General features: G+C 37.4%; 4 protein-coding genes across 5 annotated transcripts; 2 read left to right on the forward strand and 2 right to left on the reverse strand.

Annotated features, from left to right (window-relative positions):
* Positions 1 to 3,471: 3,471 nt before the first annotated feature.
* Positions 3,472 to 7,299, reverse strand: LOC306845390 (peroxisomal membrane protein 4-like). The gene is made up of 4 exons (XM_079378166.1): positions 7,148 to 7,299; positions 6,799 to 6,861; positions 6,032 to 6,230; positions 3,472 to 4,610 (listed from the first exon to the last, which is right to left on the reverse strand). The coding sequence occupies exons 1-4, from the start codon at positions 7,258 to 7,260 to the stop codon at positions 4,350 to 4,352; spliced, it is 636 nt and encodes a 211-aa protein (XP_079234292.1). The 5' UTR covers positions 7,261 to 7,299; the 3' UTR covers positions 3,472 to 4,349.
* Positions 7,300 to 8,815: 1,516 nt separating this feature from the next.
* Positions 8,816 to 29,153, forward strand: LOC306845092 (activin receptor type-1B-like). 2 transcript variants are annotated; one of them, XR_013781965.1, is made up of 10 exons: positions 8,816 to 8,922; positions 20,065 to 20,310; positions 20,403 to 20,651; positions 21,194 to 21,424; positions 21,520 to 21,687; positions 22,985 to 23,141; positions 24,244 to 24,368; positions 24,489 to 24,619; positions 25,780 to 28,410; positions 29,075 to 29,153. XR_013781965.1 is itself a non-coding variant. In XM_079377661.1 (9 exons), exons 1-9 carry the CDS (start codon positions 8,859 to 8,861, stop codon positions 25,903 to 25,905), a joined length of 1,497 nt encoding a protein of 498 aa, XP_079233787.1. In that variant the 5' UTR covers positions 8,816 to 8,858; the 3' UTR covers positions 25,906 to 28,556. The 2 variants fall into 2 exon arrangements, 1 of the variants encoding a protein (XP_079233787.1); XM_079377661.1 differs by lacking the exon at positions 29,075 to 29,153 and having other exon boundaries at positions 25,780 to 28,556.
* On the reverse strand, positions 28,278 to 37,335 carry LOC306845093 (5'-AMP-activated protein kinase subunit gamma-1-like). Its single transcript, XM_079377662.1, has 13 exons — positions 37,145 to 37,335; positions 35,258 to 35,309; positions 34,861 to 34,961; positions 33,859 to 33,940; positions 33,351 to 33,409; positions 33,219 to 33,264; positions 33,086 to 33,140; positions 32,872 to 32,998; positions 32,489 to 32,654; positions 32,335 to 32,372; positions 31,489 to 31,635; positions 30,734 to 30,833; positions 28,278 to 30,487 (listed from the first exon to the last, which is right to left on the reverse strand). The coding sequence occupies exons 1-13, from the start codon at positions 37,151 to 37,153 to the stop codon at positions 30,477 to 30,479; spliced, it is 993 nt and encodes a 330-aa protein (XP_079233788.1). The 5' UTR covers positions 37,154 to 37,335; the 3' UTR covers positions 28,278 to 30,476.
* rgsl1 (regulator of G protein signaling like 1) lies at positions 37,325 to 48,442 on the forward strand. The gene is made up of 20 exons (XM_079377660.1): positions 37,325 to 37,629; positions 37,724 to 37,806; positions 37,893 to 37,967; positions 38,044 to 38,170; positions 39,079 to 39,180; positions 39,479 to 39,649; positions 39,857 to 40,713; positions 41,697 to 41,759; positions 41,838 to 42,048; positions 42,122 to 42,178; positions 42,358 to 42,454; positions 43,080 to 43,267; positions 43,577 to 43,694; positions 44,815 to 44,902; positions 44,991 to 45,123; positions 45,822 to 45,969; positions 46,108 to 46,246; positions 47,186 to 47,310; positions 47,992 to 48,125; positions 48,219 to 48,442. The coding sequence occupies exons 1-20, from the start codon at positions 37,587 to 37,589 to the stop codon at positions 48,323 to 48,325; spliced, it is 3,066 nt and encodes a 1,021-aa protein (XP_079233786.1). The 5' UTR covers positions 37,325 to 37,586; the 3' UTR covers positions 48,326 to 48,442.
* The last annotated feature ends 18,244 nt before the right edge of the window (positions 48,443 to 66,686 follow it).

The raw sequence follows: 66,686 nt of genomic DNA on the forward strand, positions 1-66,686 counted from the left end.
ACTCAAATCAGGTCCGAGGACTGGTTTGTCACGATAGATCTCAAAGACGCATATTTCCATGTTTCCATCCTTCCTTCTCACAGGAAGTTCCTGAGGTTCACCTTTGGGGGCAAAGCGTACCAATATCGGGTTCTTCCCTTCGGCCTAGCACTTTCACCCCGCACTTTCACCAAGTGTGTGGATGCGGCACTGGCCCCGTTGCGGCTTCAGGGCATCCGCATACTCAATTATATCGACGATTGGTTGATCCTCGCTCAATCAGAGCGGTTGGCGGTTCGGCATCGAGATGTCGTTCTCGCCCACATGAAAGAACTGGGGTTGAGACTGAATGCCAAGAAAAGTGTGCTTTCTCCGGTTCTGAGAATCACTTATCTAGGCGTGGTGTGGGATTCGACCACGATGCAGGCACGATTGTCCCCTGCTCGGATCGAGTCGATCCTTACTACAGTCAGGAGAGTGCGAGAAGGCCAGTCACTCACTGTCAATCAGTTTCAGAGACTGCTGGGGCTCATGGCAGCTGCGTCCAGCTTGATACCTTCTGGCCTGCTGTACATGAGACCCCTACAGTGGTGGCTCAAGACCAAGGGGGTCTCCCTGAGGGGAAACTCACTCCGCGCTGTCAAAGTGTCACGCCGTTGTGTCCGTGCCTTCGACATGTGGAGGAATCCTTGGTTCTTGTCCCAGGGCCCGGTGTTGGGAGCTCCTTGTCGCCGCGTCTCGCTAGCGACGGACGCTTCCCTCACCGGTTGGGGTGCGGTCATGAGTGGCCACCCTGCCCGCGGTCTGTGGAGAGGTTGCCACCTGACGTGGCATATCAATCAGCTAGAGATGTGAGCGGTGTTCCGTGCACTCAAGCACTTCCTCCCAGACCTGAGAGATCACCACGTGCTGGTGCGCACCGACAGCACGGCAGTGGTCTCTTACATCAACCACCAAGGAGGTCTGCGGTCGGGCCCCTTGTACAAGCTGGCACACCAGATCCTTGTGTGGTCCCAGGGCAAGCTCTTATCTCTGAGAGCTATGCACATACCTGGGCATCTCAATGTGGGAGCAGACATCCTGTCGAGGCAGGGGCTGAGGCCCGGGGAATGGAGGCTTCACCCCGAGGTGGTGAAGCAGATTTGGGGTATTTTCGGCCAGGCCCAGGTGGACCTCTTTGCGACTCAAGAGTCAGCACAATGTCCTCTCTGGTTCTCGCTGACCTCTCCAGCTCCTCCGGGACTGGACGCTATGGTACAGACGTGGCCGAGGCTCCGTCTGTACGCCTTCCCCCCGATCGCTCTGCTCCCTGGAGTTCTGGCGAGAGTGCGCCGGGACGAGGTCAGTCTACTGTTAGTAGCACCGTTCTGGCCGGGCCGAGTATGGTTCTCGGACCTGATATCTCTCCTCGACGGCACTCCGTGGGAAGTGCCCGTCAGGAGGGACCTCCTCTCACAGGCCGGGGGCACCGAGGTGCACCCTCGCCCGGAGTGATGGAAGCTGTTGGTGTGATCCCTGAGGGGGCACAGCTCATAGCTTCCGGTCTGTCAACCGAGGTTGTCGAGACCATCCTCCAATCCAGAGCTCCCTCTATGAGGAAACTGTACGCCTTGAAGTGGAGGCTCTTCACTTCTTGGTGCGGGGACCGCCAGCTCGACCCAGTCAACTGCCCCGTTGGTGCAGTACTGGAGTTCCTGCAGGCCCGTTTCTCCGCAGGGGTAACCCATTACACTGTTAAGGTCTACGTGGCAGCTATTTCATCATACCACGCCCTTACCGGTGGCCAGTCAGTGGGTAGACACCCCCTGGTTACACGTTTCCTCTGCGGTGCGCTGAGGCTGAGGCCTCCGGTACGATCTCGTCCCTACGTGGGATCTGGCTGTGGTTCTGGAGGCTCTGTGCAATGCACCTTTCGAGCCCATTCAGGAGATAACTGAGAGACTCCTCACTATCAAGACCGTTTTCTTATTGGCTATCACCTCTCTGAGGAGGGTGAGTGACCTTCAGGCCCGGCCTACGGCCTCTATTCACTTTGCGCCCGGTTCGGCGAAAGTATTCCTCTACCCCCGCGTGGGGTATGTTCCGAAGGTCCCATCGGTCGTTCCACAGCCGGTCGTACTGCAGGCCTTCTGTCCTCCTCCCTTCGGGGAGCCAGACCAGGAGAAGCACAACCGTATGTGTCCAGTGCGAGCACTAGACGCATACATCCACAGGTCCTCCCTGTGGAGAAAGCGGACCAGCTGCCCGTGTGCTATGGTCCGCCTAAGAGGGGTCTTCCTGCTACGAAGCCCTCCTCTTAGTAGGTGGATTGTGGGTGCCATGGCTTTGGCATACGAGGCCTCTGAGCTCCCCCCGCCGGTGGGAGTCAGAGCGCACTCAACCCGAGGTGTGGCGGCCTCCGAGGCCTTCTGGGCAGGTGTTCCATGCAGGACATCTGCAACGCAGCTGGGTGGTCCACGCCCCTGACTTTCGTTAGGTTCTATGACCTCAACATCCGAGCCACTCCCGGCTCCTCTGTCCTTTCGTCCTGACACCAGGCAGGGACTTGTCAGTCTGGCGGCGTTGGTATCTCGTTCCCATATGCGTTTTCGACGCAGCTCGAAGTTCCTGGAAGGGAACGTCTCAGGTTACGTATGTAACCATGGTTCCCTGAAGGGAACGAGACGCTGCGTCGCGTTGCCACACTTCCGGCATCCCTGCCAGCGCTTGCTTCATGACTTGAAGCTGAAGCCGGCTCCACCGCACGTGCTTATATGCTTCCTGGTCGTGACGTCACCCCGCCCGTGACGCCTCGCCCTTGTTTGACTGATTACACATCATATTCAGAGCCTGGTCACGCTGAAGGCGTTCCCATATGCGTTTTCGACGCAGCGTCTCGTTCCCTTCAGGGAACCATGGTTACATACGTAACCTGAGACGTTTGTTATTGACAGATTTATCAGATGTGTTAGAGGTTTGCAAAGAGATGATTTATAAATTGTAAAAAAACATCCATAAACATCTTTAAACTTAGATCCTTTAAACTATCAAATATTTTCAGTACAGTACTCTCATTACTAGGATTACATTCAAGTAATCTGGACTTCAAATGCTTGTTTACTTTTTGCATTGTTGTTTATTTTAAAAATGATCAAAGGGGAAATGTTTGATTTAAAAAGTAGTCATGAGGACTTAAGTCTTTGCTTTTAAAAAAATTATATTTTTCTTATTGACTTAAACCAATTATTTTATTTAAAACAGCCAGTTAAAATTAATTTTAGCTCACTGTAATGTTACGACTAAACGTTAAATAGTTTCTTGATTTTTAATACTTGTATTATATAAAAAAAACACTTTTTGACTTATAATCAAGTACAATTTTTGACTCAATACTTTCCCTGTTTCAATATTGTCTATGTACATTTTACACTGTTTTTTAGCCCTGTTGCATACAATCCAGAGAAGCATCATCTAGGAATATATGGATAATTAATACATTTCAAACAATATTAATGACTCTCCCAAACATTCTGGTTCTGTATTTAATCAATTAATAGATACATTCTTACATCAAATCCACACAAATACAACACGTGGAAAAATTATTCTTGAATATAATGGCACAAAATTACTTTTTAATTTCAACGTACTAAATTGTTGCTCATATCGGCCCTTGCATTATGATTAATAATAGTTTTGCAATTAGCAGAGGAATAAAATACATGAAGTACCTACCCAATTTAGCAATGGTGAGAATCCAGAATAAACCATGGACCCACATGACCACAACTAATTGTAATACAGCATTAATCAATGCAATCATTCTGTTTGATGATTGTTAAGTTACTTTATAAAGTCATGTGATGTGACACCAAACAGTAGTCAGATCTGTCAGATGTACACCCATTAACATACAGTACAGACATCTAATGCAGAACAGGCAAAAACTGCAGAATCTCACCAACAGACCCAGGTCATATTTCAAAAAAGCAAACATTTTCCTTATGCAATATAACATAGTACTTAAATCAAAATAATTGTTTTTAATTGCTTTAGGATGAAATGTGTCCCAAAAATGTTTTTGAGAGATTTAAAATAATGTTTGTTTCTGTTCTCTCCTGATGGTTTAATAAAGTTATCATGAAGTGTAGGTACAGCTGTGAGTAAATCTCATTTAAAGTGGAGCGAACATAATCTAGACAATGTGCAAAGAAGTCAATTAGTGCAACCTGTAACATGTAAGGCAACACAGCTTTGAGAACGGTCAAGGTTAGACATCTCTGATTTCTTTCACAAATAAAGGTAAAGTAATTAAACCCTTCAATACAACAAAAAGGAAACAAACTCTAAAGTGGTCTCTTATTTTGCTAGATTCTATACCCGTCAGCACCTCATTTGGCTTTTGGTTTATTATATATGAGAAAGTCTGAAATGTCATGCCATGTGTTGCTGTCGTGGTAGAGGTAGTTCATGGAGGACTGGAGGGACGGCTGGAGCGTATGAGGATGATACTCAAACAGCCAGAGCACGATTCCCCACACCAGCGTGGCAAACAGCGGGAACGGGTCTTTCTTGGGCTGCGGGATGAAGCCTTTTTCCACGGCCAGTCGAGACAAAGCAAAGAGAATCCTGGAGAGCAGGTACATGTTTATCTGGGAAACAGACCAAAATTACAAAAAAGAGATATGTTGATGAATAAAATGATCATTTATCATATGCATATGTAAGCTTTGTAACCATTGCTGTTGTAATTTTGCCCGTGTCTGAAATGAGTCATACTGACATTACCTGAGAACTTAAAGTAAAGTTTACCTATCTGTAAAAGTTGTGTTCCCCACTATTGCAACAAAACATTCATTTTATATATATATATATTTATATTTATTTTCATACACACAGCGGTGGCCAAAATGATTAAAACACTAGTATTTTCACCAGTTAAAAATGGTTTGAAGTCAGTAGTGTGTCAGTAGGGAATATCAGTTTACATGTCCAAACATTCATTTTGCCATTAATTGTAATAATCCAGTGAGATTTTTGTCTGACAACAGCCAGTGCTCCACACAGAGATCTGATCTGATCATCATCATCAGTCTGTCTGGAATGACATGAAGAAACAGAATAAACTGAGACAGACTAAATTGTCCAAGACCCTTCAAGAAACCTACCTGCAAAGCTCCTGAGAAACTATGCGCAAGTGCACCGAGGGCAAAAGCTGCTTTAAACGCAAAGGATGCTCACACAAAATGTTGATTTACCAGTAATTTAGTTACACACACACACAGTGTAACTCACACCCATACATACGCCGTTGCTAATGAATGAGAAATGTCGATGACTGCACTATGAACAGAGTAAAGTTAAGTGAAAGGCAACTGAATGACAAAACTGATTTATTGACATCTCTACCCACTAAATGTCCATTTTTTTTAGTTATGAAAGTGCCTATTGTAATGCTGTTGGTTTACATAATCACAATTGTGCAATTATTGCTCTTTTGTCCCCACCAATGTCAACATTAAACCTCCGCCCTTGATATTATCAATGTTGAGAACACTTGTGCTGCTTCATATTACTGTGAAAACTGTGACATGCTGACATATGGACAGTTTAAAAGGGAAAGTAAATATAATGTTACAAAATATTTCTATTTCAAATAAATGCTGTTCTTTTGAACGTTCTACTCATCAGAGAATCCTGAAAAATAAAATGAATCACAGTTTCCACAAAAATATTGGGCAGCACAACTGTTTTTAACATATTATGAATGTTTCTTTAGCAGCAAATCAGCATATTAGAATGATTTCTGAAGATCATGTGACGTGGAGTAACGATGGTGACAATTCAGCTTTGATCACAGAAATATATTTTTTTGGATCAAATACATTTAAAAAAATCTGAATTATTCCAAACTTTTGAGCACTCGTGTATTAGTGTAGTTTACGGTGCCCTCAAAAATGAGCTTTACAGTACACAAAAACATAAAAGCAAGAACAATTTATTTGAATGAAAACCAGATTAAAACATTTCACTAAAATAAGTTATTAAATGATAAATCCAATAATCCACTAACCTGGCTGTTGATGTTGTTATTTTCTCCAAACACCAGCCAGCCTCCGACACAGGCAGCCAGAAACGAGTGAGACTGCAGCGGTTTCCCCTGTAAGTGCTGCTGGAGAGCCTGCAGGCCTTTATACGTGAACACAAAGCAGGCTAGATTCCTGGAGTGAGTGTATGTGGCCTGAGCGATCGCCCTAAACTTCTCTCTCAGACTGATGATGATGTGCAGAAACAAGATTTCAAGATTTTATTCAACAAGTCAAGATGTATATATGATTATTTGGTGTGATTATCTGATCAGCAAAACAAACAGACAAAGTTACACTGATGTACACACACACACACACACGTTGGTTTTTGTGGTTTATGGGGACTCTCCATAGGCGTAATGGTTTTTATACTGAACAAACTGTGTGTGCTATTGCCCTACACCAACCCTACACCTAAACTTAGCCCTCACAGGAGACTTTGTGCATTTTTAGATTTTCAAAAAAACACCATTTAGTATGTTTTTTAAGCCTTTTGAATTACGGGGACATAGTGTCCTCATAAACCACCTTCATATTGTAATACCTCTGTCATACCCATGTCATTATACAAATTTGTGTCCTCATAAACCACATAAACACTGTATGTGTATCTCCTAAATAATATGGAAATCATAAAATAACTTTATTTTTCACATATTATTATCTATACCAACAAGTAAAAGCACAGCAGTAGAACTATTTTCACATTAAAGTGACATGAAGTTATCTGAGAGTTCAAAGTTCACTTCACCTGCCACTTCTGAACAGAAACGTCATCACTAGGGCGTGAGGGGCACGAATTTTAGCCCCATATCTGAAAAAAATACATAAAACAGAAAGAAAGCAAAATGAGACCCTCTTCATATGAACAGTATATAATTACATATTTCCAGTGAATCGCATGTCTAAAACTAGCAATATGCAAACCTATTACTTTAAGAATTATAACGCACATAAAGGAAAAAATCGATATATTTAAATACGAAAGATGAAATATAATTAAAAGTGCTGCAGCATGTCCAAAAGTAAACATTAGAAATACAACTATGTGCATACATTTATTACCAAACATGCATAAAAACGCTGTCATTCAAACTCACACAGCTCCATTCCTGAAGCCTTTGACGACTGCCAGAGCAGTTTTATATTTGTGTTGCTGCAGGAGATTGTTAATCGTGTATAATAGAGTCTTAAAGAGATTCGAGGCTGCCATGACTCTCCTGAGACGGACGCCTGACGCTGTAACACACGCGGAAACATTCCTGCTCACAACGGTTCCGCTTTAACAATTATAGGAACTTTTATTATTATAATTTTAAAAAAAATCTGTGTCAAGGTAGGGTTATTATAGTTTTAATAAATTAAATCTGAGACCGAGTTGATGAGGTTTTGCATGCACATCTCCAGCTGTCATTACTGGTGTTCAGCACGAGAGGGCGCTGTTATTCCTCATTTAATCACTTTTAACTTTAGTTTTATGTTTTTAAGCTGACAGAAATATTTAATTGACAATTTATGTTTGATGTGAATTATGAAATGAATGCATCATTTAATCAAAATAACTGCTGTTTGACTGAAATCAGTTAGTATTATTGTTTGAACCTATATGTTTATAAATATCTGTTAAATATCTATAACTAGTTACTAGTGCATTAATGATTTTACTTTTTGCACTAGTAGTGTAACTAATTATTAATAGGATTTCAGTAAAACATCTCGTTACTTTGATGCCTCAACCCCTAATAATTTTCATGACTTGCACATGAAGGAATATGGCCAAGCTTACATTCAGCGGATGGAAATATTGGTGACTTTTTCAGAAAAGATGATCTGAACACTGATGTGTAAGTTGTGGCCTTACTTTACTCTACCAGGCTTGCCCACCACATCCCTCTGATCCTGATAGAAATTGTATTAAACATGAAATTCTTATGAACTTTCTTTTCATTAAATACACCATAATCACGAATGGGTAACAGAAATATATATATACCTGGGTAGCAAAATGTGAAGTATGTAATGAAGAAATGGTCAGAGATATGTAGTGGTTGTACCAGAAAATTATCTGTAGAACAATTGCGTGTGTAAATTAAGTCGAGTTGGTTACCTGATTTGTGCGTGCTAGTAGTGGTGAGGCGTTTGAGATCAAATGAAGCTAGGAGTGACTGGAAGTCTGTAGCATAAGGCCTGTCTAGGTGAATGTTGAAATCGCTGAAGACTAAGAGTGGAGTGCCATCCTCCATGAAAGAGGACAGCAGTCCGTCCAGCTCATCTAGGAAGGTAGCTAGAATTTGGCCAGGGGGACAGTAGATTACCACAATCTGGAGCTGTTACAGTAACAGCATGAGATTCAAATAAATTGAGATTGCCTAGGGGAGAGTGCGTAGAGTATTTCCAATTGTTAGAAATGAGCAGACCAGTGCCCCCACCCCGGCCAACTTGCCTAGGGGTGTGAGAGAAAGAGAAATTGTGAGAGAGAGCAGCTGGGGTTGCTGAGTCTTCTGGACGAATCCAGGTCTCAGTCAAGCCCAGGATGCCGAGTGTGTTGTTAGTAATAACACTTTAGATTTCACAACTTCTGTGGGGCCTGAAAGAAAAGTAATGCAACTAGTAGTGTAACTAATTACTGTTGAAAGCAATAAATTGTACTAATAGTACTAAAAAAGTAATAATAGTACTTTTGAAAGGAGTAACTAATTATGAGTTCCTGTATGAGTATGTCTGGGTATTGCGCGCGCACTCGCGTACTCATTGCACGCTCGCGACAGCGGCGTTCACGCGCATTCTCAGTGCGATGGGAGTCCTGTGAGGATGGACACACGGCAAATCCTGCGACTCTTGATCGTTTTATCAGGATTGAACGGAGCGTGTGAATGTGAGTAGGAAGTGTTTGTTCATTCCAGCAGTGTTTTGTTAACATCCTTGGGTCAGTTTGGTTTGTTTAATGTGTTTTAGTCGCTGAACGTTTGGCGTTTAATACAACAACAACATGGCGCAGGGATTTAACGACTGGCCCCATAAACTATCTGCCTTTTCACTGACTTTATCTCGTTCTCTGTCACAATCGTGAACGTATGATGTGCTTAATATATAAGCACATCATACGTTATAAAGCAGGATGATTCTGTTTATGATTGAAACTCAAAAGGTGAGAGCTAGCATGCTAACAGGCTAACTTAGTAAATGTGTGGCTGAAGATTCGGATAAAACCTCAGAAAAACTAAAATGAGCTCGTGTGATTAAATGCAATGTATTTAAGTTTATATGAGTCTGAATATGGATGTTGAACGACGCAGTTAAAAGCGTTCATACACATTAATTATCATTTGACACATTCAGTAGGGTTTACAAGCTGTTTTTACTGATCTGCTGAACACTTTTACTTGTTTTTGTGCACGTTTGTATTTTTTTTTTTTTCAATTTAGGAAGTAATATGAAAGGCTTACAATTTACATGATCACAGTATCAGTTACTGTAAACAAATACAGATACAGTAAACAAAAATGGCGTTGTTTGGATCCTGGCGGACTGTTTTATTTCACTTTGTTTGTTTGAGCCTTAATGTGGTATTTTACAGTCAAAATAGCTTATATAAACACCTCTATGTTGGTTGACCTGTTGCACATTATAGGGGTCATCGGATGCCCATTTTACACAAGTTGATATGATTCTTTAGGGTCTTAATGAAAAGTCTACAACATACTTTGGTTAAAATTTCTCAATGGTAGTGTAAAAAACACTTTCTTTACCCTGTAAAAATCAGCTGTTTTTAGCACGCTGTTCTAGTTCATGTTTCTTTAAATCCGAGTGAGCTCTGCTGACTCCGCCCCTCTCTTCCGTGGAGTGACGAGCAGACCATAGATGTGTAGATCCCTATTCGACCGCTCCAGATACGTTGACGCATTCACCATAATAATCAATGAATATTCAAAGATATACAAGTATATAACTTGCTGTTGTACACTCAAAGATTTGAAGACAGTTCCAAAAATGACGGAAGGCTTACGTTTCGCAGCCCATAGAAACAGTCGAGGCATCTAGGTATATATATGAAGCATACTAAGCTTAAGCCGCGAAAACTGGCTAAGGAGCACATTATTAGGAAAGGCGATTTGCAAAGATTCATAAAATCCCTTATACTCACTTCTTCTGTAGATAAAGCTGGATAATTTGCACGAACATAGATGCATTTAGGCAGATCGGGATCAGCGCATTCCCTTCAAAACGAAAGTAACGTTAATCCTCTGCATCTTCAGCAGCTCAGATGTCGGGAGTAGATGATGACTGCTTTATTCATTATTACATCCAACAACAAAACGCCTCAATCACTTAATTGGAGACATCTTGTCTTCCCCTGCACCAGAGGCAGACAGCTTTCAGCTCTCTCAGGGCGGGTCTAAGGTAAGACGGCCCTGTCAATCAACTATTGTGGGGGAGGGGCCTGTACAGAACTACGTCATTCTGACAGGAACCTCAGAACAGCCTGATTTGAGACAGGAGATTTTAAAATAGGGATTTAAAAAGGGAAAAAAACACTGGGTGGATTTTTATCATTATAGGATGGATGTGTACACACACTTCCAACACACATTTTTGTTCACACACAACTTGTAAAGTGAATTTTGCATCCGATGACCCCTTTAACAAAGGTGTAAGTTCCTCCGCATGTTTATTATTGTTTGTTTGTTATTAATGATCGGTTTGCGTGTTGTATTTAGGTAAGTAGTAGAGAGGAGCTCTCAGCTCACTATAAGTACAGTGGGAAATCAAGTAAATGGTTGCTCTCAGTATGATATGACATGTTAATGTTAGGACAGAAGGAAGGTGTGTGGTCTGCAGATTGAAGCTTTCCTTTTGAGTAATGATATGGTTTGGAGTAACAATAACCTCTGGGTGCAGGTCATGATAATGGTTGGGTGTTGTGTGGGTTAAATCTCTGTTCTTTGTAAAGAAGGGACAAAATAAGGATATGACCGAACAGTGACCCCATTTCTTTTATATATGTCTGTCTGACTCTTTCTCTCGGCATCATATAAAAATACAGTGCGTCTTTGTCCATGTCTGGTTTGATATGGGGTAACTCATAGCCAGGGGGTTTTCTTTATTACTGTTAAGGTTTCTTCTTAACCCGCTGTAAAAAAGGCCCTTAATGTTTTCTGCATATAAAAGGATGACAGGCTTGGTCATGCAGGCTAGTTTAAGAGCTCTGCATTTCCCCTCAAGGTTCAATAAATTGCATCTATCTGTCTGTTGATCAATATGGCTGTCTAGGAAATAATTAGTTCATTATGTTCTCTAATGATCTTTAAAAGCATAATACTTTAAAATTATTTATGTATAATAAATTGAAATGCTTTAAAATGTATGATGATAATGCTGATACTTGTCAGTCTTAGATTCTGTACTGGGACAAAATTATAGCACTGAGCTTGTCTGATATGACTAATGACCTCATTCAGCCTTTTGATGATATTCACTATATTAGTTATATTAGTATATATATATTAGTTTTTTCAAGGAATATGTAACACAAGCTGTTTTCTGCAGCTGCAAACTATAACCCACTATTTATGTCCTGCAATAAAAACTTCAATAAGCCCCCCCAAAATTTTTTTTTAAGTCACAAATAACATTATTGGAGTAGCCTGTTTTACATGAAAATACCAATTTCAATCTTTGTTTCAAATTGTATCCAATCTCCATCCCCCGCTGAAAAAAAGTTTAAATTTGCAGTATGGGAATACTTTGGATTATAAAAAAAAAAAAAAACACGAACATGGGGTCGTCCTCGAAGGACGAATCCAATTTGCAAAAAATGTGGACGCAAAGTGGCTGCAAAATACATCCAACATGTTAGCTCATATTCGCGGACATCATCCCTCCATGCAGATAAAGGTATGTCTATGTCGCATTTATAACAAGTTATGAGGTTGTATAATTTCCGTGATGCAGAGGGAATGCCGGTGCAGTCGGGAACATGGGATTTCAATCAACTGATTGATTCTAAACTTACATTTAAAGCTCACGCAAAAAAGGTTTGTAAGCAGGTTAAGTTTAATCTCTATAATTTTAAGCTTATTAGAGATAACATGTCATTAGGAGCTAAGATGTATATGTATTCTATGGTTATTTCTCACATGACTTTCTTTTTAACCACCTGGTCTCAGGCGAGATCAGTGACTCTAAAACCATTAGAGTCCTTATACAAACATACACTTAAAGTCTTCGATAAGAAATCGGTACATTCTCATCATTGTCCTATATTGAAAAAATATAATTTGTTAAGTTGGGAAAACATGATTAAGTATGCAAATGTATGCGTGATGTATAACATTATTTATGGTTTATCTTCTCCCCCTCTTGGTCAGTTAGTTCATATTAGAACAACTGATTATCGCTCTACAAGAGGCGCATTAAGAGGAGACTGTATCATACCGCTTAGACTATAAGAGATCTAGACACATATGCTTTAATTAGGGTTCAATTGAAGAATGGGTTAATCAGTACTCAGATTCATCAACACTAAAATCTTATATCTGCTAGCCATCCTATTAATGTTTGTATTTTGTTGCATTGTTTTTAATTGATCCTAAATTGTTTAAATAGATTTTTATTGTATTGTGTAATTATTGTTTTTTTTAATCACATTTTCTGCCAGTCACATTACGATATAGCAGCCACTTCAAGTGTAGACAAATTTTTTTGTGTGTAGAAAACAAGTCGTTCGTTTTGCTGTGGATAACTCTAACCTGACTGAGTTGTTATTCTGAAAACATTGCATACAGGACATTATCTTAACTCGCCAGCCACTGCTATTAGGTTGTAGATAAGCAGATTTAAAGGTGCCAAAGCAGAGCCAGTTTGACTGGTCCAAAACCGCCTTTCTTTGGTGATATTGTCTGGAACTGGGATAGATTTGTTTTTTATCATAAAAACACTTATTAAAAGTGATTCTCAGTGAGGTTACTACAGAGAAAAACACTTTTTTTCTAAAAATAAATAGCATTACTGCATGTCCATTTACTTGAGACCACCTGCATGTTTCACAGCTATGCTGAGAATGTTGTTTAGATAGAAAAGGCACTTCCTGGTTAATCGCACTGTGTGGCTGCACCAAAATCCCAATAGTAAAATGACAACATTGTAGGCATTGAGACCAATTAATTCACACTTGCTCAATTGAAAATGATGCATTATGCACTGGTGCAATTTATGTTGAATATGTTTTTAGAAATGAATTTTTTTGTCAACTGAACATTGTCAAGCAGAACTAGGTGGACTTCACTGGAGGTATAAACAAGGCTTCAGACTACATGTTTGTATCTAAGTCATAACTTCGTGCTTGTCAGTCATACCATGAACTGAAAGAGCACATTGTTAAATGTTATAGCTGTGGTGTTTAGAGTAAAAGCATGAACTTAGTTAGATTTTATGCCACGCTAAAACATTCATATGACAGCGTATGATATTTGTGTCTGATATAGTTTAGAAACAGCGTGACTTCTCTTTTTTTGTATGAGTAACCACGTTGTTGATATAGAATATTTCTTTTCATCAGTCATCTGTAATTTTACATGAATGCGAGTGGATATTCGTTCCCTGGTTCCTGCATGTCTAATATTCTGTCCTGAGCTGTTTGTGACAGCATTCAGACAGACCTGCGAGTCTTGCTGTGTTTTGCACATGTGTGGGTGTTTGCTTTCAATGCAGGAAAATGCCAAATTATTGTCCTTTGAATAGAAAATGAAGATTTACACTATTAAAAGCCCTGTGAGTTTGTATGGGTCTACACATCACGATACACAAAGCCTCAATCAGACCTTTTTGGGGAGCAATACTCTACACACGAATCAGACAAAGACAAGTTCACTACCTCTAAAGTTCTTAAATATTCCCCCAAGGGTCGTATGATTAAAGAACAACTAGAAATTAGATTGGCTAATATTCCCATCTGGTTTTGAATGGTTTCCTGTCATTAAGCTGAAGTTCTGATGACTCCCAATGATTATTTTCTATATTGCCAAATGGTATTGCATCACATTTAGTTAAGCAATTAGAGCAAAAGCTGTAGAAAAGGAATATGAGGACTAAGGACTTGTTATTCATCACAGATCATTTAATTCAAGAAACAATTAACAAACACATTTTATGTTCTACTGTGTAGAGAAGGTCACAAGACCTGCCCACATGACTTTAAATTACTAACACTTGAGGCATAGCCTAGTCATAGTAGGGCTGGGACGATACACTAATCTGCCGATTCAATACTATCCCGATACTTGTGCCGATTCAATGTATTTAGCGATTAATTGAGTTTTGCGATTATATAACTCACTGTTGCAATTTGATATTACAATTTATTGTGATTTTTATTTGCTGCTTATAGATGGAACAATGGAATATACTTGATTATACCCTTAAAAGAGACTCTATATGATGAGTCATATTAACAAAAACAATGTCAAGTAACCTTTATTTATATGTGTTAATATAATAGTCAAATGTTCAACAAAATGATTAGTAAAAATATTGTTTCCACTGCAGTTTAGTACTGCTTTAGTGTGGGCGGGATTATTCACGTGTGCTATCTTCTATGCACTTAGGATGTACTCACACTAGGGGATCTGATCCGATACCAAAACAAACTTGTAGCCAATCAGCAGTAAGGGCCGTGTCTACTCATGATGTGGAGGAGAGAGCTTTCAGTGAACAGCCGAGCCGAGGGACAGAAAGATAGAGATGGCGGATAAAAATCAAAAGTGGAAAATGTCTGTGGAACAATAAGGCAAGAAGTGGGACCCGTGTAAATATCGGATCAGCTTTCCAGCGCTGGAGAGAACTCATGGAGCGGAATGCCTGCGATCGGACGCCGAGGTTGCTTTGTTTGTTCTCGATAGGTGACTAACATCGTGTCTACACGGGATGCGCAGCAACGGCTAAAGTCTACCTACACTGGAGGCGACAAAGCGACCATTGAAAATCATTTGAAATTTTTGTCAGCACGTCATAAACAGAACGCGGCAGTAGTTTTCTGTCGGAGATTTGTCGTGCCGCGCAGCATCCAGTGTAGACCGCATCAATAGCGGGGTTTCCAACCAAAGTTGAGAATTTAGCTTGTGCGCAAAATTGGAATATCGCATAAAGCATTTGCGAACGAGCACCGTTTCCATCCAACGAGTCAAAGAGAACAAAATAGTCACTTCCTGGTACTAAATAGTCTATAGAAAACTAGGATAAGCTACTGAATATAGCAATTTTCATTTATGAAAAATTAATTGCGCCTCAGAGTGGGCAGACAAAACACAATAGGATAAAAGCTGTCATTGCTTTCGGAGGTGAATACTGCTGTTTGGGAACGCAAGTCGTGTAAGACAATTATACAGAAATACTTTAATGACAGGCTTTGCTCAGGCATTTCAGAACGACCATAACATTTCAGATGCTGTGGAACAAGATCAGTCCGCTGCTAGTGAAATTATCCGGTCTCATAGCGCAAAGTCTCATGACTTTTTTGATGCGCTTGGAGGAATTTATTCGCAAAATGCATTTCCATCTCCCATTATTCACATTAACCCTTTTTCACAGGTTAATGTATTTGAAATACTGCCCATCCCTGTATGACGTCATCTGCAGCGGCACTGCACATACAGAACGATGGTTGTATGACGTCAAAGCAACGCGAGAGCTACAGAGAACAGACGGCTTTCGAATCGCTCTCGCGGTACTTTGATGTCATATGCTGATTGTCTGCGCCCCAAGTCAAACACACCTATACATTTCACCCTCTGTTGGAATTAAAAGGCACTAACTTCTCCCCAGCACCTCTTAGGAAAAGTAAAATAATTAAATATAAATTCTGAGGTAAACCAATCGATTTTCAAATCATTTAAAAAAGAATCGCTATAGGTTATTTTTTTTCCCTCCCACCCCTAAGTAATAGTGTCTCATAAATACTAAAATGTTGTTTGTGGATGTTGTTACATGATAGCAGTTCTTTGTGAGCAACATTATACGTTTCGTAAAAGATGTATTGGTCATTGGACCTGCTTCAAAATTGTTCCACTCAGTGTAGACCGTGATTATAAACAATTATGCATTTTGACATGTCCATGTTGCAATTTTATGATGTTGGTATTCCCTGAAAAATTGCCAAGATTCTGAAGAAGTATTATGCAATATTTAATCACACTAACTGGTGAGGTTTTGTGTGTGTGGTGTGGTCCTTTTGTGAATAGCAGTGATGGATTGCAATTTATTAGTAAGAGAGAATATGGACTATGTTTACTGCACAATATACACTTTATACTATCTACTGTTTTTATTAAATAATATGAGATGTGGTATATAAAACCTTTTAAATAGCAGTATGCTACATTGTTTTCACATGACTTCACTGCAGTGCATGTTTAATTCAGCAAGTGACATCTAGTCTCGAAAATAAAAAGGTGTATTGTTAACCTAATTTTGGTTTAACATCTTGTCTAATCAAATAAGGTGTTAGGGACTTCAGGGCTTGCAAAATCGCTAGCCCGACGTCCCGGGGCTATTGCGTTTTCCAGTCGGGCTACCAAAATGTATCACTGCCCTGCCCGATGGGTTATCTTAAATACAGGGCTCCCATGCAATGTTCAGAATTTTCTGTCACTATCAGAAAAGACTCATCAGTTAAATCTCTGCCATCAAATGTGACATCGACCACAACGGCAGCTGTCCTCCAGTAATTTCGCTCTGTTCGTAGCCCAAGGGGAAGCTCCCATGATGATGAAGCATCTCTTTACGTCATATTGTGTGAATGGGTGTAAATAACAGGAAATCCTGTCTTATCAACTAATATGCCACTATACATGCAATAATGAATTGAGTTCAGTGGAAAACCAAGCTCACATGCTAAATTTATACATTCTGCTGTGACCTACATACATGCAAACACTTTGATTAATAAACCAGAAGTCCTGTGCTTGTCTGTTGCTGAAAGCAGAAAATGTAGAAAGAGCCTGGGCAATACTGCAAGAGTATACCATAAAACAAGATCCTCTTAATGTGAATTGATCACAGGCTTAATTTGTTTAATCACTCTGTGTTTTTGGCTTGAAAGGAGCCCTGTTGGCATGAGCTGGAGCTGTGTTCAGTCACGCCACGAATGCAACACGCCACAGCCTGCACTCAGCGCTGTGAAAACAGAGAACATTTTGGACACAATCACTGCAGTGTTTTTTTTTTTTTTTCAAATGTCAGTTAACACTTTCTAATTATCCATATGCCATGAAAAATATCTCAATAATGACATTGTGTAGGAGCTTCACCAGAGAGTGAATCAAGCGCCAAATGAATGTTGCACTTCAGGGACTCGCAGCTGTTGCATAACTCTTTTGCACAACTTGTTACATGATTATAGGACTGCCAGTAATTAGTGAAGACGTGTTTTACAGTTTTAGTAGCATTTTATCTTTTTCCTGTGAAATCTCTAGTCATGTTTGTTAGTCATGATTTCCTCTACCAAAATCTTTATTCATATTCTCTGACCCTTGTAATAAATCAGGCTGTTGCTGAAGTATTTTTCAGAATTCTATATGCAAATCTTTTATAATTTTTATTAATGTAACGTTTTATAATTGGCTCAGTGTACTGGCATAGTTCACGTTGTTATTTATCAGATGCTGAAAATAATTGAGTGTTATGTAAATGTTGGTGTCTGATTTAAAAATCCAGTGTTGGGTCAAGATGGTCAGTGAGGTCAGCAAGTGACTATTTTTATCTTTAGCTTTCATGATCATTTAAAAGGGGATTTGGAGATGCAACAACTTGAAGAGGGTTTTTAGCCTGAAACAGTAGCTGTTGAATAATGCTTGATGCTTACTTTTTTTCCACAATATGCATATTGTGAAAATACACCGGGTTTCCTATTTTGAAATGCTTTAGCACTGCTGACTGCTCATTCATGTCTACGGAATATTACAATATAAAAAACGAGAATTAAACGTCGTCATAATTTCATTGTAAGTAATCGCTTGGTATAAATGCATGTTATTAATTGATTGCTCTGAAACCGCAAACCCCTTGAATGCGCAACAGTGCCACGTTTTGACTATGAAATGTGCAGCACTCATATATTTAATGAAATCATATATCTGAAGATTAATAAAAGCATTAGGCTGTTTAGCTATTCCTTTTTCTTTTTTCCATCACCAAATTTAAGGCCTCTTAAAATATAATTAAGATGTTTATTCAATTTAAGAGGCTTTTTATGGGCTAAAATTTCATAAAACAGGGAGTTTTTTTCATTCACACACATGCTCCTAAATAAATTTTAGTTTGCACATTTATTTTTAGTCGCAAATGTGAGTGAAATGCTTGCATGTTCGAGGCCAATTGGGCCTCATCAATCAATCAACACTTTACATCATCTCTCCAAGAAGTTGCTTATTTTAGGATGAAATGGTAAGTTAAAATGTTGTTTATGAGTAGTTAAAAGTAGTTTTTAGAAAACATCTTGAGACTCTCTCTTATGAACACAAAAATGCTTTAGTTCTTTAGATTGCATCTCCCCAAAGCACATACTCCTGCAGCCCATCGCTCTCATCTCTCATTGCTCAAGGCAGCTCAGACGAGTTGAGTCTGGGTGGTCTGCTGTTCTTCACTTTTGATCTACATCCTCCATTTACATGTGCTCTGGTCCAAGTTTGATTAAATCATCTCTGTCTGGCTGCTCTTGGACAGACCTGATGAATGAGTCTTTAACCAAGAAAAATTGTGTGGAGGCAGGGGAGGAAATAATGCAGTTTTATGTTGTCCTATGCAGTATTCCAACAAGGAAACACATGTGGGACTTTATTTAATCAATCAGGAGATTATTGGATCATGAAAATCATTGCTGTCCATACCACGATTGAAACTTTTTGTGTTTTTCCTTGATGGCAGCCGACAATGTAAGTTGTTAGAGGCATTCAGATGAAAGATTATAAAGAACATTTTCACAAGCTTTTTGTTTCTTTCTGAAGTTGATGAGTGATGAGCCAGTATAGCCAACTTATCTCACCAGCAATGAAACTGTATTTTAAATCATTTTATTAAAAATATAAATAAATGTTATAAATTATGCATAATATAATAATTATAATATATGCAAATTTGCAATAATTTATTTAGGTTTTTTTATAAAATACATATACATAAGAAAAATGAACAACCCTTTCTGGATTCTCCCTACAAAAAAAAACGGTGAAGCTGCTTTGTGCACAGTATATGACTATCTCTGCCACCCCCTGCTGTTGAAAAGACACATCTGCAGTCCATTCACTACAATACAGAAATTCATAAACCGTTTGAGATTGTGGCTGTAATATAGTATATATTACATTACTACTGGGCTGTTGAATGCTTAAATCTGATTGGCTGACATATGTTCCAAGTGTGCAATTATTTTCAGGGAAATGCACAGCTAAAGTAGTTCCAGGCGGGTCTTGACCGTATCTCACATCCATGTCACTTCGCCAAATGACTTTTCAAAGGTCCGTACAGCCTAAAATAGCAAAAGAACCAAAACCCACAGTGACCAAGCTAATAAATGTAGTAAACAATAGGACAAAATGACTAATTATTTCCATGTTTTATTGCCACAAGATTACATTTTATTATGTACGGAAAGCACAAACTCTCTCTTCTGCTCGTTTTTGTTCATACGCACACACATACAGTACTCGCACACATGGAAACACACGCGCACAGAAACCTGCTATTAGCGCTGCTCTGACAGTTTGATCAGTAAAATAAAAATCTTTCATAACTGCATTAGTCTGCTGTCAACGGCTCAAGCCTCTGTTACTGGCTCTAAAATGACATTTCAGAATTAGCAACGGAGGTGTGGAATGAGATGCGTAAGAAATTAATCCTACACACTGAACGTTTATGGACAAAAGCCTGACAAATATTCATTCAACGGCCCGTCATCAATTTTTTCTTAATGTATATTATAGTGTTGAGATATGCATGTAATATATAATTTTGGTTCTCTCTGCAGCTCTGTTCTGTAACTGCACCACACCACAGTGTGTGAGGGATGGGTATAAGTGCGAAACCAACGGGGCGTGCGTGGCCTCCACCTCAGTCATTGAGAGACAGGAGCAGCATGTGCGCTTCTGCATCCAGAAAGACGAGCTGGTTCCTCTGGGCAAGCCGTTCTATTGCCTCAGCGCCGAGGGGCTGATGAACACACACTGTTGCTACTCAGATTACTGCAACAGCATCGACCTCAGACTACCAACCGGTGAGCATCAGTTCTTAATATCAGCTATAATCATTATCAAAAACAGCTAGTGAATTCCAGATGATCAGCTAATGCAGCGTGTTCTCTGTCAGTGACAAACGAACCGGGTTCAGGCCAGGACTGGGGGCCGCTGGAGCTCACTGCAGTGGTGGCGGGGCCGGTCTTCCTGCTGTGTATGCTGGTTCTGCTGGGTCTCTTCCTGTTCCAGCACCACCAGCGCGCCTACGGTCACCGGCAGAGACTGGAGGTAGAGGATCCCAGCACTGAACACATGTTCCTGGCAAAGGATAAGACCTTACAGGACCTCATCTACGACCTCTCCACCTCAGGATCTGGGTCTGGTTAGTATTCCAGGGGAAAAATTGGTGTATGGTTTGTTTATGCATGTATGCAACAAGTTATTTTAGTATTTTTTATATATATATATATATATTTATATATATTTTATATATAAATATATATATATTTATATATATTTTATATATATGTTTTCATATTTTGAATTGGCTTTTACTTATTTATATATTTATTTTTTGTATTCTTTGTAATTTACTCTGTGCGCTTTTTTTGTATTTTATTGAATTTTTTTTATAGTACTATTAAGGTTTTTTTTTTAATTACGGTTTTATTTCTTTAACATCACAGTTGCCAAGTCAACATTACTATTTTACTTCTACTTTTTAATTTAGTTTCCTATTTTTTTTTTCTGATTGATTGATTAATATACCATAATTTTTTAATAATATTTGCAATATTTTTTCATTTTGGTTTTCTAGTTTTTCTAGTTTCTAATCATTATTTTTCTTTATTTTTTAATATCACTATTTAGGTTTTACATATTTTTATTTCAGCTTTAAGCCTTATTCTCTCATTGATTCTGCAGGTCTGCCGCTGTTTGTCCAGAGGACAGTGGCTCGTACCATAGTGCTGCAGGAGATCATAGGTAAAGGCCGCTTTGGGGAGGTGTGGAAGGGGAAGTGGAGAGGAGGCGACGTCGCCGTGAAGATCTTCTCCTCTCGCGAGGAGCGCTCCTGGTTTCGTGAAGCTGAAATCTACCAGACCATCATGCTCCGCCACGAGAACATCCTGGGCTTCATTGCTGCCGACAACAAAGGTAAACAAATGAATATGAATGTTTTAATGAGCTGTTTTATAGTATGCGTAATGTTGTCATCTAGGTTTAATAATGTTTCATTCTCTCTGTCATAGATAATGGCACATGGACTCAGTTGTGGTTGGTGTCAGACTATCATGAGAATGGATCCCTGTTTGACTATCTAAACCGATATTCAGTCACAATCGAGGGCATGATTAAACTAGCGCTGTCTGCTGCCAGTGGCCTGGCGCATCTGCACATGGAGATACTGGGCACTCAGGGTGAGTTTGTCAAGGTTATTCGATTAAATTATGTCCATTTCAATACTTAGTGAACCAGTTTGCTCTCTACATAGGAAGCTAACTTCTAACACATCATCTGCATCAGATGTGCATACTTTTATTGTTGTTTTAAGTTGTTGTTTGTCATGAAAATAACCGTGGAGGATGGCATGCTGTTAAATCACTAATGAACAAAGAAACATCAGACAAATAAAGCATTGTGATTTGATAAAAAGATTAAAGGAGCCTGATTATGCTTAATAAGCCAACAATGCATGTGGTCACATTAACCCTTCTTCCTTGGTCCAAAGTTTCTGTGGGTCTTAAAAAGGTTTTAAAAAGATCTTAAAATTCTTAATTTGCCATTCCACAATTCAAGGCCTTAAAAAGGTCTTCAGTCAAAGCAGGAAGTGTTAAATTCATAAAGTCATGGCATTAAATGTTGCATGCATTTCATTACTGATATCTAAACATCTTAAATTCAGGATACATTTACCCGAGATGCAAATACAAAATGAAGTCTTGATGGAACAAAATTACGTTTATGCTTAAAACCAGAACAAACATGTCAGTGGGGAATGAAAACTTGTAACTAAGTTGATTTTTGAGTCCATTGACAGATGTTTGTTCTTTTAATCATGAACTCACTCCATTTTGAAGTAAATATGTCTTTTAGAAATTTGCATTGAAAAACAAGCCAAAAAAATACAGAGGAACAACATTCGCTTTTTTTCAGCATATTCAGAAGCTACGCTAAAAGTTGTTTCCGTATTATAGGGGTTGGGAGCTATTCAAGCCTTGAGCCTTTTTTTGTAAAATTGAATACTCATTGTCATATACACAAATTATTACATTTTGCTGACAGTAACATGGACTAACCTTATAAAAAAAAAAAGTTATTTCAGTAAGCTGATTATTGGTATTTATTAGTGTTCTCAAGTGAATTGCATGAAAAGTTTACTTAACACAGTCGATTCCAGGAGAGTCTGACAACTAATAAACACAAACATAGAGAGCGCACAAATATTGGGTCGGTAAAAAATTGTATCAATACTTTTCAGCACAGAATCAGATATTTTTAAAACTGAAGAATGCATTCTGGGCTGGTCATATCCTTGAAGGATATATGCAGTGGTGACTTAGGCTGTGTTCTTGTGCAGCCCACTGTTTGAAGCAGTCGTGATGCCTAAAAATGTTGTGTATGTGGGAGCGCGTGAGGGTGTGGAACACTTTTTTTTCTTTTTTTTACCAGATATGTGTGTTTCTGTAGTTGTAATGGTTTTGTTTTGGTCGTCAGGCAAGCCTGGCATCGCTCACCGTGACCTGAAGTCCAAGAACATCCTGGTGAAGAAAAACTGCACGTGTGCAATCGCTGACCTCGGCCTGGCGGTTCGTCACGAGTCCGTCTCTGACACCATCGATATCGCCCCCAACCAGCGCGTCGGCACTAAGAGGTACAGCTTACATTACTGACTGAACCAACAGCCAAGACACACAGACGTATATGGGTAGTTGACAAATATCGGACTGTGTCCTACGGTGTGACATAGCATAAATGTAGAAAGAAAAAAAAAAAAACTTAACATACAAATAACATGAGAAAAATGTATCTTCATTCAGTTACAAATAGCATGAGAGAGGTTTATCTTCAATGTTAGAGGATTTTTGTTTTTACATTTTTGCTGTCACCATATGGACACATTGATACGTCAACTACCCATATATAAACATACATGCAGTGTTGGCTGTAACGCGTTACTAAGTAAACCAATATTCCTGATTATGTAATCTGTATGAAAGCGAGGTACAGTCTTTCCCGTATCGGAGCTCATTATATGCAGTCACCTGCGCGCAAACGCCCACACCTAGATACAAAAATAAAAATAATAATTCCTCAAAAAAAACTCAAGATTCGTCTCATTTTCATAATTTTTGAAAGAAGACCTACTATGAGGAATTTACTTCATAACAGCGCGATCTGACATGGCTTTATTCAGCAGTGAAGATCATTTCTGTCATTCTTACCTACATTAGTTAACGTGTTATTTTTACATAAACCTGTATGGATTTTAGTAGTTGGGCTTTTCCTGAACATCTTGCCAAACTGAAATGTTTAACTTTTAAGATTTTTTGTTATTCAGATATTTTGTAGAGTATTTCTATTTGTTAACTTAAAGGTTGCATTTTTTTAGAAAAAAAGTTGAAGTATTACAGTTGTTTTAAAGCTAAAAGGCTGAACTATTCTATTTCTGACTCAAATTGAAAGAATAAAGAGTTTAATTTCTATTAAGGTTTATAGGGATTTTAAGATGGCCTAATTAGCAATTTGAATTAAGTTACTTATTAAGTTACTTTTCAGACAGAGTAATTAGTCATTTAAATACAATATTGATTAAGTAATTAGTAACCGTAATGAATTACTTTTTTTGAAAGTAACTTACCCAACACTGCATACATTTTACAATAATCTGACCCAAAACGTCTGCTCATATGGTCAGTGGTTAGTGTTTTCTACTTGATGTTCTTTTGGTGATCCTGTTTCTGTGTGTGTTTCAGGTACATGGCGCCTGAGGTTCTGGAGGAGACTATTAACATGCGTCACTTTGACTCGTTTAAATGCGCTGACATCTACGCTCTGGGACTCGTGTACTGGGAAATCGCTCGCCGCTGCAATGCTGGAGGTACTGAAATTAATTGAAACCATTCTTCGAGAGGCACACTGCATAAAAAAGCACTTGAAGCACTTTTGAAGTTAAAGTGAGAAATATTTTTGTTCTTATTTATGTTTTGTTTGCATTCAGGTATTCATGAAGAGTACCAGCTGCCCTATTATGACCTGGTGCCCTCTGACCCATCCATAGAGGAAATGAGGAAAGTGGTGTGTGATCAGAGGTTACGACCCAACATCCCCAACTGGTGGCAGAGCTATGAGGTGAGAGAGAGAGATCACAACAACACTGTGATTCCTCTACAACTACTATACTGGTCCACTTAAAATAGCCTTTCTATATCAAATATGGCGATTTCTGAATTGCCTGTTTTTGCTATTTTGTTTATACATGGGCTTTTTAGATTGGGAAGGTGGTGTTGAGTTCTGAAAAATTTGATTTCCAAACCTTTTCTAATTTTAACAGTTTCCACAAAACTTCAGTAAAAGAAGTGCTTAAAACGGCTTATTTTTGCATTTTCTATTTTTACGAACAATAAACAATACAAATAAGTATATAGGTATTTTTCAAAATAATATAAAATGTTTTATTTTACATATTTATATATTGTAAGTACATAGTTTATTAACTTTATATGTGACCCTGGACCACAAAACCAGTCGTAAGGGTCAATTTTTCAAAATTTAGATTTATGCATCATCTGAAAGCGGAATAAATAAGCTTTCCATTGATGTATGGTTTGTTAGGACAATATTTGGCCGAGATGCAACTATTTGAAAATCTGCAATCTGAGGGTGCAAAAAATCTAAATATTGAGAAAATCACCTTTAAAGTTGTTCAAATGAAGTTCTTAGCAATGCATATTACTAATCAAAAATTAAGTTTTGATACATTTATGGTAGGAAATTTACAAAATATCTTCATGGAACATGATCTTTACTTAATATCCTAATGATTTTTATATTAGGATAGAATGCATTGTTGGCTATTGCTACAAATATACCCCAGCGACTTAAGACTGGTTTTGTGCTCCAGGCTCACATATATCATTTTAATTTGTATGTGTTATTAATAATACGTATATCATTTTTAAATACACACACAATTATTATTAATATCTTATATTGTGCTTTCATATCAAATAAAGATTTTTTTTCTTCTTCCCCCAAATAGCTTAGTTACAGGGTTGAATGAGTTTGACAACATTTGTTGGTTTAGAAAGTCTGATCAAACTTGATTGACAGAAATATTGCTGTTTTGTCATTTTACAATAGATATTTTATTTTGTTTGTGTCAAAGGAATGTGGCAATTTATTTGTCAGAAGTGCTGCATTATTACATAAAATACTTTAGGAGTGTAAAAGCAAAAAGGCTGTTTGCTCTGATATGAACTCTCATGGTAAATTGGCTCTTGTTCTCTCAGGCGTTGCGTGTGATGGGGAAGATCATGCGGGAGTGCTGGTACGCCAACGGCGCCGCACGACTCACGGCTCTCCGCATCAAAAAAACCCTGTCTCAACTCAGCGTGGATGAAGACATGAAAATCTGAGCGAAACACTACCTTCTGCCAGAAACACTCCTAGCAAAGAGAACGTGTACAGACATGCGACCACTCTAAACTATCCTGCCTACCTCACCCCACCGCCAAAACTACTGAACCTACGGTACCCAACAGCCCTCTGTGCTCTCCTCCTCCTCTCTACATCTACTACCACTACTGCCCAGCTCGCCGATCAAAATGGACATGTGACTTGATTGATTCTGATCAAATCAGTTTTGTCCCAAAGATAATTTTTCCAACCAGCCGCTCATATTTAAGCAGTTTTGACCAGCTTGTTGCATTCATTTAGATCAGTCTAGCAGACTTACTTCGATTAACTAACTACGTAGAATACACAAACTCCAGTTGAGAGGAGATAATGAGCTGGTAAACACGGTGAATTGGTGCAAGATGGCACTGTTAGTGACCGACACGATCAGCTGATTCCTTTCATTCGCCAGTGTTTCATAACCACGTCAAAGCTGTTAGCAAAGCAACCTTATTTGCACTTTATCCCGGAGGTTTTGTGAGTGTGAAGTGGATTATAGCCATCTTGGATTTGGAATCTCACACTGGCACACGCGTCTATTCTTACTACTGAACGGTACGGAGATATCTATTTATTTTAGCTCGTAGATCCTTCATATGTCCTTTTTTTTAATCGCCGTTAGATTTCCTCCTCTCCTCCATGGGCAAACAAAGCTACTGTACATAGTATATTTTTGAAAAGTGTGGAAATGTAAATAGCTTAACCTTTTTTAATTCCAAGTCCTTCGACTAAGCTAAAGGTTTGATCGTCCAGGAACATCAGAGATGTGAAGCTGTACGGGTCAGTGGAAGCGATTTAAACGTTGTTTTTCATAGCTAAACCTGTCACTGTAGCATTACATGACACTATAATGATGCACATTTTATTAGCTGAGGAGCGTCGGGACTGTTTTGTATGGACTCGAAGCTTGTTTTTAAGGAATAATTCATGCAAGCATAAGAATGTTTATCGCCCTCGTGTCGCTCCAATCCCGTATGATGGAGTTTTTACTGTAAAACACAAAAAGAGAAAGCTGCACTCAAAAAATGATGAAAAATCACCATTTTTCAGAGCTTGATGCAGTCAGATTTCATGCAATTTAATTGCAAGGCAAAGAGTTGCATGAATGCAAGAAAGAAAGTCATGCAGGTTTGGAGCATCATAAGGGCGAATAATGATAGGATTTGAATTTTTGCATTAACTCCAGCGGCTCCTGCCGCAAGTGACATTATGACGGGATCCTATGAAATAGATCTCATTCTTCTTCATGCACTGGGTCTGTAATGAGAAGAACGACTTGAAAATGTAACTTGAAACGTTTGGCATCAAAGTGCACTGCTTTACTCCTACTACACTGTATTTATGACTCCTGACAGACATTGTCTCTCTCTCGTACTCCAGGGATAAATACTACTGCCCTTCTGTCCCTCTCCGCTTAATATGCAAGATGTAAATATAGTTTCTATAATGTATGACCTTTTTTATTAATCAGATTTGCTTCCGTAGACAATTGTGTGGTTTTGTTTTATGCTTTTTTTTTTTTAGTGTGACTCCATTTTAATTCAGGTTTATTTGTATAGCGCTTTTAACAGTAGATTTTGAAGCAGCTGTACAGGGTTTTTGGTCTGTGGTCTTTCATTTACTTTGATTTTATCTTTAGTTTCACTGGACTGATGTCTAGTTTGTGTTTCGACAATCTGAATAAGTACTGTTATTCTCCTTCGTCCATTTGCAACAATTCAGTCACCTTACTCTATTAAAATGTGTCCAGAAAAGGCCAAAAAGGATTGCGTATAGTTGAAAGAACATGTTAATGCTTGCTTTAGATTATATTTTCATGTTATGTAGATCCAAAACGACAAGCTACCATGTGAAATGTATTTGTAACACTGGATTGAGTCACAACACTACTGAGAAATATAAGACGACACTGGCACATCGGCTGCTGATTGAGAAAATCTTGAATTGGGAGTAAGTGTTCTGGTTTGATCTGTATTATTTTCTACTGTTGAGGTCAGTTTGTACATATATTTATAGTTTCCAGAAAGCGTGTCGCTGCTGGCAGGATTTGGGCTTCATAAACGTCTGCTTCCTTTCATGCACTGGCTGTCGCCGGCTAATTATAACTGCTAAACGATGGCGACAGTGTGATTTCTGGCTGTGCAAACAGTCTTAGTCCCAGTTTAGCGTAAGGAAGTGTCCTCGGTCCTCAGACCTCACAGCCGACCTGTATAATCCGAGTGTATTTCCCAAATCTACATGGAGACACTTGTCAGGAATTTCAGTTTCCAGTCATGTACATGGGTAATTATTAAATGGTAATAAATACAGGTTTTCCTACATTTGTCATGTTCATTCTTGCTTCAGAACTTTAATAATGTAAATGTATAATTCAATAACTTGTTCAAACTATAGAAAACATGTAATTTATGTTGTCAAACATGACGTTTGCTATGTTTATTAAAAACTGGTTGAACTGGAATAATGTCTGAGGGAATGTCGAGTTCATCAAATAGCTGTAATTGAAAACTAGCTCAGGGAAATTAGAAATACAAATGCAGCTCTCATCTAATAAAGTGACTTTTGACATTTTTGTTCATGTTTTAGAGCCAAATAAAGACTTAATACAGTCAAATCACAGACTTCAAATACTTTAACCTGATAATGTGCTTTTGAAACATTTTCAAGTTCTCATAAAATTCAAGTTTCGAAATATAAAAATCACAATTGTTTGCTTTTTAAAGACGTTAAATCTCAGATTTCATAAGCTTTACAGATGTTTAAAAGTGAAATGTTTATTGTAAATGAATTTCGCTGGACGAAACAAACTTGCTATTACGATGCACACCGGAAATTGATTGGCACTATTAGTAACCGCAATGATAAAGACTAATTTATGACATTCTTTGACGTATGATTATCAAAAAATATATTTTTTTTAGATGCCAAAGAAGATTAGAAGACAAGTGTCATTTGTGATCTTCACAATGTTCACTGAAGGTTTTTATGAAAATTGTCAACGCAAAAGTAAATTCATACTTTTATTCAACGAGGATGCATGAAATCAGTGGCAGTAAAAACATTTGTAGTGTTATAAAATATTTTGGCTTCAAATAAATGCTGTTCTTTTGAATTTTCTATTCATTAAAGAATCTTGGGGGGAAAAAATGCTTGGTTCCACAAAAAAGTGCTCAGTTTATCCAAAATAAATGCAACAACTGATAAACTGAATAGATTTTATTTGCTTGTGCCTTGATTAAAACATCTTTGACATGATAGAATTAGAAAACGGTTCAGGTGTATTTACAGATCCACCATGTGTGGCATGAAAATGATTACACAGAGAAAAATACCAGCAAAATATACTACAATAAAATGATGGAATGATCTGTTCTCATAGCAAAACAAGCTACAATAAAAACAAGAGAAGTGCGAGTCGTCCAGAGCTCATGATGGGTTACAAAAATGAAAAACAAGCATTTTCGCTGTTGGACCCTACGGTACATTTTTGTCAATTACATCAACAGCTAATTGTGGAAGCGTATCTAACTGAAATGACATCACAATGCACAGCTGACAGGAGATCAGTGGCTGTTCCTCATGACAGCTTCTGATGTGTTATCTATAAAACACTCTGCTTCCTCTTCACATCAAAGCATTGATAAAAGCCACTGAGATCATGGAGCTGAAAACAACGGAAGCGGAATAAAATCAGTAGCAACATGTTAAGAGCAAGTAGAAGTAAAACACACGTCTGCATCAGGCATAAAATTGTCTGTCCGGCCCAAAACAACAGGGAAGATCAAATTGATAATATACTCAAAAATACATATTGATAATTTTATGGAGCTGCAATTGTTTTTCCAATGCTATAAATATTCAATGGTTAATTTCAAAACATTTTAGCAAAGCACTCCATGTCCACATTATAAAGCAAGTTGAAATGGCTCTGGTTTGATGTTCAGAGAAACTGGATCGGAATAAAGCAATCAAACGTCCTCTGGATACTGCTGGAGTGACTGTATCAGTGTGTAGTGTGGAAACGGACTGATTCAGATGAAACTCTTCAAGATCAAATGCCCACATGATAGAAAAACGCTGCGTGCAGATCAATAACGGAATGTTTCTTCTCCACTGACACTTAAGCACCTGCACAAAAATCTCATCTGCATTTCCAGCGCTCATCTGTTGTCCTTCTGTGAGGGAAATAACATGAACAACGGATGTCACGTCAGCAAGAACTGTGTGCCGAGGGACATTTTAATTGGACAGAATTCAAATGATTTTAATTGATATAATTTCCTTGTAGACTCCCTGAAGCGGTACGGAGGCTCTATGATTAAAAGAGTTTGTTCTTAGAAGAACAATGTCTTTTCTCAGCATGTCTCTTTCTTCAGTCTGTAATCGGTAGTGCTTTATTATCTCCTGTGTTTGGGATGGCACTAGATGCCATAGCCCTCTGTCTCTATCAATCCTTTTTCTGGATCTCCTGGTGGCTTATTGAGAGAAGAGGAAATACAGAGATGTTCTGCTTCACTTGTCTCTACTTCCATCAAGCACTTCCTGAAGTGGAAAAAAGTAAAGGCTATTATTAGATCAAAGTAATGAATCAGTCCAACTAACATTACCTGTAGGATTTCAAACGAATGGCTAAAATTAAGATCTGACTCTTAAGTCATACAGTCAACTGGTGTTTTTTGGACAGCCATTAAACAGTCATATGGAAAAGGTTGTATAAAGATTATTGTGTTCCACTGAAATAAGAGAATATGAGCATTAATGCTTCACAATATCATAATGTGGTCTTACCGTCGTCTCCATTGGTGAGCACCAGTGCCTGTAAGATATCAGACAGAGACACGATGCCTTTCACAACCTCCTGCTCATCCACGATCACTAACCTGTGCACCTAAGAAACAACACACACACACACACACACACACGTCTGTGTGATTACTTGATCAGACGGGGAGCTACATCTTCAGCTGTCCATTGTGCCCATGCACAACTGAACGTTTTATGTTTTATTCATCAGTCAAATCAAAACCATCTGAAAAATAAGTTATTTTTTTTAAAAGAAATTAAAACTTTTATTTAGCAAGGACACATTAAATTGATCAAAAGTGACAGTAAAGACATTTGTTACAAAAGATTTCTATTTCAAATAAATGCTGTTTTTTTTTTTACATTCTATTCATCAAAGAATCATGAAAGATAAAATGCATCAGAGTTTCCACGAAAATACGAAGCAGCACGACTGTTTTCAACATTGATAATAATCAGAAATGTTTCTTGAGCAGAAAATCAGCATATTAGAATGATTTCTAATATCTAGAACGATTTCTAGACCGGAGTAATGATGCTGAAAATTCAGCTTTGATCACAGAAAAATATTACATTTTACAATAAACATTACAGTAGAAAACATTAATTGTAATATTTTACACAATATTAATGTTTTTACTGTATTTTTGATCAAATAAATACAACCTTGGTGAGCAGAAGAGACTACTTTTTTTTTAATCTTACAGACCCCAAGCATTTGAGCAGAATGTGTTTCTCACCTCAGCCTCCACCAGTCGGTTGATAATGGCCTCTAGCGTCTCACTGGCTCGGCAGGTGAGCACACCCTCAAAATACTGCGAGCGATGCTGGAGGGCTTTAGTCACGGTGATGTCCAGGTTATTGTAAGTCTTCTCAGCGGCTAGATTCTGTGTGATGATAAGAAAACCAGATTGAGACAAACACAGAGAGATACAACACAGAGACTTTAAAGGAATAGTTCACCCAAAAATTAAGAAAATCTATACATATTTCTTTTGTTAGTGAAAAAAATGGTCTGGTCTGGATCGGCAGAGAAATCTGCACAGATCAAACACATCAAAACAGCTCTAAACAAATTTTAATATGAGAGACAACAGATGCTTTTTAACTGGAGGAAACGTTATATATTTTAGCTGGAAACAACAGTTTGAAGTTAAAAATGTCTTCATGGATTTGTTCCTTGTGTATTATTGTGATGTTTCTTATCAGCTGTTTGGACTCTCATTCTGACGGCACCCATTCACTGCAGAGGACCTATTAGTGAGCAAGTGATGGAATGCTACATTTCTCCAAATCTGTTCCCTTGAAGAAATAAACTCATCTTGGATAGGTGAGATGAAAAAATATTAATTTTTGGGTGAACTATTTCTGTAAGATATTAAATTAAGGATATAGTGTTAAAAAAACAGCATTATGAGATCATGTACTGCAGTGGCTGCATTCACTCAAGCTGATCAATACAACCAGAGGCTTTAGACACGCTGAGTCCAATCGAAACAGAAACACCATCACACACATTCGATAATCTAACACCACCAGCACAGCGTTCTAGTTAGAAACAACAGACACAAACACACTAAACTTACTATAACGTCAAACTTGGAGTAGATGTCGACCACACGTCCTGTCGGCATAAACGAGAGAGAAACCATGAAAACACATCAAGTGAAGAGGAAGAAAATAAAACCACAGATTTGTAATTTACAATATATAAAAAGTAATGTATTAATTTCCTCTCACCATTTTCATCCACCACAGGAAGGGCAGACACTCTCTGTTCCACGAAGATGCCGAGCGCGGCGTAGAGCGGCGTATCCGAGTGAACCACTGCGATGTTGTGAAACGTTCCGATGTTCAACTCCTCCAGCATTTGAGACAGAAACGCAGGCTTGGGCATCTCAGATATCTGTCGGAGATCGTTAACATAAACATGAGGACTGTGTTTCTAGAAAGAAAACTAAATTCCAAGTTGGGCCAATAGATGAGTAAACGGGGAAATTTTAAAATAGTTGCTTAAAAAGTTGTGACAGAGTTACAGCAACCACTCTGTGACAGACCACTGCCAAATAAATCAATGTGTCACAGGAAACATTCAGTGAGTCGTTACAGGGCAGGAAACTTACAAAGAGCTTCAGGAATTTGAGGATCCTCTTGTGTGTCAGGATGTAGAGCGTGTTTCCTGTTAGAGGATCAATGACGGGTAATCTGTGGATCTTATGCTTCAGTAAAGATGAGACAGCATCATATAGACTGAGAGAGAGAGAAAAAAAAAAAACATTGGACGTAATCAGAACTCTCCAACAAAACCATTCAATCTGCTCTCTGACAAACTCTTACCTGGCATTGGGCGATATGCTGACGAGAGGTTTGAAGGAGTCTTGCAAGTAGACCTCTATAAGAAAAAGAGAGATCAGTCACAGGCTCACATATCCGAGTATAAACCTCACGAATACACAAAAATCATTCCCACCTCGCCATGTTTCTATTTTGTGTTCTTCTAATTCATATATCTGGACCTAAAACAGAAAAAGAAAAAAACTGTTTTAAATGTTCCTCAAAGAGACTTGAGGAAAAACATCAATGGGAGAGTAACAAATTTTACCAGAGGAGACTTGTAATAGCGATGAAGTATATTGATGAAATCTGTGATGGTCAGCATACCTACAATAGAAAGCATATAAAGAAAACAAGACATATGTTAAATTAGAACTACTTTCAAGACATTTGTTCCAATAACAATAAATTATTGTAAATTAGTTATTGAATTAAAATTACATTTTTATATTATTATTATTACATAATATGTACATAATCTCTCTCTCTCTCTCACACACACACACACACACACACACACACACACACAAAGTAATAACTTGCTCCACATCTAATTTTTTTTTTTTTTTTTTGGCTGATGCAATCAAAAACACATGAATAGGGAAAAATAATAACAACACAGTCTAAATTGATCCAATGATCCAATCAAATCACAATGGATCCGATCTACCCTTAATGATTTTCATTATGCAATATCAATTTATTGTGATTGCAGTTTAATCTTATCAAACATTCACACTATATTTACATTTCCAAAAAAAAAAAAACTTGCTTACCAACAAAGCATTGTTTCTTGCTGTCCCAGAGAGGTGCTGCTCTCACTCCATTAGACACCAGAGCAAAGAACGCCTTCTTCACCTGGTAACCATACAACCATGAATTAACCAGCAGGCACTCGGGACAGATTAAATGTCATGAATGTTGACACAAAGTACAGAGCAAATATATCCAACCCCTGAAGTCAACATGAAATACTGACCCCATGTGCCTGATTCTAATATCAATTATTCATATCATTCCAAATATTTTGTGTGTATGTTAATTATCTTTTATCAGAAAGTAATAATATGTTCTCTCTATTAAACAACATACCTTTCCTGCTAACATCACTTTTTATATAATGTTACAAAATAGCCAAAATGCTTTTTAGGCATAGTTTTAGCAAATGCACATCCAGTCTTGCTGTATTCTGGTGTGGAACAGACACTTTACATGAGCTAATTAATTAAAGGAATAGTTCATCCAAACATGAAAATGTGCTCATCCTCAGGCCATCCAAGATGTAGATGAGTTTGTTTCTTCATCAGATTTGGAGAAATGTAGCATTCCATCACTTGCTCACCAATGGATCCTCTGCAGCGAATGGGTGCCGTCAGAACGAAAGTCCAAAGAGCTGATGATATCTTGATTGATTTGTTTCTTATAAACAAATACAGCTTTTCACTTCACAAGACGTTAACTGATGGACTGGAGTGTTGTGGATTATTGTGATGTTTTTATCAGCTGTTTGGACTCTCATTCTGACGGCACCCATTCACTGCAGAGGATCCATTGGTGAGCAAGTGATGGAATGCTACATTTCTCCAAATCTGATGAAGAAACAAACTCATCTACATCTTGGATTGCCTGAGTGTAAGTACCTTTTCAGCAAACCTTCATTTTTGAGTGAACTTTTCTTTTAATGATTGTTTTGTTTCACACAGAAATGTGTGATATTTTGGAAATTAATAGATTGTAAACAAGGTTTAAACAACATTTGATTTTTTCTGAAAACCAACCTGTAGAGAAGTGTCAAACACCACCAACTTTGAGCTGGTGGGCACCAGGTCGTAGCAGCGGTGGGATTTCATGAAGCGGGTGTAGACATTATACTCAGGATCTGGTTTGAAATAAAGTGAAAACCCAAAATTAATAATTTGCTATTTTAATGCTTGAAAAAGCATAGTCTAAAACATTAAATCATGAACAAGCTTTTTTAAAAAAAATTAAAATATCAGAGAAAGCATGTCAAGAGAACAAAATGTCACTGGATCATATTTCTGTTGTCACTTCAGTCTCAGATTTTACTCCAAACACTGAAGTCAAACCCCTGCTCGGCTCTGCTTTCATATCTCGCACATGAGCTGCAGGTCATCGCAGGACTGCAGTATCATCTTTATTTATTCACATTCTTACCCTCTATGTGCGCCTCCTTTTTACCGTCCAACTCATCTAGAACAGCAGGAACCTGAAAAACAGATGTCAAGATGTGAACATTCAAAGCTCACTTTCATTTTTACCTTGTGATCATTTTTCTGATAAAAGTTCTTGCTGATTAACCCAGTAAACCCTCACACAAGAAATAATAGTTAGAAAAATCACATTTTAAAGGGAAGTTTATTGAACCTTTAGACAAAATAGAACAAAATTCCTCAAAAGCCTGATGATCATATTTGATACTCATACTCATTACTGTATACTCAAGTAAAGCTAAGTGTTCATTTTGAAATATTACTAACAATATCAGTTATTTTTTACATTTATTATATAAAATTCTGTAAAGATTTTACAACAAAAAGACACATGAACAACCTGAAGGTGGACTTTGTAAAATGATACTAAAAGACCTTTTACTTGCAAAAAAAAAAAAAAAAAAGTATAAACCATCAATCAGACAACAGAAGGCATGTAGTAAATTGTGTCCAACCAGACTTTCAGCAACGTTTTGATTGTGTTGATCATTTAGGGGCCTTAGAAATTTTTATATCAAATAAAATACATTAGAGTTAGGTGAGGGTTAACAAAAAGTTGATTTTGAGTTGTTCTAACTAACTAACTAACTAACCAAAGGCTAAAATGTATCTAGTAAATACATATTAACCAGAGGAGTTAACAGCAGGACAGTTCTGTTCGCTTGAAAGAATTGATGTCGTTATACATTAATTAACTCTTTTTTTAACTCCATAGCTTCAGATAATTTGAGTTAAACCTCAAAGCTTGAGCTCTGCCTATTCCCTAAACTAGACAGCTTACTAGCTCAAAAACTGTTAGGTTAAACACTGATAATAAGATAAATACTGTACTAATACACTATATTGCCAAAAGTATTGGCACCCCCTTCTAATAAACATGTTTGACTACTTTAGTAATTTATATGAGTACAAATCTTAATGTTAAAGCATATAATGATATTCTAGGGAATTGTGTGCTTCTAATTTTATAGCAACAGTTTGGACAGGACCCTTTTCTATTCTAACATGAGAGTGCCTCTGTGTATAAGACACGGTTCAAAAAGACATGATTGATTCAGTCAGTGTGGAAGAACTTGACTGGTCTGCAGAAAGCCAAGTCCTGATCCCAGCTGAACTCCTCTGGTGTGACTTTATAAGCAGACCTTGAGCCAAAACCTCATCACCAAACACCAATGACTTGTATAGACACTATAAGGACAAAAGCCCTTCTTAAGAACAGAAAACAGCACTAACAAAACTGTGGCTACAAAGATGGAGACATAATACATGCATCTAAAAATTGTATTTCCATCTCTGTTCCAGCACACAATTCCCTAGAATATAATTATATGCTTAAACATTAAGATTTGTACTCATGGAAATGACTAAAGTAGTCAAACATGTTCATTAGAAGGGGGTGCCAATACTTTTGCCAATATAGTGTGCCAGCAAACTAAAGCACTACTAGTGTAAAAGCAACAGAACTGACTGTACTGAAGTAACAACGGCAAATCTAGAGTAACAGCAGTGGATTTGTCCAGCATTACAGTAAGAGCAGAAGACTAGTGCAGTAAACGCAGTACTAGTGTAACGGCAGTTAACTAGCAGCACAGCACTAACCTAGTTAACCGCAGGCGAAGTGTAACTAACTGGCTTCAAATTAATGGAAAATACTAACTTACACGACACAAGACTCACCTAACTAATAACACTCAGCACGCTATCTTAACATTTTAGCCGACATTAGTTATTTAGTATATTATAACACAAGAACAAACAAAAGCCGCCGTTAGTCAGTTAACGTCTGACGGCTCTCAGATCAACTGTCTCAGTTTAAACTCGCACTACTTACACACTCCATGATCCATTCACGGTGTGAAGAAGCTAAAGATGTTTACTTCGAGTTCAGAGCACAGAAATGTAGTTTAATTCGGTCTCCGGTAGCTGTGTTTCGTCTCTGGTCCCGCTGCTCTGACAGACTCCTTCTAGGATGAGGAAGACCGATGCGGAGGCCGCGACCGGATGTGACGACACACACGTGTGCGTGCTTCTACATAATAATAACAATGCGTAATCATACATAATAATAATCCTGCTGATAACCTGGTTATAAAATAAATTAAATATGAATTTTATATATTATATATCGACCACAGTAGTGAGAGCCTAAGCCTGGTAGATAAACGTTGTATTTAGATTTGTATTTATTTAATTTGGCAGAAGAGGAGTAAATAAAAACGTTGCCAAAGCAACAGAAAGCTATTTGCTTAGCCATAATTTTTAACAAATTAGAAATGAGACGACAGCAAACCAGAGGAAAACATGCTGATCAACAGGGTCAGTTCGGCTTTAACATTTATTAAACCCAGAATACACTGCAAGGGTATCAAAGTATCAAATAATCTTGAAGTTTATTAACACATATTTGCAGAGAAAAACAACAACATGGAGCTCAAGTTTCTCCTGAACGATGAAGTTTTTGTGGATTTCTTCAATACATTTCTAAGTCTTCCAGTAAGATGAAATCTTATATCTGCTCTTCACTTCCATATCTTTAGTGTTTATCCTGGACCGATCATACATGTTTGTCCTGTTTTTAGGTGTTTGGGCAAACCCCTCTCTACATGCTCAAACAAAACAAGTGGTTAATGTGGCCAAATGTGCCCTTTGCTCGGGTAGGATGTTATTTATGAGAATATTAACCAGCTGTTGGCCAAAACATCTAATATCTGTAAACATATTTTCTGTCAGGTGAACACTGGAGCATTTCTCAGATGGTTAGACACGCACCGGATGGTTTACTTCAAACAAACGGAGCTCTATCACAATTTCATTCTCTGCTCAGAGATCCTTGACTTCGTATCCTGTAAATCCACAGGTAATATTACGTTCACATGACAGTGATATGTGCTTCTGTGAAAGTTGTCTGGTGTGGGTCATATTAAAGGAATAGTTCACCCAAAAATTACAATTAGCTGGAAATGTCCTCACCCTCAGGACATCTACGAGATGTAGATAAGTTTGTATCTTCATCAGAACAGATTTGGAGAAATGTAGCATATAACTTACTCAGCAATGGATGCTCTGCAGTGAATGGGTGCCGTCAGAATGAGAGTCCAAACAGCTGATTAAAACATCACAATAATCCACACGACTCCAGTCCATCAATTAACATCTTGGGAAGACAAAAGCTGCATGTTTGTAAGAAACAAATCCAAAAGTTTTAACTTTAAACCATAATTTCTGGCCAATAAAACAAGTCCATAATGCATAATAACGCTTCCTCCTTTGGAAAAGTCTAGTGCTTGCATGTTGTCTCTCACATTAAAACTCACCCACATATATTTTTTTAGAGCTGTTTTTGATTGTAAACAGTTCTTGATCTGTGTGTATTTCTCTCCTAAATCAGACCAGATTACTTTTTCAGTGGAAAGAGCAATATTATGGATTATAGACTTACATTTTAGCCAGAAGTAACAGTTTGAAATTAAAAAGTTTTTAATGATGGATTTGTTTCTTATAAACAACAAGACATTAACTGATAGACTGGAGTGGTGTGGTATTTGCACTCTTATTCTGACGGCACCCATTCACTGCAGGTGAAGAACTGATGGAATGCTACATTTCTCCAAATCTGTTCCCATGAAGAAACAAGCCTGGATGGCCTAACGGTGATTCATTTTTCAGGAAATTTTCATTTTTGGGTGAATTATTTCTTTAATATATAGTATTAGTTTTTCTTTTTTGGTTTTGCTTTGTTTTGGTTTTAATGATGCTTTTTTTCAGAGGATTTGAAATGGACTCTGGCGGATCAGTGGCTGTTGAGGAAGTGTCTCGGCAGCGTGAGGGGAATCCAGAGATTTCGTTCGTTTCTCAAGGGCACTGCTGGTGTGAGACTGCACTGATTTACATTTTTCCTTTTAAATTCATTCAGCATCCAAACCAGTTTAATTTTACAAATCCTTCAATTCTGCAATTAGAGTCAAGTTTACATCTGATTTACATTTCAAATGAAAACTAGTAGAGCCTGTAGCATTATGGGTAGCGCTCTGATGTTTTGATCTTGTCTCCCACTTTGCTTTCTGCCCTCCATACTGTCCCAACTTAAGCAAAAATGACAAAATAAATAAATGAAAACTAAATTTTGCCAGTGCTTATGCTACGTGTATAATGTGTTTTCGAGCAGAGGAGGAGCTTCTTCTGTTCTGTGTGAGACTGTCCATGTTGTTGAGTATGAAAGAAGAAAAAAATGAAGATGTGTTGCAGACTTTGAATCGTCAAGCACTTCAGAAAGCGATCAGACTCTCTCCCCTGAGCGAAGGCTCTGCCATCCTGTCTGTCTGCCATATACACGCAGGTGAGGCAGTGCATGTGTTTCTCTCCTCTTCCCTTAAATACCACACTATTTCTGTTCTGTTATTACACTATCATAAGTTTGGGGTCGGTAAGATTTGTTCATGTTTTTGCAAGAAGAGTCTGTTCTACTTACCAAGGCTGCATTTTTTTGGCTTTTAATTTCGTCTGTACTAATTACTGAATATGTTATCATATTGTATGTTTTTAGAGGACATGACTGAGCTTCTGACCAAAGAATGCCCACTTAGTGCCCAGAAGCGTGTTTTGGCAGAGCTGAGAAAGAAAGCTCTGTGCCGGCTGCAGTCGTATTGGCTTCCTCAGTTCTTACACTGCTGTAAATCCTGGCTGTGGCGTGTGCCTGAATGTCAGCCCATTGTAGAGAAATACTCGTCTTTTTCCTCTCCTCCTGCTCCATCTCCCTCCTCATGTGAGCGTAAACGGGGCAAGACGAATCCCACGCTGAACCCTGCTAAATCCTACTGCAGTAAACGCAGCAAACGGCTCCTGTGGAGTTCATGTAAGCCGAACACAGTCCGTTCACAGTCCAACAGCATCTGCTTGTGGCTTCCACCAGCCGGCCAGGAGGATCTAAAGTGTTCAAACATAGCACATCCTCCTCAGAGACATACAGAAACCTCTGTCCAAGCTATTGTCCATCACACATGCGCCCAAACTCCAGCGTGTCAGATTCCCTGCCGTGTGAACGTTCATACTCCACCATCAGATGTCCACTGCTATCTCCAGCCGGCCCTGTCTGCCGAGGCTCTGGCTGCAGGTCCTTTTAAGTCTTATCTGAAAGCCAAAGACCTGGTGGATAAGCAGCAGATGCTGGATCTCTTGGAGGATCTGGACTTTTTCCTCCAGCTGGTCCTGAAAGCACAAGGAGAAGATCCAGTCTGCGCACAGAGACAGACCATGGCCCAGCGGATAACAGAGAAGTACCTGAAAGAGAACATGCCGTGCTGTGAACGGCTGGATTCAAACACCAGCCACCATCTGCGTTCTCTTTTACCCAGCAGTGCGGCTGTCCCATGGATTTACAGGGCTAAATATGAAATAAGCAAGGTATATGTCACTTAAATGAGTTCATTTTGCTTTCAAGTTAACATGAAATCAAATTTTACTTTCTTAAAACATGTCCTAGGTCTTTATTGTGCATGATTCCTCAGTACACATTATTCCACATGGTTTGTGTTAATAAGTATTCATCAGAATGGATCAAATTAAAACTTTTGAAATTATTACTAATATCACTAATATAATATTATTAATATGGCTAATATCACTAATCTTTCATCTGTCATATAGAGATACTCCCATAAGACTTTACATTTATATTTGGCTGATGATTTTAATCCAAAGCATCTTACAATGCATTCAAATGCTTTTTTTAAAAATATATTATTATTAATTCATGCATTCTTTGGGATCTTCGCTTAATGCTTTAGGAACTTGGACAGCCACTGCTCAGCATTAATTTTGATTATAAAATGAATTGTCCATTCAAAATAATGGACAGTTTGCTGCAATTTCTGTAAGATTTAGTTTTGAAAGATATGAATACTTTTTATTCAGCAAGAACACATTAAATTGATAAAAAATACAATATATTTATAATGTTCCAAAAGATTTCTATTTCAAATAAATGCTGTTCTTTTGAGCTTTCATTCATCAAAGAATCCTGGAAAAAAATGTATCACAGTTTCCACAAAAATATTGGGCAGCACAACTGTTTTCAACATTGATAATAATCAGAAATGTTTCTTGAGCAGCAAATCAGTATATTAGAATGATTTCTGAAGGATCATGTGACACTGAAGACTGGAGTAACGATGCTGAAAATTCAGCTTTGATCACAAGAATAAATTATATTTTAACATATATTCACATAGAAAAAAGCTATTTTAAATTCTAAAAATATTTCAGAATTTTACTGCATTCTTGATCAAATAAATGCAGCCTTATTCTTCTTTCACAAGCATAACAAAAACTTTTGAATGGTAGTGTATTTATTAAGTGATGAGATCTGGCATATGTTCTATTTACAGGAACTACAAGATGTTTATGACTCATTTTTAGATGCAGAGGATAAAGCTCTAGTGTCTCACCTGGTGAGTGACCTAAACTAATGCCTCAAACCAGTGGATGCTTTCACTGCAGTTTCCAGGAACCTTCTCTCTGTCTTTCAGAGCTCTCGCAGTGAGGAGATTGAAGAGGAGCTGCTGTTCTGTGGTTTCGAGACAGAAACCGAAGCTCACTTCACTCAGACGGAGGCGTTAGTGTTGTGTGGAGGATGCTCCAGTCGTCTCGACCCTGACGCTCTGTCTCAGGACAGCTGGGCTTTAGTGGCCCTGCAAGACCTGCAGAGAGGAGGATCACTGCTGCACAAGTACAACACAGGTGAGAACACAGTACACTGGTCTCTTTCAAGACCTCTCACAATGACTCACTTTCTCTGACTTGTATTGGGCAGATGCATATGAGGAACCGATCACAACAGAGAGTGACATTACAACACCCCTCGCTCAAGGTACTGCATATGTTAAATATTTCATTGATACTTGCAAAAAAATAAAGAGATCTATTCTTCAATGGTGTTCTTAATGTCAGATTTACAAAACGTCTAGAGACAACTTTTATGTTTAAACTGTGTGTGTTTGTTTTAGCAGACTGTATACAAACCTACTTTACTGTATGCTTCACTTCCAGATGTGCCCGAATCTAAAGCAAAGTGTTCTAATAATCTCCGGATGAAAACTCTCAAAAAGGACAGCATTATTTTTGAAAAGCCATCTACAAAACCCAGGTGCACCCATGTTTCCCTTACCTGACATTAAAGGAACAGTTCACCCAAAAATGAAAATTTGCTTAAAATTTACTCACCCTCAGGCCATCCAAGATGAGTTTGTTTCTTCATGGGAGCAGATTTGAAATTTAGCATTAGATTTAGCAGAAAGAAATTTAGCATTACTCGCTATGGATCCTCTGCAGTCAATGGGTGCCGTCAGAATGAGAGTCCAAACAGCTGATAAAAACACAGCTTTTCGCTTCTCAACATGTTAACTGATGGACTGGAGTGGTGTGCATTACTTGTGGATTATTGTGATGTTTTTATTAACTTGTTAGGCTCTCATTCTGACGGCACCCATTCACTGCAAAGCATCCATTGGCGAGCAAGTGATGAAATGCTACATTACTTCAAATCTGATGAAGAAACAAACTCATCTACATCTTGGATAGCCTAAGAGTGTGTAAATGTTCATTTTGGGGTGAACTATTCCTTTAAACTTAGCAGAGGATCTGGTTTGGAAATATGTGTCTAAGCTGTAGTTGTGGGAAGCACATTTCTAAAAGCATACTAGTTATCTCAGGAAAAATTATTTCTGAAACTGAGACCAAGTTGTCTGTTTTTTTTTCCTGCTGAATTTCAGGTCATTTGAAGAGGTCCTCACATCATCTCAGTACATTGGTCATTTCAGACAGTTCCTGCAGGAGCACAATGCGGACGGAGCACTGCTCTTCGTCCAGGAAGCAGAATCTCTGCGCACCATCGATCCCAAACGACAGAAGGCCAAAATCCGTGGCATTGTAGACAAATTCTTTCGGCGACAAGATTACGGTACTGCTTTCATTAATTGATATTGTGGTGCTATTTCAATTCAATGTCAAAGGAATAGTTCACCCAACAAATGAACCACATATCATCATTTACTCACCTTCACATCATTTACTGGGAAGATGTTTGGCCTACAGTATGTAAACAGCGATTCAAACTGACAGTACTGACAAAGTGCATTGCATGGAGAAAAGAAAGAAAATAACACAGGCTTGAAATTACATGAGAGTGATTCAATTATGCTGTTCTTTAAACAAGGGTTTTGCATGCGCCAAAAAAAGTATCACTATGGTTCACTGTCTCCCCCTGCAGTGGAGTACCTGCAGTGCAGCGCTGACATAATCAGCAGTGTGCAGCAGATGGACACGGTTCCTCCAGAGGTCATCTTCACCATTCAGCATCTGGTTGCCAAGTCACTGGAGGCCACATGGTATTGTTATATAAACTTATGGGAAATGTTATTGCTCAAAAGTTGTATTTCAGAAGAAAAAAGGTAACCTGTCACTGTGTCAGTACCCTAAGGTACAAAAGCTAAAAGGTTCATCTGTGTTCCTTACTTACCCCTAAATGGTACATATTACACCTTTTGAAAGTGCACCAGCCCTGTCACAGCTTGGCACTATTTTTTCTGAGAGCGATTCTCATTTATGATTTATTTAACAATCAACTTGGAGGAAATACAAGTATAGAGCAATAAAATGAATGTGGATAGCAGCTCAAATAATTTTATCATCATTTGATGAGGAATTTTTAAAACTAAACTTCTTAAAAATTGCTTTTGGTAATTGAAATGAAGCTGATATAAAATAAAATCTCAAACTTAATATATATAATAATTTTAGTTAAACTTAAAAAGACTGAAATATTGCCTTTGCAACTAACTGAAAAAAAAAAAACAGTTGAAGTTGAATGACTAAAAATGACTAAATTATTACAAATAATCATTAAAGCTATATTTTAAAATGACAAAAGCATATTACATAATGACTAAAACTAAAATGTAAATGTAAAAATAAAAGCCTTTTCAAAGTATTACTGGATATTATATAAATATACATACTGTATATATAAATATAAGTCTGCAAATAACACTGGTTTGAATTTACACTGAATTTTGGTCTGGAATTTGGTCTGGAAGAGGAGACACATGTGATATTACTGGGTTTTCTTCTGGGGAAAAAAGAAAAAAAAATCTAAGCAGAACATTTATTTGCTCTTGTAAATTGATATAAACTAAGCAAATCTCATCTGCTTGGTTGCTTGAAGCATTGCTAAATGTAAACTGTATTATCGCCCAGCTCTGATCTGCTAAATGTGACTGTAAGACATTAAGATATTATTTATAACCATAACATCATGATTATCTGTAAAGCTGCTTTGAAACAATGTTTATTGTTAAAAGCGCTGTACATATAAATCTGACCTGACATTCATGTAACCTTTGTGCTGTCTAGGTGATATTAGAGATATTAAGGAGATATCTTTTGATTGTTTTCAGTGTTTTACAGTGGTCACATGCAGCACAAATACTTCTCTTTGATCTCAAACAGGTTCAAGCAGTATCAGGAAGCATTTTATTCTTGTTCCCCCGTGTCATCTGAATCGAATGTGAGAGGTCCACTGCTGCTGTACAAACTGGTAAAATATTTCAATAAATTCAAAAACCTGCACTTTTTGGATGATTTTTAGCAAGGGTTGAGCTCATTTCTTTTGTGGACTTCTTCAGAAAACAAATGCGTGGACGGTTTTCAGCAGCTTCATCCGCAGTGTGAGAAAGTTTCTGTCGGCCCTAGAGGACCGTGACTTCAGGACTGAGTTTGAAGACTATCTGATAAACGACTACAAGCACTTCTCACAGCGTAAGTCCGACTTTGGTCCATCTGTTCACTGCAGAGGTCATCAGATCAACCAGAACCTATTTCAGGGTTTCTGCTGGTGTTAAAAAGTATTCACTTACATTTTTACACATTAAGAAAATCAGAGCAGGAAGTCTTAAATTCATGGCATTAAATGTTTCATGGACTGCAAAAAAATGAATATCTTCTTCAGTCTAATCTTGTTTTCCAATACAAATATCTAAATATCCTTACATCAGCATACATTTATTGGGGTTTGCACAATGAAGATATGAAGTCTGGACAAAATTAAGCGAGTTGATGCTTAAACAAGAACAAATATCTGTCAGTGGGGAATGAAAACTTGTTTTCTCTTTGAATTAAGTTGATTTTTCTGAGCTCTTTGGCAGATATTTGTTCTTGTTTTAACCATAAACTTCAATCAATTTCATTTTGACACATTTGTACTAGGAAACCAGACAAATACAAAGGAATAACTGACAGTGAAATTATTATTATTATTATTATTTATTATTTATTTTTTTATATTTAATGAAGTATTGGATACAGTATATATTTTCAAACTTTGAAGCATTTTTTACACTTAGAGACCATATTGACGTATTGTGCTCCATTCAATTTATTCCTTAAATTTTCTTTACTTATTGTCTTAAAAAGTTTTAAATGTACCTTCATGAAACCCTGTTGTTGTTTTTCTCCAGCTTGCGCTGTTCGATCCAAAGCCCAGCAGTCGTACGATATCAGCAGCGACGGAGAGAAGTTTAAACCCAAGATGCGAAGCATTATCAACAAAACAGTTATAGTGGACTTCTTAGTCAATGACCTTTCCTTCTACTTGGAGTGTGAGAGGTCAGGGACTGTCCAGCAAAGGGCGCTCTATACTCGCCATTCAACAGCAGAACAAAGCCCTTCTTCTGTTTGTGTTTAGTGTCTCTAAAAGCAGCGTCTGTGATTGAGGCAGTGTATTGGTCTGTTCTGAGTTTCTAGGTTCAGGCATTTGGCAGACGCCGGCGATATAATGGCATCAGAGGGCATGTACAGTGAGAATGATTATGCCATGCTTCACCAGAAAGCTGAGCTGATCATCAACATATTTCTCCACTCAAATCTCTCTCCAAAGCTCATGGTACACATTTATCTATAATGTCTGTGCTATACTAAAGAGCACAAATGAGCTGCTAGATAGTGCTTACTAACTCATTTGTCTGTAGATTCATCACTAAAACATCCAGGTGTTTAAAACTTTCCAAAAAATGTACTTTTTATTAAAATCACTGGACTATAAAAAGCTTAACAAGACGTTTCGGTGTCTATCCAAACACCTTCATCAGTTGTAAAAACTCACATGATCAAATATTATTTGGGAAATATTTAGTTAAGTTACATAATAATTTTTTTTTCCTACCCACTATAATACTATATTGTTAGTTGTATTTTTATTTATTTATTTGTAATCTAATTTCATATTTAGTTTGTTTAATGTTTTGTTTTGTGTGTTTTGCTTAATATTTGTTATTAGGAGTTTTTCCCCTAGACCCCAGTTTGAAAAGCCTTTGTTATAAAGTCATTTTTTGTTTTGATATGTTTTTCTGACTGATATGACAACGAGGTTGGATTTTATACTGACATCACTGGTGCAGATGCAGCAAATATTATGTTTTTTATATATATATATTAATCAAATGTGTCACTTTACTTACTTTACAATAAGCTCTCATTTGTTAATGTTAAATAACATGAACTAACAATACTTCTACAGCATTTAATCTCTGGTGATTTCACCTTTTGATTTAAAAAATGCATTTGTTAAAGTTGTATCCATTAACTCAAGTTAATGCACTGTGAACTAACATGAACAAACAATTGTATTTTATCATGTATTTTTTATTGTATCATGAACAAATGAGACCTTATTATAAAATGTTAGCCATTTCTTTACATGTAAAACGTTTTAACAATTGAAAATGTTATTTTAGAGCACTTTTAAAACATGGATCAATCAATATCTTTAATCTGAATCACTCTAACAGCATTCATTGGCATCTATTGTGTGTGTTTGACTCAGGTCAACACCAGTGAGGCTCAGAAAGACGGCATACTGCAGCGCTTTGCCTCTGGGAAGGTGGACCGAACTCTCTTCTATCCAGCTATGATGGATGTGTTTCCAGTTCTCGTCTTCTGCTGGAAAAAGTGATGAGATCTTGTGATTTCACACACAGACTGTAGTGTAAATTGAAACAGTGCAGGTGTTGCTGTCAGGTGTCGTATAATAATAATCATCATCAAAAGGATTGGGACCAAAAAACACAATTCTGAAAAAAAATGCTATTAATATTAGCTTGCAAGTATTAGGATTATTATTAATTCTAATAATAATTAAAAATAAATCAAATTGGGACAAAATATCTAAATGAAAAAGCTGGCTATTTGTATTAACTTGCTGGTATTAAGATAATTTTTTTAAATAATAAAAAATAAAAATACAACAAAATTTAAAAATAAATCAAATTGGGACAAAAAACAAATCTGTACAATACAATAGTAACTTGCTAGTATTAGTTTACCATTTTAATATAAAATTTAAGCTAAATAAAAATGAAAAATACTAAATCAAATCTCAACAAAAAAGTTTGCTATTAATATTAGTTTGCTAGAATTAGGATTATCATTTTATTCATATATTGCAAAGTTTAAGGTTGCATTAAATAAGATTTTGTAAAAGTGGTAATACACATGACTATAAATCACATTTTAAATGAAATCAGGACTAAAAAGTTTTATTGTAAAATAAAAAAGTTTTGCTGTTTTTGTTTTTTGGTCTATAGCAGATATACAGGTTTAGGCATAATAAGTGCTTGTTCCCGTTGACAGGTTTTGTTGTCTGAAGGTGATGAAGTGTCTGTACCCTGCTGAATCACTGAGGAATCAGAAAGCGTCCTCTCGTCTGCAGGAACAGCATCCTTTTAACCTCCTGCGGCAGATAAAGACGGTCATATCCAGTGAAGGTGGGCAGTGAGATCAGACATCATGTATTAAACCACGAGCAGTCGTTATCAGTGTTTGAACAGTTTAACCCCTTTACTGCTGTGTTTGACTAGTTAAAGATGCCATCCTGCGCTTCTCCACCCAACACGGCCTCGTTCTGCTGCTGCCACAGACATTACACAACCACACACCTGCTGCTACCCAGCAGCCGTCAGCCTGATGAATGACATTAAACCACTTCAGTTCAGACTGATGCTCTTCATGTTTGTGTGTGTGACAGTTACTCCATGAACGAAACCCAACCCTGCTATAATCCTGGTTTAAATAAAATTGCTTTAAATAAAATACATTTCTCATTTTCATTAAGTTAAGATGAAATGTACCCTCAAACCATCCAAGATGTAGATGAGTTTGTTTCCTCATTTGGATTTGGAGAAATGCAGCATTACATGACTTGCTCATCAATGGATGCTCTGCAGTGAATGGGTGCCGTCAGAATGAGAGTCCAAACAGCTGATAAAAACATCACAATAATCCACACCACTCCAGTCCATCAGTTAACATCTTGTGAAGCCAAAAGCTGTGTGTTTGTAAGAAACAAATCCATCTTTAAGTGTTTAACTTGATTTCAGCAGAAATACGAGTCTATAATCCATAGTAACGCTTCCTCCAATCATATGGTCTATTTCAGGAGAGAAATCTGCACAGATCAAGCACTTTTTACAAGACAAAACAGTCCAAAATAGCTCTGAACAAATATGTGGGTGGATTTTGATTAGAGAGACAACAGGAGATGGACTTTGTCACTGGAGGAGCATTATTATGGATTATGGACTCATATTTCAGATGAAAGCAATGGTTTGAAGTTGAAAACATCTTAATGATGGATTTGTTTCTTACAAACACACAGCTTTTGGCTTCACAAGACATCAACTGAGTGGTGTGGATTATTGTGATGTTTTTATCAGCTGTTTGGACTCTCATTCTGACGGCACCCATTCACTGCAGAGCATCCATTGATGAGCAAGTGATGGAAAGCTACAAAATTTATCAAATCTAATAAAGAAACAAACTCATCTACATCTTTGATGGCTTGAGGGTGTGTGGAGAATGGCATGCATTATGAAGTCTGATTCCTCTAACGTTCATCACGTGGAGCAGCAGCTCATGGGGAAAAGAATCATAAAAGCCGCTTGTTTTCACACTTTCACCTGCAGTGATGAGAAATAAAATGGTATGAAATGTGAGTTGAGTGAAGTGCGAAACAGAGGCCTTAACACTCCTTCTCACTGCGGCACCTGGGGAACGTGTTAATGACCGTGTCAAAATATGCTGCTGTAAATGAAGAATTACAGTCGAAGCTGTAGAACTTATTAAAGAAGCCACACCGATAGAGAAAAGACAGTGCTTTCTAGGGAAAGTGGGAAATTCTCATCATATTGTTCCAAACCTGTATGACTTTCTTTATTCTGTGGAGCACAACAGATGTTTTGAAGAACACTGGTGGAATACCTACACTGGACCTCATTGGCTTTCATTGTATGGACAAAAATCATGCAAGTTTGGAGTAAATAATGACAGAAGGTTGATTTTTGGGTGAACTATCCCTTTAAATCTTTGGTGTTTTTCTCACTGCTGCCTCTAGATGACAGTGTAACATTAGAGGAATCTCCAATAGTTCCACTGAAGTCCCAATAAAAGCCACACATCTGCTCTCAGTGTTTCACATTATTTTCATGTGAATAAACAAAGGCATGTGCACATATGTGATTAACATGTGAACCAGAACATGAGGGATGGAAATGCGTGAACACACCACAGAAGTGCAAAATAAAATGATTTTAGACAAATTAGCATGTTCAGGGTTTGTTTTCTGCTTCTTTTATTTGCTCATAAAACGGTTTCCTTGTCCATCACTCGATATATGCTGACACCGTCACATAGTAAAATATTATGGCAGATATTGTTCTAAATATTGAGTTGAACATACAGGATGCTTTTAAATAGATTTTTAATTTCAATCTGACGCCACTAAGAAAATTTTTCACATAACACATATTGTTTTTCTGGTGTTGCTAAAAAAACCTACTTAAAATTAGTAAATTATTATTTTTTTAATCTAAACAATTTAACCATTTGTGATGGAGAAAATAGCACGATATATACATAGATTATGAGCACAATTACATAAAAAATGTTAAATATCATAAAAAAGAAGAAAAGAAACTCACCAGAACCGATGTGTGTGATCTTCTCATAACTTGAATAAAATAAATAAGAACAGAACAGGGAAAAGGAAAGAAGACCATCTTTGATGTTATTTTTTTAAATAATAAGTATCATTTAATGCAGTTTAGTACTGATCATTCCCTCTATTGTAGAGAAACCATGATTACATCTACAACATGCTCCTGTCTGTTAAAAAGACGGTAGCGTCCTTTAATTACTGTATCATGAACTTTATTGTATAAAAATATAATATCATATTAGTATGCAGGGCAATGCTTTACATATCAAAAAATTAATTTACACTGGTAATTTGAATTCAACTTTCTATAAGACAGGGTAAGTAGGACAGGTCAGTGGAGGATCAATTCTGAAATTACTCTATTGTCAAACACAGCAAAAGCAATTAAAATGAAGTGAGAGTGTTTTCTGTCCTACACTGTCAATGACACTCTGTGGCTCTGCAAGGAGGAGAAAATAATGAAAGAACATGTCTAGGACATATTTCATGCCAAAGTCTAAAGTAAATAAGAAATTACTATGCATTATTCTATTCATATTTTGCTTAAAAATAATTCTCATTACAGTCAAATCTCATCATTTTCATTAATAGAACTTGCAAATCAAACATCACTTAAAATGTGAGGCATTTAACATAGCATTTTTTATATATATATTTATCTGATTGACCAAAAAAAAAAAATCACTGGTTAAATAAAGTATTTAACCAGATTTCATCACTGGAGCAAATGTAGAAATCAAATGTCAAAAACCTACCTTTAAATATTGAGTTAAATATGCAATAACTGGGAATTACATTCATTTCAATAGGTTACATGCTTTGCTTTTAATAGCCTATCTGTCATTTTTAATATGATTGGTTTGATACATTAATTGTTGAATAAATAAATATTTTAACATTTTAAACATGTATGTGCAGTGTGGGGACAGTTGTTAATCATTACATGTTTGTAATGTTTGTATTCCCTGTGTGCTTTGATGTAAAATCAGGAATATTTGTTTTTTTCTTGTTTGTTGCTTTTGTTTGTTTGTTTGTTTGTTTGTTGTTGTTGTTTTGTGCACAAGTAAGTGTCCAAGTCTACTGAAAAAACATGGTATACTGCCAGATTACCAAATTCAGTTACCATGGTATTTACACTAAAATGCTTCAAAAACATGGTATCTTTAATATACGCTGAATGAGTTTCATATCCTCATACCATATTTATGCGTGCATTTTGGCTTCACAGTGCATGGTATGTGCTTGTCAACTTTCGTGCTGTTTTCAACTTTTTAAAATACGTTATACAACATACAAATATTTTTTTAAATTCAGTTTAATATAAGTTGAAATAACTTATACAGCTAATTTGATTGTACTTAAAAATTTAAGACAGCTACTTAAGTGTTTAAGCCCACTTCAGCTTTAAAGACTTCACGTTTCACTATATTTTAATGGTTTAATTAATTTAGTTTGATTGCCGTGTTTCATTTTTGTGCCCCTCATCGGACTGTTAGGGCTGTTTGGATGATTCTGTCCAGATCTCATTGTGCTGGAGAAGGATGACATTGAGATCAAACAATCTCTGATCCTGGCCATCAGCAGCACTGAAACTCACTGTAGAAGAGTTGCTCTTCACACACACACACACACACACACACAGAGCCGTGGGCTGGAAATCATCACAGCACAGCCCGTGTGAGAGTGGAGCCAGAGGCAGAAGCCGACAATTAATTTCTCGAAAAAGTGCTCTTTTAATTAAACAAATGGTCCTGAAAAATGGTGAGCGAGAACTAGTGTCAGAATTCCCACATGTGGAGGAGTTCATTACTGTTCACAGAGCCTAGGGTGAACCGACCTCTGCTCGCACACACAGACACACACACACACACACACACAGACACACACACACATCTGTTCAGAGGGATATTACTCTGCTCTGAGTTACCTTTAACAGTCAAATGATCATTTACTGACTTTAACATAAATAAAACTTCAGATGTCACAGCTCATTTGTACATTTTCAGGCTTTATTATATTGAATAAAACTCACCATATAAATCATATTATTACTAATAACCAGTACTTTGGCTTGAGCATAGTTGTTTATTTTGTCAGCTTCTACAATTAAAAACTGTCAATTTATTCAAAAATATCCAGATGCTTCTTCTTTGTTGTTGTTGTTGTTGTGTTTCTTCTTGGTAATATTGATTTAATTAATCATTTTCTGTGTCCTCATTATAACTTTCCATCTCGTTCCCTTTTATATTCCCTTTATTTATTTTTTAATTGATCGTTTATGAAAGATGCACAAACATAACTTACAACATGTGTCCTTAATGACATCATCCTCCAGGAAGTGACATCATGTTGAAGGGAAATCAACATCACAGACATCAGCATTATCAATGCATTATCAATTGTGGTGTTACTTGGTTCATATCTCTGCCAAGAACAAGTTTAAGAGTCTTTAAGCAGCGGTTTAAAGTTAAACGAATTAATGATGGATTTGTTTCAGCTTTTGTCTTCACGAGACATTAACTGATGGACTGGAGCGGTGTGGATTATTGTTTGGACTCATTCTGACGGCACCCATTCACTGCAGAGGATCCATTGAGGAGCAAGTGATACAATTTCTTCAAATCTGATGAAGAAACAAACTCATCTACATCTTGGATGATGAGGATGAGGACATTTTCAGCAAATTTCCATTTGTGGTGCACAATTCCTTTAACTATTAGCTTGTTCCACTATAACCACAAACATAAAGTCACATTAATTTAGTCTTTAATACATCAATGATTATGAAAAGTCTAGATTCACACTGTAATGTGTCCATGTGTCCACTGCTGAAATGAAACGATCACAGCATCTGTCTGTCGACACGTCTTTCATCCGACAGCTCTGGATCTGGTTAACAGCTGCCTGACGTATCTAACGCCTCTACATCACTATTCTCCAAGGATTCCAGAATTCTTCACACAAACAACATCTTTGCGTCTCACTGTGGAAAATTAGTGACACTATAATGTGAGTTTTCAGGAAAGTCTGTCATTCTGCCGGTTTGTGTTATATTTACACATAAAACCCTTAATCTTTCAAAGACACAGAAACAAACATAATACATGAATGTCAATAAATAAACACAATGAATAATGAAGTGAGATTTATTAATGTAACTTTTTAAATATGAATATGCATGAACTATAGAAGAAATTTCCTTTTGTTACGTAATGTAAAAAAAAGAGGGAAAAAAAGAACATTTTTAAATGTCCAAATATTTTTGGAGGAAACATTATTATATTATATTATATTACATTACAGTACATTATATTATATTATATTATTGGAAAATGAAATATACTATCATTAAGATTTTGTCATTCTGGAATTATTATCATGACAATCAAGCACTTTCCACCCATAAATTCCCCCCAAAAATCTCCAGATCATAACTCTTAATATAATTATTATTATAGTTATTAAGTATTTTAAATTGTACTATATTGTAGATCGTTACTTGTTCTTAATATTTGGTATGCCATTCATTTAAAACATTTGATGTATGAATTAATCTCAAACAATGTTGTTTTAGTATCTTACTATTACAGTATTTATTCATATTTTGAATTAGCATTTATTTTTATATATTTTTTTCCATTTTCATTTTAGTTTGAATGCTTTTGTCATTTTATTATAAATATTTTTTTTTTTTAGTTTGTGTTTGTACTTGTATTTTATTTCATTTAGTAGCAAGGCAGCATAGCTCATTTCTAAGTTTTTATTTTTTTTTGTAAGTTTACTTTTTTAATATAATGCTTATAGTTATTGCATTTTATTTCAGCTTTATTTAAATAAACAGAAAAGTTAAAGTTGTAGTTTTAGTTTCAGCTCATAACATTTCTCTCACATTAGCAGCGTGAGGCCTGAGGTTTTGTCACATTTCAGGACACGGCGGTCCGGTGGCCCTCAGGAACCTCCAGCTGTCTGTCACCCTACACACACACACACACACCAGCACTCAACAATACTACATTTACCCACAACCACCAAACGAAACTGCCTGCAATCCACTCTTAACTCGAGCTGAGCAGTGCTAATGTTTGCGGTGAGAATCGTACTAATGTTAGCGGGCGCGAAGTCGTTGTTTACTGCAAGCATGCAGCTGTGGGTGAAGAAGATGCTCAGATTTGCTTTCACACAGCCAGGAGCGCATCAGAGAGCAAGACGCGATGTCAGACATGCCTCGGTCCCGCCGCCGCAGGAGCACGCGACGCGGTTAAGAATAGCAGAAGTCACGTCGCATCAGATGCAAGCGCTCGGCGTGTTTGGCTGCGTCTCCCCTCCTGCAGTGATTATCTGCTGCCGTTTGCATGCTGTCACTCTTCCTCGGCTCTGCGCCGGAGCTCTGGCCCTCAGGTTGACAGAATCCCGCGGAGGGGCCCGATCGCGGACCCTTTATTAAAGTGATTCTGTTACAGCGCCGGCAATGCACGGTTCCCCGTGGACTCTGTGCTTATTGTGCAGTGGAAACATCTCTTCTTGTTTCCTCTCTGTGTCATTTTAAAAAACGTGTTTTTGGTTTATTGAGTAAATTAAAGTAAAAACCCACCTATATGTGTATTTTAAGGCAGCAAAGGCTGTTCCAAAATGTACAGCATGTCTTTTTTGCTCATATTTTAAGGGACCAAATGCATTGTTACAAGCTAATATTGCAAAACCATATGGTGTAGTAGAGGCAATATGTATAGGATTGAAAGGAACAGTATTGTGAAATATTACAATATAAACTGTTTTGTCTTGTGATATACAGTAAAATTTATTTTATTCCTGTGTTGCAAAGCTGTATTTCCAGCATCATTACTCCAGTCTTCAGTGTCACATGATCTTCAGAAATAATTTTAATATACTGATTTACTACTCAAGAAATATTTCTGATTATTATCAATGATGAAAACAGTGGTGCTGCCCAATATTTTTATGGAAACCATGATACATTTTATTTTTCAGGATTCTTTGATGACTAGAAAGTTCAAAAGAACAGTGTTTATTGAAATATAAATTCTTTTTAACATTATAAATATGTTTACTGTCACCTTTAAATAATTTGATGCATCTTTGCCAAAGAATCTTCCTGAAGGGTATAGTGTGTACAATATATCTCCTGATTGGATGTTTCTCCTGAGATCCTCCAGATTGCCTTATGATATTTTCAAATGATACTTTCAATATTTACTCAATCTTGTGGCCTTTTTAAATCCAAAATGACTTTCTTTGTACAAAAAAATGTTCATGCTGCTTTTTCCCATGCAGCTCCGAAAAGGACACCATAAACCACTTGTGCGGAATATATCAGATCTTCAGAGAGTCACAGACACCACTGTATTTGACTACAAACTACTCAAAGCCATATTTCTGTGATTATATACCCTGAATATCATATTAAATAAAACACTCCGTCTCTGATATGAATGAGGACATGTTTTTCAGTGAGATGTGACGTGTGTTTGCCTGTCTCTCTCTGTCACGCGTCTTCAGCTCGTGGTGTTGAGTGCTGTGACACCTGGCCTTGTCCAGAGCAGCTATTAGCCTCCCAGCTAATGGAGACTCGCTGTGGAAGGTGAGATGTGATTTTCCTCAGATCACTGCCAAGGACACAAATATAGCCAGATGCTCAAAAAAACAGCCTGAGACAGAGTACAATGTGTGTTTAGTTTCATAAAGCTGATGTGTTTAACATGATTTAGTGTTTATTGTGGTGGGACATTCTCTTTCTAGACAGCATTTGATTGGACATTAATTTAGACACGCCCACCGGTGCAAGATGACATCATCATAAAAATGAAAAAGACATTTGTTGGTGTAGAGCAGGGCTGTCCAAACTCGGTCCTGGAGGGCCGGTGTCCTGCAGAGTTTAGCTCCAACCCTAATTAAACACACCTGAAGCAGCTAATCAAGCTCTTACTAGGCATACTAGAAGCTTCCATGCAGGTGTGTTGGAGCTAAACTCTGCAGGACACCGGCCCTCCAGGACCGAGTTTGGACAGCCCTGCTGTAGAGTATAGGGTTGAATAAATGTAGATAATGTACAGTATAGCTCAAACAATCCCATGGCAAAAATTATATTTTTAATATATATATATTTGAATAAAAAAATCAGCAAGGAACATACTTTTCAATGTAAAAACAAAATACAATATCTATATATATATATATATATAATAAACACTATTATATCATTATAAATGTAGTTCTGATATGCTATTCCACTCAAATTTGCATTTATCATAAAAGTATGGTTATACTGTAGGACTGGAAATATATTTTCTTGCCACTGAAATACATTTTATATTTTATATATTCTATATATTTTTAAGTTCAAAAATTAATTTCATTGAGGTTTCATGGTGTAGTTTTTATTTTTTCTGTATGGGCTTGGGAGCACATATTAGAGTTCATTATGAGATCTCTAAAACATCTCAGAAGCAGCAGACTTCTGAGGAAAATCTCCATTTGAGCTCCATTTCATCTCTGCTTTTTTTGATGAGGTTTGACAGGCTCAGTTTGAATGCCTTTTATATCAAATTACACACAACACAATACACAGACTCTTTCTGATTGTATAACAGCAGTATTTCTCCGGCTCTGATGGGGACGTGTTTGACACGTGTCGACTCTTTATGTCACGTCTGTCCTATTTCTTCACGCAGTGATGTATATACGAACTCTTTGATGGGGAAAAAAGATTTACTTTCAATTAAAAGGCTCTGATTGAAAAAAAGACCATTTCTACAAACTTCATTCTTCATCAAGAATCCAATTACTGTGTGAAAGGGAAAGTGTAAAGAGTTTTTATTGAATGTAGTTGGTAATGATGGACTCTGAAGGTAATAACTCTGCCAATTAGCCATTTTCATTTGATTTAGACTGACTTTATGATCTCTCTCAATATCAATTACACGGAAAGCTTTCAAAGCGCTTCTTCAGCGTGAGACGGGCAGAGGAGAGTCTAATTAATGCATTCCAACCAGTTTTCATTTGCGGGTTAATTACCAATTCACAGTTTCTAGGTCAAACACACCATGTCTACTGTCATACAAAATGACTCTTTGACAAAGTGCTGTGGCTATTTTGATTTTAACAAAGAAAATTTAATAACCAATCTATTGTACAATGTACACGTTGTTATTATTATTTTAACTGACAAGTTTTACAGAATTTATTCTACACTCCCCAACACCACCATCACTTTTGTTTGATTTATTTTCTGTCTTATCTAAGTTAGCTATGTAAACTTGCATTATTATTATTATTATTATTGTGTATTTTATCTATATTGTCAAAAGTTTTGCAGAATTCTGAAATTGCTTCTGTATTTAGTGATACTGAAAATAACTTGTTACATGTTCTTCTTTCAGATCATGTAAGTCATGCTCCTAAAGATCTGTCAGCTGATTGACAGCTGTCACTTAATGTCAGCAAGTTTATTTAGTGCTGAATAAAGCAGAATATTCAGCACTTCCAAGACTTTGCTGTGCATTTACATCACTGAATTTGCCATTTGAAGACAATTCTGTTTATACCTTAATATATGCAATTTTTGCATTTACACATAATGTAGTTTACCATCTAAAGTTAGCAATGCATTACTGTGGATATTGTTGGATATGTTGTTCCCATCATGCAGGGTTAACTAAAACCATTGCTATATATATATGTATGTATGTATGTATAAAGTGCCCTCCATAAGTATTGGAACAGTAAAGACAAAATTGCTCTGTTGGCTGTGGAGTCAAGACATTTGCAAACATGATTAAAAGATGAATATGAGACAAAACTACAGAATGTCACATTTTATTATTAGCCGTATAAATAACAATGCTATCAAATTATTCTCATTTGTAAATTGCTTTGGATAAAAGCATCTATAGCATCTAAAAAAACATCTCCAAAAAGACTTTTTAATATGATTAACTTCATTGTTACTATGGTTTACTTTAGATGCGTGTAAATGGAATTTTCAGTGCTAAAATGGATGTGATCTGTTGCTTTTCCCTGTCAACAGGGGTCAGTGTTGCTGTGAAAACTGATCAACTAGAATTCAAAGTGGAAAGTGAGGACTGTGGCCAGCAGCACTGGATCAACCATCAGAATGATTTAAATCTATCTATCTGTCAGTCTAGTAACACTGATTTATATGCCCATTTTATATGCACAATAAAAAAACATTAGATATTTTTGGTGGTGGTAAATCTACGTTTACCATATATATGTAATGCAGAGTTACTCAAGTCTCTTCTCTTTGCATCTATGAAGTTTCTAATTACTTTCTAATTACGCAGTCTTTTGTATTTGTTTGTGCCTCATTCATAGTCTGTGAATGAGGAGATAGTGCTGTAGATTGAGTATTGTTGTGTGTGTGTGTGTATTGCTGCTGCAGTGATTGATGTTGTTCTTTAGCGGAGTGTGTGTTCGCTGTGCTCAGGGAGCTGCAGTCCAGATCTCTGTTTATTTGTGGTCAGAGAGCCGTTCAGTCAGGGGCCGCGGCCCTCAAACAACTCCATCCTCTCAGACCACCGCTGGGTCACTGTGTGCTCAGACACCGGCCTGATACGAGCGCAGCAATAAAGAGCACGATATTAACACACATCAGAAACACTCTTCACCTTGAGGAACATCTTATTGCTCAGAGGATGCTCTTTTTCAGCTTTGTAGATTTAATGGAGCTCTTGCTTATCTTTCATTGAGGTATCAACTTTATCTCAGATTCTCCTAGCTGAAGTTACTTGAGTCATTTATTACTTTAAGAATCTATACGCTACCGTCTAAGAGTTTAGGATTGGTAAAAAAAAATGTAATGTGCTTGAAACAAGTACATTTTGTTCACTAAAGCTGCATTTATTGTGAAATATTATTGCAATTCAAAAAAAGCTGTTTTCGATGCGAATATATTGTAAAATATAATTTATTTCTGTGATCAAAGCTGTATTTTCAGCATCATTACTCCAGTCTTCAGTGTCACATGATCCTTCAGAAATCATTCTAATATACTGATTTACTGCTCAAGAAACATTTAAATTTAATTAATTTACATTTAATATTTTTGTGGAAACTGTGATGCATTATTTAATTTTTTTCAAGATTCTTTGATGAATAGAAAGGTCAAAAGAACAGCATTTATTTGAAATAGAAATCTTTTGTAACATTTCAAATGTCTTTACTCTAACTTTTGATCAATTTTAATGCATTCTTACTGAATAAAAGCATTTCTCTCTTTTAAAAAATATATTACTGACCCCCAAAAGGAATGTGGAATATAGAACAGGAATATAGAACTATAAAATGAATGTGAAGATGCATGTTTGCATTCATATTGAGATGACTGACTTTGGATTGCATAATGCTCTTGGCAAATCTGAGCACAGATCGAGACACTGCTGAGACTTTATGTGAAAAGAGACACGTGTGAGATTACTGGGGTCAGGACAAACATCTGAGAACCAGATGACCAGGACGAATCTCAATGCCATCAAGGAAAAGCAACTGAGATATTAAACAGATCGTACATGATTTTGGGGATAGATGACAAAAAAACCAACATTAAAAGAATATTTCAACCAAAAATGAAAACCTATGCCTTTCTGCTGACTATAAAAATAGATATTGTAATTGCAATTAAAAAAAGATTTTTGCACATAGAAAATCTCAGATTACTAGGTTACTGAAAGTAATTTGCATGCAGTTGTGATCAGCCTCAGATCTGCGGCCGTGCTCACGTTGAATGATGGCAGCGGGTGTTTTGCTTGTGGAGTCATTCGGTCACAGTCTCTCTCTGTGTTTTTCTCTCAGGTTCTGCTCGGCACAGCGAATGAAGAATGATGTGCTTTGCTCTGATGTAGGAAAATAAACCTTTCTAATGTGACATGCCGCTCTGGCCCGAGGAAGAGAAAGGCCAAACAGAAATCAACAGGGCCTCCGTGTCGCCCCCTCAGCCAACTCCCCGAGGGGCTATATGGTTTACACCACTGGGCAAAAGGGCCCGGGACTCCAGGGAAAAATCAGACCACATGCTCGCTGAAATGGGACAGAGAGGGAAATATTTATATTCTCAAAGAAACAAAGCAGTGAGCCGGACTCTCTCTGAGAACAGTGTTTGTGGCCAAACCTTTAAGCACATATCATTTCCTATCATGATACTTACTCAAAAAACAGACTTGATTTAGTGTGAAGACATCGCATCGGACGTATTGCATTAACAGAAGGTTCTGGGGTTCAATACATTAGCACAAAAAACTATTATTAACAATTAATAATAATGCACTAGTGGATGTGTATGGGATAAAACATTGCACGCTGTAATAAATGTCATTCACATGTGTTCAAAAAACAACAAAAAAAAGAAATTAAAACTTTTATTCAGCAAGGATGCATTAAATTGATTGATCAAAAGTTACATTTATTATATTACAAAAAGCTTTCTATTTCTAATAAATGCTGTTCTTTTGAACTTTCTATTCATTCACAAAAATATTCAGCAGCACAACATTTTCCAACATTGATAATAATCAGAAATGTTTCTTGAGCAGCAAATCAGCATATTAGAATGATTTCTGAACAATCATGCTGAAAATTCAGATTTGATCACAGGAATAAATAACATTTTACAATATATTCACATAGAAAACAGTTACATTTGAATAATATTTCACAATATTACTGTTTTGACTATTTCTGATCAAATAAATGCAGCCTTGGTGAAAAGAAGTGATTTCTTTCAAAATCTTTCCACAAGGAAAGAATAAGGAAAACTTGAAAGACAGCAAATAAAGAAAATTTAAGTCCATTAGTTGATTTTAAGAGCATTCAAAAAAGAATCTGTCACTGGTAAAGCTCCCACTATTATATAGTGAAATCACAGTAAATTATATTTTGACTGCCAATAATAATCACTACTATTATTTTACAGTGTATATCAAAATTTACAGCATCTAAAAACTAACCAGTATACCCTGACGCTTGGAAATATCCACCCATTTACACTGTTAACATAAGCAGTAATAGAAAAATAGTCCTCTTAAAAAAGACAATTTAGACATTTTTTGACGAGCTGCACCCTTCAGAAGGTCTAGTCCCATAGCCGTCCACTGTAAGTGCATTAATGTAAGCACAGCTGAAATTACTACACAATAGTGCTTACATTGTTCTGAACCATTGAGCTTTCCTTTAGTATCCATTCGGCTTGTCTCATTTTGCATGGCTGGTTTTGTTTATGCTAGTAAAAGTCTCACATTTGATCTGTTGCTGTGATGTTGATCCCGACACCTTTTTCATCACACCCCATAAGTCTAAATGACGGCGTAAGATGATTCACACCCTGCATTTTTACTGATTTATAACCTCCATTAATAAAAGACAAAAAAATAGATTTGCAGAAAACAGCCAAAAATGAACATAAAAGGAGATATTCTACAGATTGACCAAGCCACAGCATTGTATAGTGATGATGAATTTTACTGCAAAGCAACATGAGTTGTTATGAGGGTTTTAGGCCTCACACACACACACACACACACACACACGTCCTTTCCCCCTGTGGTCACATCTGCATGAGTTTGTTTTATAAAGGCTGTCCTCTCTGTCTGTCATTACCATCTCACCCCAGGTTAATGGCACTCTTTTAAAATTAACGACCCCTAAAGATATACAAGCGCTCCAGGTTAAAGGCGTGATATATGATTTTTCTCTGGCAATTACCTTTAGCAACCGTTCCCCCTGCATGACGAGAATAATGTGGGATTGTGTTTTTGTAGTCTAGTGTTTCTTACGAAAGCTCCTTCAGAAAGACAAAAATGGTCGCAGCGGAGAAAATGAATTATTTCCACAATTCAAGGGGCTTTTGAAAAGAAGAGGTCCAATTATTCTGTCTCTGGTGGCATTGATTCACAATACTGTCACATTTAGCTGCGGTGTGATATTTAACGGTGTGTCAAGAGCGGCGCTAGCCTTCAAAGGCCTCCGCTAAAACGCTGATCACAGCTTCGGCGGCGCCATCGAAGAATTTAACTGATTAACAATACGGAGGTCTCGAGGTCAGCTGCGGAAAAGACATCTTAGGGAGGTTCGATACCATTTCACATAAGAGAAAGTCTCTACAAACTCTCTTTTCAAACTGCGGCTGACAGCCACTCTGTTCTCAGACGAGGGCAGGCCTGAAGGAGGTGAATGGAAAAACGTGCAACTAGCACTTTGCGCCGCCGCCGCCTAGCTGATGCGCAGCCGGATTGATCTCCTATAATGCTTCGTCTTGATGAGACAATGAAAAATGCCCCCCGCCACCAGCGTGTCAATATGAGCGCGGGAGATGCGGCGGCTTTTTATTTAACCCGTTTTTTCCGTTAGATGATGGCTCTTGTTACATTTTCACTGCCTGCCTGTCAGCCTGACAAAGCAATATTCGGCTTCTCCCGCGCTTCCTGGTCGGTTTCATTTATTTCAAAACACCATTTCACACACGACTGACTTTAACAAGGCCTTATACACTGTAGAGGGTGAGACGACGAGATAGAATTGTGACAGATACAACATTTTTTACTGTGAAAATATAGAATATTGTAAATAGCAGGCTCCATAAACGTGGCAGAGCTTTCTGTCTTTTGTTGGGTGTTTGGATGCTCCGCTTTCTCTATGCGGCATGAAATAATATCAGTTATTGGCTGGTTTTTATGGTTTCTTTTGTGTTTTGCTCCTTTGAAGCAAACACTTGTTTGACGACTCTTGTTTGATCTTCTCCGATGAGTTTGCAAACAGATATTTCAGTCATGGATCATATGATGAAAAATCACATTTTCATTTGATCTCTTAAAATAAAAGCATGTAAGTTTCAGAACTCAAAACGTCCTACCAGGCCATATGAGCCACTCCGAACTTCCACAGCTTCAAACATCTGATGACAGATAAATACATCTATACACGTTTGACCACATTTGGAGATCAGAAACTTTGCATATCTAGTCATAGTGAGGTAATAAGCAGGATCCAGCAGCACAGGAAGATTCTACTAAAGGGTTAGAAACAAGCAGCTGACATTTATCTTTAACAAGGTCCCCTGATCATTTCAGTCTGATCCCATGAAATTGTTTCAACGATTGCATATTTTATACTATCTTGACGTATTTCCTATTGAAACTGGTTGGAGTGGGATATCCTCACAAAACTGGTAGTATTTTTATGTAATCTATATTTTATCTTTAAAGGCAAAATACTTTGAAATACAGAAGATTGGTGGTTTAAGCATCACTCTCACCAAAGTCCCTTTTGAGGAAAGTCTGTTCACTCAGCAGCCTCTGCTCAGTTATTTTGGGCATGCAAGGAAAAGAAGATCTTTTGACTTGAGCCATTGAGCGCCACTGAGTTTTGCCTTCAAATTACACTACACACAAAATGCTTCTGATAGTAACTTTCTTCCATTTAGTTGTGCACTATATCACTATAAAATATATTTTTAATTTGAATACTGATGTTGTGTCTAATGTATAGGTGTGCAGCTCATTGGTCATAACATGGTGCCTGAAACGGCTCCAGTGGGAGACTGCAGGGATTTTTTCCTCTCTATTTCTCTCTCTCTCTTTCACTCAATTTCTTGTTCTCTCTCGTCTGCATCGCTGCTTTGGGTGAAACACGGCGTGGCTGACATATCAGTGCTGTTTATTAAGAGACGAGTCTATCAGGTCTCATAAGCGGCTGCTCATGGGCGGCCCATCTTCTGTTGCTTCCGAAGAGTGTCATCAATCTTACACCGGCTGTCCTGATGCATGATGGGAGATCACAGATACCTCTCCCTCTCCGTATGGGACTCGACAGGAGAGGCAGGTATGACGGCGCTGCATGCTTCACTGAACATAGAGAGAGAGAGACTTAGCACATAAACACTGGACACGTAAAAGACGGCAAATGTTTAAGCACTTCATTCTTATGAGCTACCCGGTTTCCAATGAATAGTGGGATTGTTTTGAAACGTTTAAATATTTTAATGTAATATTAATGGTAACCTTGCTTGCATTTAAGAGAGACTGATTTTTTATGCTTTAAAAAATACAAAATCTTTAAGAAAGCAATATCTGGGAAAGCAAAAACATGGAATTCCCAGGAAACGTCCTGCTGTGTAAAACAGCGAAGAAGAGATAGAAGAGTGAAAGACAAAGATAAAATAGAAAAAATGTAATAAATATTGGGACATTTGGGGGAAAAGTCCATGTTTTTGACTTAATCTCTGAAGGTTCTTTATTTCATAAAATAGAAAACTTTTTAAAACCCTAATAATGCATCCCAAATTACTTACGTAATTCTGTATTGAATATTTAAAAAGTTAGTTCACCCCAAAAATTTCAATTCTGTCATTATTCACTCACTCTCATGTCGTTTGTGACTTTTGTTCTATTCTGGAACATAAAATAAGACATTTTGGAGAAAGACCTCCATTGTATGATCAAAAACATTTCTTAAAATATATTCTTTTATGTTCCACAGAATGAATAGATTAATTACTACCTCATAAAGAGTGTCACTTGATTAATCTTGAATGAATCAATGTTTTTGAACAAATTGGTTGAACGAATGATTCAAATGAGTCACTCTTGACAGTAACACTTATTCCTGAATGAATCAGTTTTTTTAAACAAATCAGTTGAATTAATGATTCAATGACTCGCTCATAACATCTGTCACTTTTTCCTTCCTGAATGAATCATGAATGTTTTTGAACAAATTGGTTTCATGAATGATTCATATGAGGGCAGCTTGTATTGTTCCTGAATGAATCAGTCTTTCTAAACAAATCAGCCGAGTTAATGATTCAATGACTCAGTCATCAAGATGGTCACTTGTATCTTTTCTGAATCAAGTTTTTTTGAGTCAATCACAACCATATTGTTAATGCGTGTGAAGGGACTGTGCATCATAATTCAACTTAAATATGAACTTCTTATAACTTACAGTTTAATTACAAACATTTAAATGTGTTCTGCTTTGCCAGGATGTGATTTGGGAGAGAAATAGAGATGGCAAAGCTGATAAACCCATCCTGTTGAGGGAAGAATAAGATGTCTGAGAGAGGGACAGATAGCGCTTTTGGAGCGTCATAACGCTCATGTAAATCTGGCTGCCTCAGTCGGTCTGGGGAAATTGAGCTTCATTAAGTGAGTCAGAGCAGATTTATGTAGTGATCTGAGCCGCAGTCGTTTACATGGTCACTGTACAGCACACGGCAAGATCATGATGAATCTACTGCACTTCTCTCTGGCTGGACGCCCGCATACTGCACTGCCATCTACACACTCGGGAGAGAGAGAGACGGGTTTAATTCTCTACAGTCCTCGCAAATGTTTTGGAAATTCACTGTAGCTTTTGTCATCCCAAGCACAACTGAACTGAAATGACAGGGAGAGAGACCGAAAAAGAGAGCGAGTCTATCATTTGTTTACATCTGAATTGTTTAACAGTGTGTTCAAGATTCATGATGATACATAATCAACATTAAAATGCCAATAAACACCTCAGCAAGCGCTTCTCACGTATACACTAAACCACACAAGCAGCGAAATGTTTGAACTGTGTATCGCAGTCTGTAAATCGCTGCTTGATTTACATCTTTATCGTAACATCACATTCGGAGACGATCTCTGCTCGGTCTCAGGGGAAATAAACAGGGATGAAATAACGGCCTTCCACGTCTGATTCAGATCCAATCGGCCTATTACCAGCAGAGGAGCCGTGAGAGAGACAAATCTGCTAACTCTGGACCAAAGCGAAAGCCAGAGAAGATTTGAATCAATATTTCCCATTAGCGTGGCTGATGCTTAGACCAACAATAGAGCACGCTCACGGCCGAGCTGCTTTGTGTGTTCAGGTGTCTGGGATAATTGAATCTGTCTGTGCCGTTCTGATTAAACCGCAGGAAAAAACACATTCGGATGAAGGCTATGAAAGACAAAAATCACACCCGTTTGAAGCTGAGAGAGACTGTTGGATGCTAACAGTGTGCTCCTCTTCTACAGAGTGACTTAAATCATTTTAAATGTATTAGTGCATTTTTTTATGGATGAACAAAAACACAGACCTGAGGCAATCACCTGCCAACGCACTAGAAACCACCCTGGTCGCCACAGTAACCTTCCAGAACACCCTACTACTTAGCAATGCCTTAGCAACCAAACACAACACCACAGTAACTATCTTACAAAGTCCTAACAACCACAAAACAACCAAGCCATCACATAGGAACACCATAGTAACCAGTGGTGTGGTCGGGCCAAACACACGTATACACTGTATCGCTTATTTTTTGCCCAGGGACACG

The sequence above is a fragment of the Barbus barbus genome (assembly GCF_936440315.1).
Source record: "Barbus barbus genome assembly, chromosome: 25".
Lineage (NCBI taxonomy): Eukaryota > Metazoa > Chordata > Actinopteri > Cypriniformes > Cyprinidae > Barbus > Barbus barbus.

Excerpts from the sequence above, each read along its gene's own strand:
- LOC306845092 (XM_079377661.1), top strand. The coding sequence starts at position 8,859 with ATGGACACACGGCAAATCCTGCGACTCTTGATCGTTTTATCAGGATTG. Across the intron at positions 20,652-21,193 it reads CACCTCAGGATCTGGGTCTG|GTCTGCCGCTGTTTGTCCAG; the intron begins GTTAGTATTCCA and ends TTGATTCTGCAG. Across the intron at positions 21,688-22,984 it reads GGAGATACTGGGCACTCAGG|GCAAGCCTGGCATCGCTCAC; the intron begins GTGAGTTTGTCA and ends TTTGGTCGTCAG.
- LOC306845390 (XM_079378166.1), bottom strand. The coding sequence starts at position 7,260 with ATGGCAGCCTCGAATCTCTTTAAGACTCTATTATACACGATTAACAAT. Across the intron at positions 6,231-6,798 it reads TTTCTGTTCAGAAGTGGCAG|TCTGAGAGAGAAGTTTAGGG; the intron begins GTGAAGTGAACT and ends CATCATCATCAG. Across the intron at positions 4,611-6,031 it reads ATAACAACATCAACAGCCAG|ATAAACATGTACCTGCTCTC; the intron begins GTTAGTGGATTA and ends TCTGTTTCCCAG.
- rgsl1 (XM_079377660.1), top strand. The coding sequence starts at position 37,587 with ATGAGACGACAGCAAACCAGAGGAAAACATGCTGATCAACAGG. Across the intron at positions 42,049-42,121 it reads GCTGCACAAGTACAACACAG|ATGCATATGAGGAACCGATC; the intron begins GTGAGAACACAG and ends TGTATTGGGCAG. Across the intron at positions 43,695-44,814 it reads AAGTCACTGGAGGCCACATG|GTTCAAGCAGTATCAGGAAG; the intron begins GTATTGTTATAT and ends GATCTCAAACAG.
- LOC306845093 (XM_079377662.1), bottom strand. Across the intron at positions 33,410-33,858 it reads CAAGAAACAATGCTTTGTTG|GTATGCTGACCATCACAGAT; the intron begins GTAAGCAAGTTT and ends TTTCTATTGTAG. Across the intron at positions 32,373-32,488 it reads TCCTGTGGTGGATGAAAATG|GACGTGTGGTCGACATCTAC; the intron begins GTGAGAGGAAAT and ends TTATGCCGACAG.